We start from the raw sequence: 72,089 nt of genomic DNA, 5'->3' as shown, positions 1-72,089 counted from the left end.
AATTATTCTTAGTATTGCACTTGGCTACTCGTTTACTTTTGTAGTGTTCAGATAACACTACACTAATAACACTGAAATGCATGTTTTGGATATGAAGCACTCAGGAATGTTTTGTTTAGTAGCAGAAAAAAAAGTTTATACATTTAACAAAAGCATTTATTATTGCACTTTTGATTTACTGTTGTAGTGAAATGCAGCAGGAATGCTGCTTTGTGTTTGTTGAGCAGTGGGCTTTAAGTTCATACATTTATTTTAATAGAAGCCTTAATAATTTGTCATTTTTGTATTGGGTTACACAGCAATATTCAGCTGTATTTATAAATTCATAAAGTTGAAATTAAGCATTACTAAATGCGTTTGAAATGGAATAAAAACAAAGTTACAACATCATATCTGTGACTATTATGGGCTATTTGAGTGATGGGGTACTACTGCCGATAAACAATGCAGCCCCCCAGATTGAGTGTGGAAATATAGTGGCTCTCACCATATACAAAGTTGCCCACCCCTGGTCCATGGTCTCGGAGGGCATACGATAGTATGTTGTTTTTTACGATTTGAAAAAAAAAGGTGAAAATAGCGGAAAAGCGAAAGGCTATAGTCCATCGTGTCGGAGGGCATACTATAGCATGCCGTTTTTCATAATTTGAGGATTTAAAAAAAAAAGACGAAAATCACTCCGAGACCATGGACACTGGGGACACTGGGGAGACACTGGGGTGACCTTCATAAGACTATAGCATGCCCTCCGAGACCATGGACTATAGCCTTTCCGTGATTTGCCTTTTTCAAATCCTCCGAAATCGTGGAAAAAAAATGGAACACTATAGCAGTGTTTCCCAACCCGTGTGCCGCGGCACTTTACTGTGCCGTTTGATGTGTCCAGGTGTGCCGCCTGATTTGACCGAAAATAACACTAACCCTCCCCCGAAAGCAATATTATAGCTACTGGGCTGCAGGCTTCCTATTGTTGCGTCGTTGTCACACGTCTAACCATTAGACGTGCGATAACGACGGAACAATAGACTCTACGACCCTCGGCCTTTGAAATGTTAATGCAAAAGAGATGCATCCAGAAGACGCCACATTTCGCGCATATGCACGTAGACAGCAGACACATACAGTCCTACATGTCCCGACCCAAACACTGAGGAGGTAAAGTAAACGTGACGTTGTTGTGATTAAACATAATGTGCCACGAAAAACAGCTGTCCAACTGTCCATACATGATCGCCTCGTTCGGCCAACACAATATATCTCCCTCCACAGAAGCGCAGTGATGCCCGATTTATTCTTAGTCGTACACGTGATCCATGCTGAAAATGGCTGATTTACAAGCTCGCAACGCGTTGTGAGCTTGTCGATCAGCTATTTTCAGCACGTGGAAATATGCAGGCTGTGAGAACGGAGACCGTTCACAATAAAAGCATGCAGCTTTCACAAGTTGGCCCATAATAAAGACAAGGAAAAGGATTAAGAATTAGGTGGCATTTCACATTGCATATGAGGTATTTTTTTTAAAGGAATTCATTTTTTATTATTATATCCCCCAAAGTTGTTTTATTCAATAAAGTCTGAGGTTCTATATGGCACTGTGGTAATAATAATTTTTAAAAAAACGAACTAAAATAGTTCATTTTTTGGAACCATGAACTTTAGTTCAAAATATTGAATGATTATATAAAAATAAATATATATATATATACACACTGTATATATTATATACACATAGTATGTATATATATAGGCCTATACACCGTATATCTAGGTGTGTCCTGAGATTTTTAGGCTATGAAAAGTGTGCCCTGGGACAAAAAAGGTTGGGAAACACTGCACTATAGTATGCTGTCCGAGACCATGGACTATAGTATGTCCAGAATAGAGTTCAAAATCCTCACCTATAAAGCTCTCAATGGTCAGGCACCACAATATCTCAAAGAACTCATCGATCCCCACAATCTTAACAGAACACCAGTGCGTTCACAGTATGCAAAAGTGTACCAGTTTTATGTCTCACGGTCAAACGGTTCATGAGCTATGTCTGTTTAAAGGTATATTCAGTGATTTCACAATTCAAATGTCACTTTTGTTTTGATAATCCCCCTACTATAGTGTGCTGACCATATAAGGAGTTCCTCCCTGTCCCCAGTTAACCCCTGGGGGTATTAAAAAAACAAAAAAAAACAAAAAAAAAAACACTTTGGCTAGGTGGCCCAGCCTTCATCCAATCAGAATAGAGAGGGGCCTTCCGCCAATCATGATCGAGCGGGGGCGGGCCTTGGTGTGTGTGCTGTTGGCCTGCCACTGTAGTGCATGCATGTGCACATCTTGTTACCGGGGCGGACCAGGGTTTTCCAAATGACCCAAATCACTGTATGCTCCTTTAAAGCTTGCATTTTCAGTTGAGTGCAATAGTGCCACCCATTGGCCAATGGTTGTGGGCTTCACGTCCTCACCATCGCCCTCTAGAGGTTGTCCCGATCAGATGGGGTGATCAGAAATCAGGGCCAAACGTCATTTTCAAATGATTGTAATCGGATTGGGAGCCAAAAAACAAGTAGACTTGTAACCCAACTGTAGGGAGTACAAACACAGTAAAGAACCTGGGGGTTATCATCCTAACTGTAGGGAGTACAAACACAGTAAAGAACCTGGGGGTTATCATCCTAACTGTAGGGAGTACAAACACAGTAAAGAACCTGGGGGTTATCATCCTAACTGTAGGGAGTACAAACACAGTAGAGAACCTGGGGGTTATCATCCTAACTGTAGGGAGTACAAACACAGTAAAGAACCTGGGGGTTATCATCCTAACTGTAGGGAGTACAAACACAGTAGAGAACCTGGGGGTTATCATCCTAACTGTAGGGAGTACAAACACAGTAAAGAACCTGGGGGTTATCATCCTAACTGTAGGGAGTACAAACACAGTAAAGAACCTGGGGGTTATCATCCTAACTGTAGGGAGTACAAACACAGTAAAGAACCTGGGGGTTATCATCCTAACTGTAGGGAGTACAAACACAGTAAAGAACCTGGGGGTTATCATCCTAACTGTAGGGAGTACAAACACAGTAAAGAACCTGGGGGTTATCATCCTAACTGTAGGGAGTACAAACACAGTAGAGAACCTGGGGGTTATCATCCTAACTGTAGAGAGTACAAACACAGTAAAGAACCTGGGGGTTATCATCCTAACTGTAGGGAGTACAAACACAGTAAAGAACCTGGGGGTTATCATCTATGAAAAGGCAACACAATGAGCAGAAAATGAACCATGTAAATGCAACAAATATGAGGGCACCGCAGGGAGTTGAACCCCATTCTGGTAAACCAGTAGTACCACACCAGTGCCTTAGTTTTTTTTGTAATTTACAGGTCCAAAATCAATCACATTGATTAAAACAGTAATCATTTCACAATTTATACTGTAGGAAATATATTAAAATACAGAAGCAAAAGCTAACATTTCAAATTTGCATCATAACAGACTATGATAGCCATGTATTTATACAATTGAAAACCAGAAGAAGACTCTCCACAAATACCTTAAAGGAGCATTCAGTGATTTGACTTAATCTAAATATCACTTATTTTTTCTTTTTTTCTGGATAATCCTCCCTACTATAGAGTGTGCTGACCATATAAGGAGTTCCTCCCTGTCCCCAGTGAGCCCCTGGGGTCAAAAAAAAAAACCTAGTTTCAGTTTTGGTGGCAGGTGGCAAAGCCTTCATCCAATCAGGATGAGAGGGGCCTTCCTCCAATCATGATCGAGTGGGGGTGGGCCTTGATGCACATGCTGTTGGCCTGTTGCACTTCCCCCCACTGTAGAGCGTGCATGTGCACATTTTGTTACCAGGGCGGACTGGGTGGTTTTCCAAATCACTCAAATCACTGAATGCTCCTTTAAGGAAAACTCCTCAGACAAAGAAAATAGCTTTTATTTTTTCGTGCTTATAAAGTACCGCAAAGTGCTAAAAGTGAAAAGTGCAGCAGAAAACGTTTGGGTCATCGGCCCATCGTCAATGCCTCGCCTACTGACCGGCATGAATGATTAAGTTTTAGCTGCAAATGGCAGCATAAATCACATCAATATACACCACATAATGTGATGTTAACTGACGTGATGAAGCTTCACTCGCACATTATAAGACATCACATCAACCAACATCACATGCCTAGCCCTAACCTAACCCTATGTTCATTATGTGATGTGGGATGACATGATGAAGCCTTACTCAAATGTGAAATGAGACATGAACACACATCACATACCGGGCCTGTGTTCATAGGTGATGTGGGCTTACGTGATGAAGCTTTACTCACAAATTAGATCTGATAATATAGCACCAACAATAGTCTTATGACCTAGATGTTTGGTGATGCACTTTAAGCACTTGGAGCGCTTTATAAACATGAACAAAATAAATTCTCTTGGTCTCCACCCAAGCAGTTGGCCTTAGGTTTGTGGAGAGAGTAAAACGTGGTATCAAAATAATTGCATACAAGAAAAAACAAACAATTTATGCCATTTGTGGACGATTGACATAAATTATACGAGGTGCAAATGATGCAATGACAGCATTCTTTGCACCCCAGTATTTGTCAGCAATACTATGAACATTAGTACACAACACTACTATGGATGACATTAGAACACGACATACAAAGTGTATGGCGTGAACGATGCCGACCGACGTGAATGACGAGCTAGTCGCAATTGCTGTGAAATAATCACATAAATGCACATCACATACCGGGCCTGTGTTCATATCTGATGTGAACTGACGTGATGACGCTTTACTGGCAAATTACATGAAACGATACTGCTCCAAATGAGAAACTGTACAAGAGACACAACCCGAATCTCACACACACACACACGTGAAGAACTAGTGTCATAGATAGGCAAGAAAGAAATTACTTATAAAGAAAATAAAGCGAAATGCGATTAAAAACTCTGACCACAAAAACAAATAATTTTATTAAAGCAAAGAATAGAGAGAAAAGATTAAGGTCGGGTAGAAACCTTGTACGTCCAAAAAAAAACCTGTGATCCAATGATATTATTAATATAATATCTGTGTTCCAATGTTATTTAGTCAAACTCTTGTAGGTTCGATATAAAACCCCCACAATATAAATATAAAATACAATACATGTTATATTAAATAAAATGAAAATATTCAATAATTGATGATCTTTGCCTTGTAGATCGGCTATTTTGCTACTTTAGTAAGTAAGGAAATTAATTTACAAAAGACTATGGAGATACAAGGTTTCTGCCCAGGTTTCTGCCCAACAGCCAAAGATAATAAACTATGCTCACTTACCTTCAATATCAGCCACTTAACTCAATACACACACCAACCAAGGAAGCAAATGACACAGCGGCCATCATTTGCTTCCCCTGTTAAGTTTGCACAGACCTACAGCATAGTAGGCTGTAAACAGTGTTAAGGGGCTACATGCTACCATAAATCGCATACCTCCACATCACATTTGTACACACAAAAACCACTAGTGAAGAACTAGGGCAAAGGCAAGAAGAAATAAATTACTTATAAACAAATAAAGCGAAATGCGATTAAAAACTCTGACAACAAAAAATAAATAACTTTATTAAAAGCAAAGAATAGAGAAGAGAAAGGAGACACTAGAAGAGAACATACATATGTGATGTGGACAGAGTTTACCCGTAAATTAAGTTAAATGATAAATAAATCACATGCCTCCACAAAGATCACATAGCAGCATGTGATGTGGACTGGCATTATACACGCAAATTACGTGAAACGATACATGGCGCGAAAGACAACCTACTGTATGGAAGCATGTAGCCCACTTACACAAGGAGCAGCAGGAACAAGACGGTTAACTAGAAGAATCAGAATCAGAATCAATCTTTATTGTCACATCACATTACAAGTAAGGTGGGTGAAAAACTTGGTTGTGCAGGCTCATATTGCAGTTTAAGGTAGAGAGAGAAGAACATAAAGTGCATGACATAACAAAGTGAGTGCAAAATAAATAAAAGTTCGTCAGGTACTGTATAGGCTATAACAAAAAGAGTCCCTATTTGAGCATGAATCAGTTCAGTTCAGTGCGTCAAAACTTAGCTCTTGTTCAGCAGTCTGATTGCTGATAAGTAAAAGCTGTTCAAGAGTCTGGTAGTACAGCTCCCGATGCTCCTGAATCGCTTGCCTGGCCGTGGGTGCGGCAGCGGCTTGAACAGGCTGTGGCTGGGGTGGTGAATGTCCCTGATGATACTTTCCGCTTTAGCCACGCAGCGTCTCTCATGTATTCCCTGGAGGGGGGGAAGCTCCACCCCCACGATGCGCTGTGCTGTTCGCACCACTCTCTGCAGTGATCTGCGTTCCGCAGCGGTGCAGTTTCCAAACCACGCGGTGCTGCCACTTGTCAGGACACTCTCTATGGTGCTGCTGTAGAACGCTCTGAGGATGCGTGGGCTAACTCTGAACTTCTTCAGGCGGCGGAGGCAATAAAGTCTCTGTTGGGCTTTTTTCACCACTGTTTTGGTGTGTGTGGCCCACTTCAGGTCCTTGGAGATGTGTATCCCCAAGAATTTAAAGTCAGTGACCTGTTCCACTGCAACGCCGTCGATGAAGATGGGTGCATGCTCTCTCTCCTGTCTCCTAAAATCCACGACCAGCTCTTTGGTCTTACTGACGTTGAGAGCGAGGTTGTTTTCCTGACACCACTGTGTCAGTGTGTCAACCTCAGCTCTGTAGGCCGTCTCGTCATCGTTTTCAATGAGGCCCATCACTGTAGTATCATCTGCGTACTTAATGATGACGTTAGAGCTGTGTGTGGTCGTACAGTCATGTGTGTACAGGGAATAGAGGAGAGGGCTCAGCACACAGCCCTGGGGTGCTCCTGTGTTGAGGGTCAGGGGGTCCGATGTAATGTTTCCCATTCTCACCACCTGACGGCGATCTGATAGAAAGTTCAGTATCCAGCTGCACATGGCCGGGTGCAGTCCTAGATCCCTGAGCTTTGCGTCTAGTCTGGTGGGAATTATGGTGTTAAAAGCAGAGCTATAATCTACGAAGAGCATTCGGACACATCTGTTCTTGCCCCCCCTGTCCAGGTGGGTGAGTGCAGAGTGTAGCGCCAGGGCAACTGCATCGTCGGTGGATCGGTTCTGACGATATGCAAATTGCCATGGGTCCAATGTGGCCGGCAGCACAGAGCAAATATAGTCTCTCACCAGTCTTTCAAAACATTTGCTCACAATCGGAGTGAGGGCCACCGGTCTCCAGTCGTTCAGACACGCCACCTTGGAGTGTTTGGGAACCGGTACCACAATGGATGACTTGAAGCCAGACGGGACCACAGCTTGGGAGAGGGAGAGGTTGAAGATGGTCGTGAACACTCCTGCTAGCTGGGCTGCACATACCTTCAGCACCCGGCCTGGGATGCCATCGGGACCAACGGCTTTGCGGGTGTTCACCCGCTGGAAGGCTCTGCGCACGTCAGCTTCCGAGATGGTTAAAGGGCTGGCCTCCGCAGTTAGTGCAGGCGGTGGGAGGTTGTGGCTCCCTGGGTTATGTTCAAAACGAGCATAAAAGGTGTTCAGCTCACCAGGGAGGGAGGCAGAGGGACTCTCTGCACATCTGGCTCTTCCTCTGAAGTCTGTGATGGTCCGAAGCCCCTGCCATGTGGTCCTCACGTCCCCGCTCTCAAATTGGTCCTCCAACTTGGCTGAGTATTCCTTCTTCGCTCTCCTGATGGTTTTCTGGAGCACTGCTCGGGTGTCCCCCAGATCACCGGATCTGAAGGCGGCATTACGTGCGAGGAGAGCGGCACGGACCTCGCTGTTGATCCAGGGTTTCTCGTTGGGGGTAGGTCCTGATTGACTTCACTGGGACCACGTCGTCTATGCATTTACCAATGAAACACATGACCGTGTCTGAGAACTCATTGATGTTCTCAGCAGCGTTCTGAAACATCTCCCAGTCCACATGGTCAAAACAGTCCTGTAGCATAGAGTCTGATTGGTCAGACCATGTCCGAACCTCCCTCTCCTTGATGGGCTCACGCTTCAGCCTCTGCCTATAGGCAGGAAGCAGCTGAATGGCGCTGTGGTCTGACTTCCCAAAAGGAGGGCGGAGGAGGGGCTTATAGGCGCCAGGGAAGGTGGTATAACAGTGGTCCAGAATTTTGTCACCCCTAGTGTTACAGGTGATATGTTGGTGGTATTTTGGGAGAACTTTCTTCAGATTTGCTCTGTTGAAATCTCCTGCAACTACCACAATAGACTCTGGATGGGCAGTTTCCATTTCGCTGATGGCCTTGTGGAGCTCTTTGAGTGCTGTGTCTATATCCGCCTTTGGATGTATATAGACACCTATAAAAAACACTGTGCTGAACTCCCTTGGTAGCCAGAACGGTCTGAGTTGTATCATGACATATTCCACATCTGGACAGCAGAGGGAGCCAATGGTCTGCACATCAGAGCACCAGGTGTCACTGACGTACACACACACACCTCCTCCTCGTACCTTTCCGGTCAGTTCTACTGTCCTGTCAACACGGAAGTGAGCATAGCCAGGTAGCTCTATCGCCGAGTCTGGTATGTCAGCGTCCAGCCACGTCTCAGAGAGACAAACAATAGCCGTGTTTCGTGTCTCTCCTTGGAACTTCATCCTCGCCCGAAGTTCCGTCATCTTGTTGTCCAGTGATTGGACGTTAGCGAGCAGGATCGATGGCAGAGGGAGCCTGCCTGCACGTTTCCTCGCCCGCACCAGGATCCCAGCACGTCTGCCACGGTGCTTCTGCCTTCCTCGCCAGCGTTTCTTCCGACGCTGATCGGTTGGCACTGCTACCACACCGCTAAGCCAGGGGGTTTTCCAGTCCGTGAAACTGCGGTGAGTGTAGAACAAGCGCTGATCTGATTTCTAAAAGTGTGTGCCTATCATAAGTGTATGTAAAGCAGGCTATGTGTGTGAGTTTAAAACAAACAATAAAAACACTAAAAAGGCTAAAGAGACTGCAAATAGAGCGTACACAGCTGCAGCCATACGTCGGCGCAGCCAACTAACCTTCACTGCTAACAGCAACCAGCAGTGGCAACAGCATAGAGTTCACACCTTCTGTCAGCTTCACGTTCTAAAATGGCAGGGGGGGGGGGGGAAGAAAATAATTAGTCGTCGGCCTACAGGAAGACATTTTGAAAGTCATAACAGTCACTGACAGGGCTGTGTCACCATTATTTTACTTTATATAGTCACACAAATTGTGATTAACGATTCAACCCATTAAGGGGCCACTTCACACCTTTTGCAACCAGATCTTATTTTAATGATGTTTAGCACACAAGAAACACTTTTCTGGGGGTTTATGTGTATAATAGGTTTGTTTTTTCCACATGTGTCCATGACATCATGGACACTTTGAAATACAAAAATATCTAAAAATCCATATTACCCACATAAAGTCCCTAAGAAAGTGTTTCTGGTCTCCCAAACATAATTAAAATAAGATCTGGTTGCAAAAGGGGTGAAGCGTCCCAATAGTCAAATTAACCGACCATATCCACAAGGAGCAGTGCACCAAAGAATTATGGGAAGGAGGTGGCCCAGTGTCCATGACATCATGGATACTTTGAAATACTAAAATATCTAAATAAATAAAACACATATTACCCACATCAAACCCAAGAAAATGTTTTGCAACCAGATTTTATTTTAATAATGTTTGGGAGACAAAAGGGGTGAAGTGTCCCTTTAATGTATTTTTGGAAAAGTATAAATGTAATTCATGCATATAATTAGTCATATCTGCCTCATGCAACTTTTTTATGAAGCCTAAGCCATAAAGAAATTAAAACTTATATGTTAAACGTCAAACACAATTACAATTGTTAATCGCAATAATTTGTATGACAAACTTAATATGTTGTAGCCTAATGGTGACAAAGCCCTAGTTTTTACTACAGCCCCATGTAATCCAGGTACATACCGTGTGGGGCCTTCTGTCGCTCGGTTGAAGATAGCTGGTATTAATAGAGCCACGAAGGATACGTCCAGAGCACCGTTCGCCTCGTAATCTCAGGGAGAGCGTCCGTTGGCACCGTTATACGTTTCAGCTCTCGGGGCTCTCTACTGAAACACCCAGGTTCAATCTCCACGCCCCCTTTCCTGAGTAGACACTCTATTATACCAGCCATCTCCTGATGACGGCATCCAAGGTCACCACATGACACCATGTTCACATGATCAACCTGTAAGACACATACACATATACCAACATTACTCTTTATCCAGATTTTATACATTGTAGAAAAAAACAGCTTTAAAAAAAATAAAAATAATCTACATTATATTTCCCTCACAGGTTTAGTTCGGATTTGTTCATTTAAAGCTGTAGTTCCGGTCATTTGGTGGTGGTGTGTGGTGGGGGGCACTGACTGGGGGCCACTCATTAAAAAAATAATTAATCCACAAAACTAGTGAGCCCTCTGTAACATGGAAATGTTGTGATTCTGGCGTAGCGATACTGGACACAAAACAGTACCATGTCACTGACATGGGTGGGGTCCACCTATGCTTTCTATGGCATAGGCAGCTCCTGACATGATCCGCCGGGAGAATCTAGACGCAGCTGCGTGACATGAGACTAATTAGAGCGACAGAGGGAGAGGAGTGCGTGTGACTGTACATCAATTTAACAAAGGTGCAGACGATCGGAAAGCGACGTTTGCTCTACTGTATGCCGAATTGAAGTGGACTCAGACTTTTCTCCCTGGAAATAAAAAACGTCTGGGTTTCCGAGGCTACTGACGGTCAAATGTGTGGCCCCCAGACTTTAAAATCAAAACAAACAAAAGTAGTTTGTACATTTGAGTTTTCCATCCAGCAGAGAGACATTTTTTAGATTAATCTTATGAATGCGTATGCTATCGTTACAACTTGTGTTACCATCATGTACTCAAGTAAAATTAAGGTATCGGCATCAAAATGTACTTAAAAATGTCGTACTCATTAACCCTTAGAAGGTGAAAGACGCCAATTGGCGTCTTCATCAGAATTCCGTAAATGATCAATGACGCCAATTGGCGTCTTCACAGTTTTTGATGAATCTAAACATATTAATATGCTCCGAAGCGCTGTTTAAATTCCTGAGCTTATATTCCAACTACATTACCCAGAAAACCCGTGTCACGTGACACACGTGTACGTGTTGCCATTGGAAGCTGGTCCCACCCCCTGTAAACAGTGGGGGCAGAGGGAGTCTTCATAGTTTTCATTGTTTTGCCTGTTTGCCGTCTCGCCCGAGCGATTTTCTAGCAGAAAAAGTTGAAAGCAGTACTATTTATTTGAGCGAGTTTTGTGGTAGTAGTATTGATCCATACGCGTCCCAGTCGCCTTCTCCAGGCGGAGTAGCCCTGGTCCAGTGCTTACAGCGAGACTCGCTGCTCCCTCCCTCCTTTTTTCATTGTCTCCCCATCGTCGTCCGATGAGCTATACCGGGAAACCATTGAAGAAGACGATCAACCCGGAATGTTTTGAGGTAATCTTATTGTAGAAAATGCCCTTCTATAGTGATCAGAAATCATAAGATGATCGCTACAAATAGATGCTTGGATAATTACTACTACTAGTCAGATCATGACGCCAGAATGACTCACCACGATGGCCCCCAGCCATTAGCCAGCACCGAAGGTGCTGGCTAATGGTGTTGGTCGGTGCATTGGTGCTGGCTAAGGGCTGGAGGGGGGGGTTGGTGTCGATCGGTTGGTTGGTGCAGTACAAATGTATCGTAGCAGGCATGCACACATGGCAGTACAAGTATTTTATATTGTAGCGTGCCTTATAGGCGATCTGATCTTTAGAGTAATGTTCGCTCCTTTTATTTACTGTCTACAAAGACGGAGAACAAACATGCATCGTTTACTGAAGCAACGCGTGGTTATGATGACGTTGCTACAAGGATCGGAGGGGGGACGGGGAGTGAAGCTAACAGTAGCGTATTATATAAGATCTGTATGACGTTTCATTGACGTCTGAGCTTGCACGATAATTGCATTCATTGTATACAATCATGATTGTACATTGTTTAGTGTGTCTCCGTGTGATGATGATGATGACGATGATGTCAGATAGCCTACGTCCCCCCCCCCCCCCCCAACTGGCTATTGGCCGGGCTGACTACAGCTAAATGTTTATTTTTATATATTTAGAACTGGCATCGGAGGAGGAGGATGATGATGATGATGATGAAGACGAAGAGTCAAGACTGCGATGGAGTTCTCCGACACTGAACCGGATGCATTCATTCATTTCAGTTGTTGTTTTTTTTAAATTTAGCCTACACACACACACACCGTCAAGAACAACTGGAATGCAGTGGTTTGGGGACACTGGGGAGTTTGGGGACAACTGTTTTGTATGTAGGCCTATTTATTTTCTGTAATATTTATTATAATTGTATTATGTTAGTAGTCATAAAAAATAAAAGACAAGCTTTTACAATGAGTTAGACCTGTCATGGCTATTTTGTTCACTAGTCTGAGGTTTATGGTTTGACTAAGCGAGTTTCAACTGTGATTTACTCTGTAACGGTAGATGGTAAGAACCCAATTTTTTTGTTATAATACAGTATACATTCAAGTCTATATTTTGATACATATCATGGGCACAAAGTCATATCAAAACAATGTCCTTGGATGAGTTTTTTATCAAAACTGTTTCTTCACAACAGGTTTTTGAGATACATGCATGAATAGACACGGTACTGGTAAGACTATGTAAACATGGTATATATCAAAATGTGCGTTAGAATGTCTAATTTTACCCCAAAAAAGAATTGAGTTTATATGATGTTCCATTTCAGAGCTAGGGGGACTTTTAGCTGGATAGGTCAGATTGATCATGACTGACCATGCTATTTATAGATGGCAAAATATCTACAGTGGTACATGTGAGAAACTTTTTATTTTATTTTAATTGAACTAGACAACTCACCCTTTAAAATGAGATATTGCATGGCTATGTACGCCCAGCAGAAAAAAAGTTATTTAGAAAATAAAACTTCAACCGGTCATAACTTTTTTTGTTGTCCTAGAAACACTACCCAGTGTAAATGCAGGCTCTTTTAAATGGCTTCCAACACCACAACTAAACATTTTATCAACTCAGTTCATTTTTTTCCTGGAAGCAGACAAGCCAAGCTTTCTCTGAAGGTCTTTCGTTGTCACACATTCACAGCAGAGAATTTTCAATAAATCATTCAAAAACGCCATTCTGCCATAGAGAAGTCTAAAAACTATATAGAAATCCTTGAAACTCTCAAAGAGTTAAGCAGGAAAAAAGCTCAGTGTGTCACATGAGCTTGTAGATCAGCTACTTTCAAATAGCCAAAATATGTCTGTAGTGGTAAATCGCAATGTAGCCAGGCTATGTTTTTTTAATAAGCCCAAATCTACAAAGTAACTAGTAATTAAAAGTATCCAAATAGTGGTGGAGCACATTGTTCACAGTATACTGTATACCACTAAATGTAATTATTTACTTTCCACCACAGTTTGAACAATGTTTTGCTTCAAGCAAAACATTGTTCAAAGCACAAATGTTTAAACAATAACAGAGTTAATGGTGGATTAAAACGAAACCTCGTGGTTCTCAAACAAATCTTACCTTTCAGCAGCACGCCCCAAACATAATGCTGTTGAACGGTATGTGACTCCATTTTAAATCTAAAGCCCCGCCTACTGATTCCGCGCAGTTGAACTACGTCATTGGAAAGTCCGTCGGTCATTGGTCAGTCAAAGTGAAGGGGTCACAGCTGTGTGTGGACAGCAGAATAGATGTCCAGGAATTTCACACAGACAAAGACAATGTCACTAATCTGGTTTATTTAGCAGCCAACTAATAGAGCATTCATTATTGACCATATCAAGCCAGGTCTCACGGCAGACAATACCAATATAATAAACATAAGTGTCAAGTGAACGGAGCATACAGTCTGTCACACTGACGTCAGATCTTGTACTACAGCGAAACAAAAAGGAGCAGTGCACCACCCTGTGGCACCAACCGGCACTGCATAGGCTACTGACTGTTACAAGTCACAGAGGCAAGTGGTGGAACTTGGAAGTAGGGAGCCTGCATGCACTCAAAAACGTTTAATATATTCAATTAAATGATCATGAATAAATTATAAACATTTTGTTGATTAAAGAACCATAAAAGAAGAGAGATAACATAGCCTATATTATACTCTGTTGTAAAGTATAGGAAAATGGTAAATGGTGCATTTATATAGCGCCTTTATCCAAGGCGCTTTACATAGATGTGCATTACATTCACCCATTCACACACACATTCATACACCGATTGCGGCGGAAGCCATTCAAGGTACCAACCAGCACATCGGGAGCAATTTGGGGTTCAGTGTCTTGCCCAAGGACACTTCGACATGTAGACAGGAGGAGCCGGGATTCGAACCGCCGACCCATGGATCATTGGACGACCTGCTCTACCTCCTGAGCCACAGTCACCCACAGACAGACAGACAGACAGATATATAGATAGATAGATAGATAGATAGATAGATAGATAGATAGATAGATAGATAGATAGATAGATAGATAGATAGATAGATAGATAGATAGATAGATAGATAGGTGAATCCCCCCCACCGCCCACCCCTTTTTTTCCCTCACTGTATATGTTTCTTTTCCCTTTTTACCTCCTTTATGATGAATTCCTGTTCTGTCCTTTGTCTCTATAGAAGTGTCTATTTGTACGTCTCTAAATGTTTTTGATGATTTGAACATTGTGGACCCTATTGGAAACAAGTGTAATGCTTAATTGGGTCGTCCACTCACAGTTAACAGCCTTTGTATTGAGTTTGTGCTTGAAATGTACTGTAATTCTGCAAACTGTTAATCCATTTTTCAATCAATCAATAGATAGAAGAGTGTAGCACTTTCAGTCTTGCCGTGTCATTAAGGCTTAGACTATAGTGGTGGTTGATTTTCAAGTACATCAAAGAAGAATAAACACTCGCACACAGAGACAGATGCTTATTTATTTAATCTGCTCTGCTTACCGTTTGTCGCTCAGCACCTGGCCCTAGGTTGGGGTGGGGATGTGCATGCTTCTCTTTTGTCATGGTTTTCAAGTAGAGCAAGCTTTATGTCATTCGTTTCATCTGTAGTAATACTAGCCTATAGTGTTGGTATAGTATAGCATTTGAAGTATCTCCGGAACCTATAATTCTAGCCTACATATTTCATATTCTGTGTATTTACGTAACATAGGCCTATTCAGAGGCTCAGTTTATCCTAGAGTGTTGGCCATGAGACCTTGTTTCACCAGTTCTCAGCCGACCACCCTCCCCCATAGTGTTGGCCTTTGATTGTCTATTCAGTGTGCCTTCTGTCCCGTCTCTTCCTTCATCATACATATATCTATCCTATCTCAGAGACTCAGCCATCTCCATAGCTCCAATCATCACCCACATAGTAAACCTCTCCATCAAACAGGGACAGGTCCCCCTAGATTTCAAACTGGCCAAAGTAACCCCCCTGCACAAGAAAGGGAGTAAATTAGACCCCGGCAACTACCGCCCTATTTCTATTCTAAGCTCCATCTCGAAAGTGATGGAAAAAATAGTCTATGAACAGGTTGAAAAGTATCTTGCCACTAATAAATTATTGTACGAGTTCCAATCTGGCTTCAGAACATCCCACTCCACTGACACATGCCTTCTCTATTTGAGCGACCACATCAAACAAGAGGTGGACGCTGGCAAATACTGCGGCATGGTCATGCTGGACCTCCAAAAGGCTTTTGACACAGTGAACCACTCCATACTGGTCAACAAGCTAAAAGCAATTGGTTTCGATAGCACATCAGTGAGCTGGATGCAATCCTACCTGGAGGGGAGAGCACAGATGGTGGAAGTGAACGGAACACTGTCCCCCCCCCTCCCAGTGAGCTGTGGCGTTCCACAAGGAAGCATACTAGGGCCTCTACTGTTCCTAATATATGTTAACGACATGACTTCAGCTTGTGACTGCAACTTGTTCCTGTTCGCAGATGACTCGGCACTGCTGGTCTCGGACAGGGACAATGTTCGGTTATTTGGCTTGTTGTGCCGAGGCTCCGACCAGCCCTTGCCGTAGGCAGAGTTTAAGTGACTAACACGCACAGTTGAACCAAATGCTCCCAATGATAGCTTATATGTGATGAACTCAAACGTGCATTTTATAGGGTTTTTATTAATTCATATTAATTAAACACTTACAATCATACATTCACACGATCTGTTCACACTTCCCCCCAACTCAAGATGAACACAGTAACCCCGGAATCTGGATTACAGGTCCTATTGGTCTGTAGTTCTATCCTAACTCTGTCGGTAGGGTTTACTATCATTTGAGCACTCTAATCTCCCAGATTATAGTACAGTTTAGCTTGTCATGGTTGTTTCTCAGACTTAGTTAATCATGTGGTTTTAATTCTACCTTATCGTTAATCAGATGGTAATTGATCAACGATGGGGAGACAAGAACACAGATGACATTTGGTTACCATCTAAACATCATATTACATCAATTATTAATAATGTACAATTATATAATCGCATAATACATTATAGCATATAATTACCGCTGGTCTCTGCCTAGACATGTTCACGTTCGATGGTATGGTGAATCTAATTTACACTTTGTGCCATACAGAATAGTCAATGCAGCCCTCTGACTGATCCCACCTCCATACTGACACTTTCAGCCAATCAGATCCCACAGACCATCCAGCTTGCACCTCTGGCTACAGCAGCTCCTATTACAGTCCCTGTAATGTCTAACTACTTTAAACTGCTTAGATTATTACAGGTATTTATCATTTAGCCTTTTTACCAACCCAATATATAATAGGTTATTTAGAACACATTTACACAATTGAAAGGGATTAAAGATAGGTTACTTCAATTATTGTATGTTCTATGCTGAGTTGACTCTCCCTGTGAAAGAGGAGTCAATAATGGCCTGTCTCACAACAGGAGAAGGGCCGTAAAAACCCCCAATGGAATGTGGAATGGAATGTGGGGACCTGCGCTCTCTCACCCTAGAGCAGCTTCTTAATCTCCAATCAATCTGACCCAATATATAATTTCTCATTATGAGTACAAATCTCGCACACCCATAATAAACCAAACACCCCTCACGTTTCAGTTATGAAAATTGATATGGTTATTCATTTTCCATAAACTGAAAGATTATTTTTGATATTAATTTTTTTCGGAAATATTATTTTTTGATATTTGGGCGTATGCCATTTTTAGTAATTTCGGAACCTGTTAAATAATACTGGATCCACATACTGAAGTTATAACATTATACAACTTTGAAAAACACATTAAAATAAAACACAACCCATTAACTGCATAAATCAATAAACAATGAAAATAATAAAAGGTTTACATGCGTCGATATCGTGGACATTTTTTGTAATTATCCCAACGCACCCTTAAGTATTAAAACCAGTTACAGCTAATCAAACTTATGTATACTTCTATTAATGTGGTGCAGTGCTTCTCCACTTTGTAGGAGAGAAGCTTTTTCATGTCATGTCAGTTAGGGGTTACCTAACTGACATGAACTTTTGGTCACCTCTGTCCGTTTAACCTTATGGCTGTTTGCCTGGACAAAGCTTCAGACTTATCTAAACAACCCCCTTGTTTAAGAAGACAGTTTATTTCCACACAAGACTGGTTCCTTATCTTAAGAAACATTCTTCCTGCGCTCCCCCCACCTGAAACGACTCTTTTGGTTGCAGAATGGGGCCCAGTTGGTAAACACATGTTCAGCAGTTTATTACCCCTGGTTGTGTTAGGAACCTCAAATTGTGATTTTAACAAAATAACCGATTTTGCATCTCAACAACTTGGTATCATTTGACTTTTGGATTTTTTACTTTGACTTTTACCAAAAGCAACCCAATTGAAAATTGCAAACCCTTGCAACATTTTAACCACATTATGTGTCTTTCACACATGCAGTCCTTGTGCTTGTGTGTGTGATAGTTTGTGCGCGCGCGCCCACGCGTTCACGCACAAAACCCACTTGCACTTTGAGAGACAATGTTCCCCCCTCCCAATCGAAGGAAACTTAATCACTTTACCAGCATTCTTTTTTACCTTTGTCCATTTTCCATAAGGACTTAATTGGCACAAATTAAATCCACTTATCTGCTAACTTGTTGTCTAGTACAGATATAATGAACCCACATACATCATCACATTTATATGCACTGGTAGACACACATCTCGTGTGTGAGCGTGTGTGTGCGTGCGCGTGCGTGTGTGTGTGTGTGTGTGCTGTTTGTGACATCTTGTTGTCACTGACCCCAATTGTTCCCTGCTGTAGGAACAAAATGGGTGGAGAAGCATTTCACATGCTACTCTCCTGTCCCAGTTCTGATCTCGCTGGCATGAAAGCGTTCTTCCATGGTCTCGTTCCTTTTTCAGGATCAATCAGAAAAGGCGTTATTGTGGCCTTGTTTTTATCAAAGCAATTTCTGCCCAACAGATGCGTTGGCAGATGTGTCGTTTCATAACCACACCCAAACTTCAAGACCGGACTGGACTCTGGCCTGCCTGGACCCCTCACGAAAGTCACCCCAGGGTGCTTGGCGTGTGTGTCATGCACCTCCCCCACCGCCTCTTGAACGCGTGGACTGGCACCAGTAATGCCACAAATCACGCTCGGCGTTTCTGTGGTGAGAAGGTTTGATGACTCGTCGGCCTTGCCCACGCCGTTTGTGGGCATGGCTCTGCTGATGAACGGTGAGGCGTAGGCAGCCTCCAGCCCCTCCGGAAGGCCGCTCACCTGTTCCGCTCCCGTTGACAGCTCTGCTGCTGCTGTCGGTCCCACTTCGATGTTCGGCCATTCCTCCTCTGTCGAAGGCTGCGGAACTGCGTGGTTCACAGGTGCGACGTCTGCCGCTCGTTGGTTTCCCTCAGCTCTGCCCGTAGCTGCTCTTGGCCTGCTACGGTGCTGACTGAGGGCTTGTCCTGTCGTGGGTTCGTTGCCCACGGTAGAGGGCTCTGGCTTCCCTGCATGGATACTGCAGGAAGCACCAGGCTGTGCCTCCGTTGCGACAGGCTCTATCTGCTCCCAGCCCGGATGACTGGTAGCCCTGTCTCTTCGCCCCTCTGGGGCGGTCCCGGTCCCCGCTGGCACCGTCTCCGCTCCGCCCGTCTCTGCGCTGGCGAAAGGGTCCGTGATGTCACATTTCGTGACGTCTGGTGCTGCGTCTGCGGGCTGGATGCCCCTCTCCTCTAGGGCTCCTATGTTCCTGCTCTCTGCAGGACACTCACAGAGGCCTGCTGTGACGACACCTCTGGCTACCCTGTCATTCTCCTGACAGATAGCAGCCCTGATTAAACGGTATCTTTCACTGTTGTACTGTTTAACATATAAATTCAGTAATTCATTTTCTATGTGTGCGAGTCTATCTTCGTTTTGTTCCTGAAGGATCATCTCGTAATCTACCGACGCGTCTATCACAGCGTCCATCGCCCTGTCCAGCTCAGCAAAACTTTCAGTTATCTCGCTGGATGAACCCCTGTCCATACAAAGATCCACCCTATAGGTTGTGCTATCAAACATAGCTTGAGCCTGTGAGCTCTGTATCTTTAAAGAAGCCATTTTTCCACCCCCTCTGTCCCTCCCTTTAACAAACAGTACAGGAACTAATTGGACTGGGTTAGTGGTTTAGTCGACTTTCACAAATCATTCATTCACTCAAGTAAATGGTTAGTTTTTTGGCCCAGCTTTAATTAGCGGACTCTGACATTATTTCTACTCAGAGAAGCCCATACTTCCCTACCAAATAAACCTTTTTATACTATAACCTTTTTATATTATATAGATTATATATAATATAAGTATATAGATTTATATTGGCCGTGGGCGGTCAAACTCTTAGCCTTCCGTTAAACCTGGATTACAGGTTTTGCTAGATGCGTCACGCAACAGTTATTATAGACACGCCCTTCCTTTATGCGCACTTCAAAGCGCGCTTTCAGCGTTAAACATTATTGACTGGTAAGATTATTACATCGCCTTTAATGCTGAGTTTAGAACCCTATTTTGTTCTAAACATTTATCACCGCTATTAATTACTACTTTGGTAGGTTATACCGCATGACAGTAATTACCAGTCCCCCTGGACATTTCATGACAGAAAGAGGAATTTCCCCCCTCCTCACATGCACTAAATGCTGTTCTTCTTGGTGCGGTCTAAGCACCCAGAAAGAAAACACTTTTATTGTGGTTACTATAAAAAGCACCTCTCTTGGTTTAAACGACCGGCGTCTTATCCGGTCTCAATCAAACTTTATGTTTGGTTACAAATAGTCTTAAATAATCAGTTTCCTAAACTGACCGTCGATTAGGACTCTGCCTTATCGAACAATGACTCCCAAACTATTGTTAAACCCGCAGTCACTTGTGGCTTACGGTTTTAACAGCTGTTTTTCCCATGGCCCCATAACCACATGAAAACAGTTTAACGGTGCCGCGTAGTTAGTAGCACAAATCAAACGGCATGCCGTCACGGCAGCATTTATAGTTGATTTAATCCTGTGGTTACTAACGACTGCGGCATGCGCTGCTATCAACGCACGGCTTGAATTTCAGTTGAATCCACGTCACACCAGACAACCACAATCAAACGGGGTGCCGTCTTTCGGCCCCAATTCTGTCTGATTTAATCCTGTGGTTATTAGTGTGGCACGTTTCAACTCTGTGTGCTGGTCCCAACACACTGTAATCTATCTTTGTTACAATTGTGGTCACTTTAGTGACTTTACACCGATCTACGCTGTTTAATTTAACAGCACGGCAACTGAATAAAGTCAAACCGTCTCAGTTGAACTATATTCTGAATTACAACAACTTTAAATTGCAGATCCCTTTAGGGACTGCTATTTAAAGCCCTTTACAACGCGGTAGCAATTTAAACTGTAATATGTCAAACGGTTTCGGTTCAGACTATATTATATCTTAAATATGCCCGGGCGCGTGTACAGCTGCACGCTGACCCCAGCGGCACTTTATTTCTGTTCAAACCAGGCACTTTAGGGGCTCTATGGTTTAAACAGTTCGCACGGCGGCGAATTAACTTTCGCTCGGCGGCGAATTACTGTGCACTGCTCCCAATGCACAGCACAACTGCCTTTAAATTGCGGTCACTTTAGTGACCACTAATTTAAAGTTCTTAAACGCGGTAGCGATTGAAACCATAATATGTCCAAACGATCTCAGTTTAGGCTATATTATGCTTCCAAACCGCCCGGCCGTGATCTAAACTGTGCGCTGATGCGCACGGTACAGATCTTGTCGCTGCACGCAGCGATTTACACTAGCAATATGTCTAGATTATAGGCTATTACTAGTCAAACCGCCCGGCCGCGATTTCAAACTGTGCGCTGATCCCAGCGCACGGTACTTTCTTCTAAATCAAGTCACGTCAGTGACCTACCCCGATTTAAAACTGTGCGCTGATCCCAGCGCACGGTACAAAACTCTTAAATCGGTATAAATTTGGCTCTTTAGTGGCCATACGATGTGCACTTTAGTGCACAGCGAATTAAAACTGTTCGGTTATTTGGCTTGTTGTGCCGAGGCTCCGACCAGCCCTTGCCGTAGGCAGAGTTTAAGTGACTAACACGCACAGTTGAACCAAATGCTCCCAATGATAGCTTATATGTGATGAACTCAAACGTGCATTTTATAGGGTTTTTATTAATTCATATTAATTAAACACTTACAATCATACATTCACACGATCTGTTCACACTTCCCCCCAACTCAAGATGAACACAGTAACCCCGGAATCTGGATTACAGGTCCTATTGGTCTGTAGTTCTATCCTAACTCTGTCGGTAGGGTTTACTATCATTTGAGCACTCTAATCTCCCAGATTATAGTACAGTTTAGCTTGTCATGGTTGTTTCTCAGACTTAGTTAATCATGTGGTTTTAATTCTACCTTATCGTTAATCAGATGGTAATTGATCAACGATGGGGAGACAAGAACACAGATGACATTTGGTTACCATCTAAACATCATATTACATCAATTATTAATAATGTACAATTATATAATCGCATAATACATTATAGCATATAATTACCGCTGGTCTCTGCCTAGACATGTTCACGTTCGATGGTATGGTGAATCTAATTTACACTTTGTGCCATACAGAATAGTCAATGCAGCCCTCTGACTGATCCCACCTCCATACTGACACTTTCAGCCAATCAGATCCCACAGACCATCCAGCTTGCACCTCTGGCTACAGCAGCTCCTATTACAGTCCCTGTAATGTCTAACTACTTTAAACTGCTTAGATTATTACAGGTATTTATCATTTAGCCTTTTTACCAACCCAATATATAATAGGTTATTTAGAACACATTTACACAATTGAAAGGGATTAAAGATAGGTTACTTCAATTATTGTATGTTCTATGCTGAGTTGACTCTCCCTGTGAAAGAGGAGTCAATAATGGCCTGTCTCACAACAGGAGAAGGGCCGTAAAAACCCCCAATGGAATGTGGAATGGAATGTGGGGACCTGCGCTCTCTCACCCTAGAGCAGCTTCTTAATCTCCAATCAATCTGACCCAATATATAATTTCTCATTATGAGTACAAATCTCGCACACCCATAATAAACCAAACAGACAAACTGCAGGTTGAAAATGCCCTCAGCTCTGAACTCGGTAGAATCTGCACCTGGCTCGCTGATAACAAACTATCTTTACACCTGGGAAAAACTGAATCCATTCTCTTTGGATCTAATAGTAATCTCAGCAAGGCAAATGGCTTCTTGGTTAGAGTGGGTGACAATGTTATCACACGTAAAGATGAAATTACCTACCTAGGTTCCATCCTGGAGGCTAATCTTTCCGGTGATAAAATGGCCACCAACGTAATCAAAAAAGTCAACCAAAGAACAAGATTCCTTTACAGGATCTCCTCACTGGTCGACAAAAACACCTTGAAGACCTTAACAGGAGCCCTTGTACAAGGCTTCTTTGACTATGCATGCACCTCCTGGTACCACAGCACCTCAAAGGCCCTTAAAACTAGGCTCCAGACCTCCCAAAACAAACTGGTCAGGCTCCTACTTGGCCTCACCCCCCGAACCCACCTCACCCCTGCCCACTTTGACAGACTGGCATGGCTTAGGGTCGGCGACAGAGTACAGCATCTTGCAATGGGTCTGGTCCACAAGATTCGATACTCCACCAAGATACCCATGTACCTGTGTATATAGATACTTCCTTAATGTTAACGAAGTCCACACCCACAACACCAGAGGGAGTGCAACGAATCATGTTCAACCCTGATTCGGCACAAACAAGGGACTAAATTATTTTCGCTCCTATGCCACCAAAATGTGGAACGCCCTACCAACAGTCATTAAGACATGCGAATCCCTTGACTCCTTCAAAACCGCTCTCAAAGGGCACCTACGGATGGCTGCAATTCGAAACTGGCCCCCGTAAAATCTGAATCCCCCCCCACCGCCCCCCCTTTTTTCCCCTCACTGTATATGTTTCTTTTCCCTTTTTACCTCCATTATGATGAATTCCTGTACTGTTCTTTGTCTATATAGAAGTGTCTATTTGTACGTCTCTAAATGTTTTGATGAATTGAACATGGTGGACCCTGTTGTAAACAAGTGTAATGCTTAATTGGGTCGTCCACTCACAGTTAACAGCCTTTGTATTGAGTTTGTGCTTGAAATGTACTGTAATTCTGCAAACTGTTAATACAATTTTCAATCAATCTATCTGTCTCTTCCTTCATCACACATATCTATCCTATCTATCACCTATCTACCTGTCTCTTCCTTCATCACACCTATCTTATCTGTATGACAAAGAGCTTCGTTGACAGGCAGACAGACCTTAGATGAAAAGGAATTATCGCTCAACTCTATGCGCCTCTGTCCCCACCCATATTCAATACATGTCTTAGTATCCCCACCCATATTCAATACATGTCTTAGTATCCCCACCCATATTCAATACATGTCTTAGTATCCCCACCCATATTCAATACATGTGCCAATTGTTATAGAGTCATAACACATCATTCAAATATCACTTAATCAAATTCAAGTAGCACCATTATGACTTACAGCGTACACATACCCTATCCCATCCTATTCACACAGGAGGCAAATCAATTCTAATTACTATATAAAATATATGAACCATGTTAGGTTATTATTAATACAAGTAAACTTTATATGGACAGGGTTTGAGCCACTGCAAATTCCTGACATTTGGACAGTTAAACATCACCCTCTAGCCTAGTCCTAAGAGGACTCCATCATAGTCAGCTTGCTTGGTGATGATGAAGTTGGTCATGGCCAAGTACTTGAAGACTTTCTCTCCTGGCCTTTCTCCAACTGAATGTCTCGAAAACCAAGGAAATGTGTGTAGACTTCAGGAGATCCCCCCCCCCCCCAGTTCCCCAGAACAGTGTCGAACTGGTGACCACTTACAAATACCTGGGTACTACATTTGACAGCAAGCTGAAATTCGATGTGAACTGTGAAATATTGTGCAAGAAAGGCCAACAACGCCTCTTTTGTTTGAGGCAGCTCACCAAATTTCAGGTTGACAAATCCCTAATGAAACTGTTCTACAGTGCTTTTATTGAGTCAGTTATCTCCTTCTCCATCATTTGTTGGTATGGAAACCTAAACATAAAGGACAAAAACCACCTTGGTAGGATTGTGAGAACGGTCTCAAAGATTGCCGGAGTTGACTTCAGTAGTCTAGACCAAGTATTTAAAAATCAGGTGCTTAAGAAAGCCAAGTCCATTTGTACGGACAACTCTCATCCCCTCAGCACTGAGTTCAAGCTGCTTCCCTCTGGCCTTTGCCTAAAAGTTCCAGGGGCCAAAAGCAAGTTCTCCTTTGTGCCTGTATCTATCGAGGCTCTAAATGCCGATAGGAGGTAGCTTGTCACCTGACTCGCCTGTATGAATTATTTATACAACTGTTCTGAAAATGTTATGAATTATAATGTTACACTGATACCTTGAACTGCCATCCTGTTGTATGTGTACCATGTGCCTTTTTACTGTGTTTTTGTGTTTCATGTTACCTGCCTGTGTTATGCCTTGCTGTAAACCAAATCGCTAACCTGACTCCGCCAGATGGGGCAGCAGAGAGTACACTGGGTTCCCCCCTCCTGCTCCCATCTGGGAACTCTCAGGCAGACTTGATGCCCAGCCACAAAACGGCCTGGCCAATCAGCAGCAGCTAGAGGCGGAATAGCTGCTGCTGATTGGCCAGGCCGTTTTGTGGCCGGGCATCAAGTGGCGGAGTCAGGATACCAAATCGCCCCACGGGGACAAACAAATAAATGAACCTGAGGTGAAGACATGGTGGAAGACCATCTAGATTCTAGAGGTCCTTTGTCGTCTATTCTGACACCTGACACACAGCCTCTTTGGACACAGTTGTCAAAGCAAACCTGGGCTTCCATAACACATAAACAGTGCCACAGGCTGATCACCTCCATGCCACACCCCATTGATGACATAATTTCTTCAAAAGTAGCCCAGACCAAATATTAACTGAATACATTGATATACTTTTCAGATGGTCGACAAAAAAAATCATTTTTTTAGTGGTCTCGTAAAATATTCTAATTCATTGAGATAGGATTTTTACATTTTCATCAGCTGTACACCATAATCATCAATTAAAACAAAAAATGGTTTTAAATACTTCACTTTATGCACAATTAATTGAGAATATATGAAAGTTTCACTTTTTTAATTATATTACAGAAGAAAATGAACTTTTACAAAATATTCTAATTCCGTGAGATGGAGCTGTATTATATATTTAATTCACCACCCCACGCACACGGCAAAACCAGAAACTCTTTGCCGACGCTGCAAATTGCCGCGTTGGTGGAGCTTCATTTCCATCCACCAGCTGTCTAAAAACACGGAAGAGACGCCTGCCGCTCACGGCTTTTGGCATCTTCGCGACTCCACGGTCTGGAAGCACCTTCTCTCCTCCCCATCTCTTTCATCTGAGCAGAGCTTCTGAAGTCACCTCAACTCACACCACCATCACAACACAGTGAGCTGGTCTGAGCAGAGCTTCTGAAGTCAACTCAACTCACACCACCATCACAACACAGTGAGCAGGTCTGAGCAGAGCTTCTGAAGTCACCTCAACTCACACCATCACAACACAGTGAGTCTCTTCTTCTCTGTGACGTCCCAGCAGGAAGTCTTCTTGATCATTGTTTACATTATATCAATCTAATCTAATCATATTATATACACATCTCTATTCTGTCACCTTTAGGATCTTAACGATTCTGGTTTGTTAACGAGTCCCTCTTAACGGTCAGATTCCTTAACGGTTCCCCTTTGATGAATCCTATATTTATCAAACATTTTAATGAAGGCCAAAATTATATAGATTTGTTTAAACACAATGTCTGTAACTCAGAGTTGATATAAAAATAAAAAGTTTGAGAACCACTGCTATTGTAATTGTCTAGCAGACATGAAGTCCACATACCAGCTCTGACAGTGTGGCAAACCGGTTCCAAGTGTGATTGAACAGATTCCAGCTCCTCAATGCTGGTTCCGGTTCCAGACCCCAACCCTAGTCACCAGCAGAAGTATCGTCTTCGTCATCATCATCATCATCTATGGGTTGACCGTGATCCCTCCTCAGCTTGAGAGACACACATTCGAGCTCGAAGCGAGCATTAGCAAACTCTCCCACAGTTGTCCACGTGTCCGTCTCTTCACAGTAGCACTCGATGTTGCAGACAGGACTACATGAAGAGACACAAACAAACAGCCATGAGAGAAATGTCTGGTGTGGACAAGAAGACACATTTCCCCAGACATTCACCTGAACCTGCAGGTCCATAAATCTGTTCCATACCAAAACAATAGAGATGTCCATCCAGAGCGACCACGTTACAGCAGACAGCATCGTAATGCTCTGCCACACCGACAGACTCTATGAGCCTCCAGGAGTCTGTGTGCGGGTGGTATTTTTCCATCGAGTCTTCACTCTTCTCACTCCCTCGGCCCCCGACTGCAAACACACATCCATCCAGCATCACCAGGCCTGTGAACATGTGGGGTTGAACAGGGAAAACATGAACATGAAACTGCATAAATGTTTTATATGTTATAAGTTGGCATTCTTATACACAAATAAACATTCTGGAAATCATGTTTGAAGAGCTAAATCCACCCTGCCTCCAATATCTCCCATTCTGTGTGATGTCAGGAATAGAAGTAGTATTAACTCTCTGCTGCCTGACCACACCACTGCTCTAATACAGGAATATACATTTACTTCATATTTAACAATAGTAATGGATCCACATTTATTGCGATCGTAGGTTACATTTACTATGAACACCTGCATCTCCCGTTACTCACGCCTCCATATATGGTCAAGCCTTGTGACATCACACCTCCATATATGGTCACGCCTCGTGACATCACGCCTCCATATATGGTCACACCTCGTAACATCACATCTCGTGACACGTTTGATTGATTGATTGATTGAAAAATGTATTAACAGTTTGCAGAATTACAGTACATTTCAAGCACAAACTCAATACAAAGGCTGTTAACTGTGAGTGGACGACCCAATTAAGCATTACACTTGTTTCCAATAGGGTCCACAATGTTCAATTCATCAAAAACATTTAGAGACGTACAAATAGACACTTCTATATAGACAAAGGACAGAACAGGAATTCATCATAAAGGAGGTCAAAAGGGAAAAGAAACATATACAGTGAGGGAAAAAAAGGGGTGGGGGGGATTCACGTTCAGCTCCGTTCATTTGTTTCTTTTCCTTGGAGGAGCTGCGTTGGGTCCCCAAGTCGGCTCCGTGGCCGTACCTTGAGTTGGCTGTGTGGCCGTGACCATCTCTTGTGTTGTCCTTGTGTTGGGTCCCTAAGTCGGCTCAGTGGCCGTACCTTGAGTTGGCTGTGTGGCCGTGACCGTCTCTTGTGTTGTCCTTGCGTTGGGTCCCCAAGTCGGCTCAGTGGCCATACCTTGAGTTGGCTGTGTGGCCGCGACCGTCTCTTGTGTTGTCCTTGCGTCCGTGTTTGAGGGATTCCGATTTTACAGGGGCCAGTTTCGAATTGCAGCCGTCCGTAGGTGCCCTTTGAGAGCGGTTTTGAAGGAGTCAAGGGATTCGCATGTCTTAATGACTGTTGGTAGGGCGTTCCACATTTTGGTGGCATAGGAGCGAAAATAATTTAGTCCCTTGTTTGTGCCGAATCTGGGTTGTACATGGTTCGTTGCACTCCCTCTGGTGTTGTGGGTGTGGACTTCGTTAACATTAAGGAAGTATCTAGACAGGTACATGGGTATCTTGGTGGTGTATCGAATCTTGTGGACCAGACCCATTGCAAGATGCTGTACTCTGTCGTCGACCCTAAGCCATTCCAGCCTGTCGAAGTGGGCAGGGGTGAGGTGGGTTCGGGGGGCGAGGTCAAGTAGGAGCCTGACCAGTTTGTTTTAGGAAGTCTGGAGCCTGGTTTTAAGGGCCTTTGAGGTGCTGTGGTACCAGGAGGTGCATGCATAGTCAAAGAAACCCTGTACAAGGGCTCCTGTTAAGGTCTTCAAGGTGTTTTTGTCAACCAGTGAGGAGATCCTGTAAAGGAATCTTGTTCTTTGGTTGACCTTTTTGATTACGTTGGTGGCCATTTTATCACCGGAAAGATTAGCCTCCAGGATGGAACCTAGGTAGGTAATTTCATCTTTACGTGTGATAACATTGTCACCCACTCTAACCAAGAAGCTATTTGCCTTGCTGAGATTACTATTAGAGCCAAAGAGAATGGATTCAGTTTTTCCCAGGTGTAAAGATAGTTTATCAGCGAGCCAGGTGCAGATTCTACCGAGTTCCGAGCTGAGGGCCTTTTCAACCTGCAGTTTGTTCCTGTCCGAGACTAGCAGTGCCGAGTCATCTGCGAACAGGAACAAGTTGCAGTCACAAGCTGAAGTCATGTCGTTAACATATATTAGGAACAGTAAAGGCCCTAGTATGCTCCCTTGTGGAACGCCACAGCTCACTGGGTGGGAGGGGGGGGGGAGATGGCCATATATGGCCATCTCCATATATGAAGATCACGACCTGTTCTGACATGCCATATGAGGATCCGCCCCACCCGTCCTTCCTGTTTTGACATTCCATATGTTGATCTGACCTCAAACCCTGTACACTCAAGACACGCTCCATATATGGCCAGTACAGAATTCATTCCATATGTTGATCTGACCCCCCCACCATGCCAAAGCGCCAGCGCTCACCCAGCAGTCTGCCGTCACCAAGGGCTTCTCGCCCCTCAGGGCGTCTTACTGGTAGGTCAATATTACAGTCAGTACAGTATGTACAATTATCATCTGGATCCACTTGTGATGTCATTATGCAGTTGGAACTCATACATGTTGCTACCTGTACAGTTGCCTCTGCTAGTTAATTTCCATATTTCCAAATTCTGATATTGTCTAGAATTATTTATCAAATAACATAAAATATATGTTGTCAATCTTACTGAAACAAGAGCGTGGCTCATTCATGGGAGCCATCCTCAACCATGAGTTATGGTGAACATCATAGCGCCACATTTCTCTGCTATTCTCAACATCAATATCATCCTTGACCTTATAACCTCCAGCCAAATACAAATGGAACCTACGGTGGAAAAAGAGCAGAATTAAAACAAGTTATACCTTGATTGTTAGAATAAATGCTTCTAGGCCCTGTAGCACTGTGAGATTCACAAGAATGTAAAGTGTGTTCCCAGATTGACCAAAAGGCTACTGCGAACTAAGCGAACGGCTGCCTGGTATCTTCATCCTGGCTGGAGAAATCTAACTGGAGCAACGTTCATCTGCCGGGACTCAGCAACTTTGCAAAGACATGGGAACTAATTTAGCTGCTCATACATGACATAGTAGCAGGAATTATGTTAAATATATTGACCCGAGCTGTCTTGTGTGAACAAGCCGGTCCATTTGGTTACACTACCAAAGTTAGTGTCTACAGCCAATCGGCTCGCAACCCGAGCAAAGGGACTTCTTTTTTATCAACGATGACCTGTGTGATTAAAGTGAAACGATTGAAGCGACTGGAGACAAATATATCTTCAGGTTTGAACGCACCTTCAGATTCTACGTGCAAGACTGACCCAAAGTCTCACTTCCTTCCTGGACTACATGCTGTCTCAGTAACGGCCTATTCAGTCTGGATTTTCGGTGGTGAGCTCCAAAGTTGCTGGGTCTGCCCTGTCCGTTTTTATACTCTAACTTGTCCATTCCACCGCGGGCCGTCAGAATTATGCTTCCATTTTAGTCTTGCAGTGCGTTGACTGTCAGACATATCAAATATTTAAATACACGCTGTATGGTTTCTTTGATTTGGGTGTCAGCTGACAAAATAACATAACCTTCAGCAACATTCCCAAACACATGTATGCTCTGCTCTCTACCTGTCCTCAAACGAGCGTCATGCTCGTTTGAGGACATTAAAATAATAATGGTCAGATCGCATACAGACACATTTATTTACTGCAGAGAGAACACATGATTGACTGATCACTCGTCACTCTCGTGGTGTTTTTCCCCCTCTCCCTGGTTCCATAAGGATATGTCCACATGTCTTCTCGTCAAGTAAGATGTAAACATTGAGAACTGTTTTGACGTGAGGGGAGGGGAGGCGGCTATCAGATCAGAACACCCGAACATTTTCTAACGGCGAATAATAATAATACCACTGTCGATCCAGAGCCATAGAGTAGAAGAGTTGTGACAAGTCAAAGATAGTAGAGAGATGGAAGATGGTGTACTGCAGTGACAGTGTACACACCAGTGTCACTGACAAGCAAACTTACGAACTACAGACTGGCAGCCAAGTAGCCTAGCATCCTAGTAGCCTACATGGAGGCAGGAAGATGACCCCAAATAAGCCAAAATCCTACCGAACGCGTCACTATGCCCTCCCCCTATCCACAAGGAGGAGCAGTGTACCATAGCATAATGGGAATTGTAGTCCAGGAAGGAAGTGAGCCCATTGTCTGTGACATCATGGGCACTGCTCAAATCTAAAACCACAGATTACACACATAAAGACCCCAGGAAAGTGTTCTAAATCTTCTAAACCTCATTAACATATATATTTTTGCAAAAAGGGTGAAGTATCCCTTTACTATTTAGCCATTGATTATATATTGGTTATTATTAGATTATTATATCAGTGTTTATTCTTATTTAAACTACTAGTCTTTGTGTGAATGTGCGATCATGCATTGAGCTTGTCTGGAATTGCAATTGTGTTTTTTTTATTTAGTTTTTACATTTTTTTAAACACATTTTAGTGGTATAATAAAATGTGCCCTTGGGCTTGAAAAGGTAGGTTACCACTGCATTACAGGTCCTAAATTGATTGACTGTGATGGTAATCCTCACCTGATGAACACACAGCATAAGAGTTCATTTGACAGGGCAGTCGTCCAAGAGTCTTCCACTGATTAGTCAGTGGATCGAAGCTCTCAACTTTGTTAGTATTTCCCAGCATCACAATCACTTCAACAAGCAGAGGAGAAGGAGCAGGTGAGACAGAGTAGATTTAAGAGTTGAAGGAGAAACCAAAATGTATTTGAGCTTTCAGTGTGGCAGCACCAATCCTCTGGAACTCTCTCCCCATGGAGAGTAGAACCTTCTGGGATAGAGACTGCAGTGTGGCAGCCCCAACCCTCTGGAACCCTCTCCCCATGGAGAGTAGAACCTTCTGGGATAGAGGCTGCAGTGTGTCAGCCACAACCCTCTGGAACTCTCTCCCCATGGAGAGTAGAACCTTCTGGGATAGAGGCTGCAGTGGGGCAGCCCCAACCCTCTGGAACTCTCTCCCCAGAGAGGCAGCAAAAACATAGCTGTCACTGAATGAATCCAGGAGACAATTGGTGTGCATTTTGACATGTATAAAAGCACAAAAAAAACAAAATGATACAAAAATTATGGAATCATGATGTAATAACCACTATGAAGCCTGAATAGAAAACCAGTCATATTCTTTATTGTCAGATAAGGTTTTTCCAGCATCATCAGGTGCAACATGCATGCATGTGTTCAGCAGGATACCTGTGATCCTGCCAATGCGTGGGCGTGCTGTGTTAGAGTATGGCTGCTCCCCCTTGGCTTCAGAGATGAACGTCTGACAGGCCTGCTGTTCTTTCACCACATCCAGACTCTCAACCAGTGTGGAAGTAGGAGGGACTGATGAGAGGCAGACGGATGTGCTCCAACACCTTGAAGAACACACAGAACACCAAGTATTAGTACTACTACAACTGGATATTGGGTGATCAACATGATAGAGACCTCCGATTGTCTTACAAGGTGAGAGAATAAGAAATGCCTGACCTGTCCAAAGCTCTGCTTGCGGGTAGGACTCTTGTCTAACCACAGCATGGCAGCCTCAAACACCATGTCCTCCTCTGGAACATTCAGATGGTAACTGGAGAGAACCTCTGTCAGCCTTTCTATGGAGAGAGAGAGGAACTCTTCCTATTGGTAGAAGAAGAAAAACACAATTAGCTGATAGATGAAGACAAGACACTGTTCCTATACTTCACACTGAAGTCACATTTTCTCGTCTGAAATATTCACTGGTGATATATTAGTGTAATGCTCATGACTGTATCTTATCAATATGCGTGTATCTAATCACTGTGACTGATTGAATGTTTCTACCCAGGTCTGGGTCAGTTGCGATGGTGGGAAGTTGAGTAATGGTAATAAAACAACCCAAATGTATGACCCTCAACCACTGGGGGGCTGCCCTAAGGTTCGATCTCCCGTTAGTTCGACCGGATTAAGGTTGGTGAGGGATGCGTTAAAACGACCGGATTAAGGTTGGTGAGGGATGCGTTAAAACGACCGGATTAAGGTTGGTGAGGGATGCGTTGAAACGACCGGATTAAGGTTGGTGAGGGATGCGTTGAAACGACCGGATTAAGGTTGGTGAGGGATGCGTTGCTCCCGTGCTTGCGGTTATGTTTAGGTTAGAGTTAGAGATAGGGTTAGTAATGGTCGATCTAACGGGAGGTCGGACCAATATCACGCTACCCAACCACTGACCTTCTGGTAGATGACACCGAAGTATTCCAGAATATGATCCAAGCTGTATTTCTTCAACATTTCACAGGAGTGGTCGTCGGCATTGCAGTAAAACTCCACACAGTTATTTACGTCCAAGTTACGCTTCATGTATTCACAGCAGGCCTCTCGCACAGACGTGACTTCCAACAGGTCTGATGCCGCTAGCAGAGCCTGGAACAAATGAACACATTAGCTTTATGGGGAACTGATGTTATGTAGGACTAACATGGAGACAATGACTGATGTTTATGATAATAATAAAATACATTACCTGTACATTATCATTACTGATGGAGACCTTAGACGTGTAGGCGTAGTTCACCAGCAAACCAATCATCTGAGGTTCCACTCCACTGATGGTCACTCTGTCCTGTGTGGACTCCCTCATACCAGATGTAAACATGGCCTGTGCACGTTGGAAAGATGAATGGTTGGCTTGGAGTGTCCATAGTTTCTTTCTTATTTACATTGTTAACCGATTAATTAATTTTGTGTAGAATGATAAATTGATTCATGTAAAAGCCAAGGCAGACTTGAAATGTCATTGCCTGAACACCAGCAGGTCAATAGACGTGTGTATTTACCTCAAAGTAAGGGCTGAAGGAGGCCAGTACATGACGATGGCAGGAGACCTCCTGTCCCTCACAGCACAGAATCACATCACACAAGAACCTGTTGAGACGCAGCCTGTTGAGACCCTCTAACAGCTTGTTGGGATGGTGGGGGTCCACAAACACCTCAGCATCCAGGGAGGATGGAGGTACACCGTCCTCCTGAAGTGCAACGACAACAACAACATCCAGAGGGACAGTCATAATCAGACAAATAAACTACTACCAATCTGTGAGTCATGTTGCTGATCTGGTAATGATGCATCCAGGATGTTGTCAGCCATGGCTGAGGTGAGGTGGAGAGAGAACACACTACATTACTGTTACATGTGGTTTAACTCATGGCTGAGGTGAGGTGGAGAGAGAACACACTACATTACTGTTACATGTGCTTACACCAACCCCCAGGGCGGCTGGGAAACGTTGAAGCTGCCTAACCCTACTGGCCAAAGCTGGGACTGCAAGCGGGCGGTTCTACTCGCGCATGTAGCACGAGCAAGAGGGCACGCTGCTGGGGTTTAACAAAAAACACAGATTATCGACTAACCGGTTAATTGATTGATATGCTTATCAATTAACAAATTAACTGATCATTTTCATCGCTAGTCCTGGCTACTACACTCTGTTCAGTTAAACAAGCATTTGTAACTGAGTACAGCCAGTCTGCTACGACTGGCCACTAGAGCAGTCTGAGTATCAGGATTCTTTCTCTGGGTTACTTCTTTGACAAATGAACGTGTACATGTTTCTCAGAGAGTGAGAACAACTAGTAAGCATCATTATGTTTCCTATGCATTGTGGCATTAAACATCATGTCAGCTACACATCCTAGACTCTTCTCCCTCCCATAATGATGATATAAGGCAGTGGTTCCCAAAGTGGAGACCGGGGACCCCCAGGGGTCCTTGAGGGAGTTCCAGGGGGTTCCCAGCTAAATTATAGTTTGGAACAAACAGACCCCCATTGTACACTCAAGAGTTAAATTAACTTTGATTTTACAATATAAAAGATAAAAGATTTTAAATCTTTGCTTAAGACCCACTTATTCTCCCTGGCTTTTAATGTCAGTTGAGGTAGCCCTGTTCCCTTCACTAGTACAATAGTCTGCATTGTTTGCTCCTTTGTATTGTCTGCTTATATTGGATAGTTTTGCTTTCATTTCTTCTGAATGCTTGTTTTCATGTTTTAAATGGCTGTTTATATTGTATTGTTCTGTTCTTTGCACCTGTACAGACCTTTGGTTGACCTGGTCATGTAAAATGTGCTATATAAATAAAGTTGAGTTGAGAATATAAATTGGGGGTCCCAGAGATAGAAATGCCATTAAATGGGAGTCCGTGGATGCATGTCGAAATAGGGGTCCTTGAAATTAAACAGGTTGAGAATCACTGCTAGAGTTGTAAAAATCAAAAAAAGTCAATGGAGGGTATTGCAACTCTAGATTCATCACATTATAAAGAAATCTAGAGTTGCAAATTGCGGCTAGTAGAGGTCCACTTCACACAAGTCCACTCCACCAAGTGTACTGAATATGAAATTAAATGTTTGTGTGCAGTCATTTAATTTACACAAGTATAGTTTGGTATACTATAAGCTACTACTACCTTTCAATCCACCAACCTCATAGAGACAATAGTCCATGTGCAAACACTTGGCAACACGCAGAAGTACACCATTCTAATATCAGCCTAGCCCTGAAACATGACTGTCATGATTATCATGGCAGTCATGTTTCAGGGCTAATATCAGCCTAAATCCAACGTCCGACTATAAACAAGCTCTCACGACAACACGCATGTAATGATATGATACAAACATAACGTAAACACAACTCAAATAAACAAACCTCGTTGTTCTGCCTACAAATCCAAAGTCCAACCAAGTGTTCCACAACAGACGGACATCCGCACACAAACAGGAATGGAATTAGTCCGTCAAACAATGTAAGTTTCACTTTGAGACGTTTTAAACTTTAACAATAAGATAACTTTACTCCTGCATGTCTTCTTCGGCACTGTTTTTCTGGCAAATCTAAGCTAGCAAATATAAGACTTCCGGGGGACGATCTCTTCAAAATAAGAGTACCCTCTAGAGTATTGAAAAAAAAATATTAATTTGCACATTAAAACTATAAATTAAGCATTTAAACGATGCTATAGGACACACATTATGTTTCTGTGTAAAAATAAGTAATAAGTAATGTTTCTGTGTAAAGATAAGTAATTAAAAAGTTATCTAAATGGATAAATGCTATTCACTGGAGAGCATGGACTTTATAAAGTGGACGCTGGACAAAAATCCCTGCTATGTTTCGACTAGTGTGACATGATTCACTCTGCAAAAAAAGTTTCCAAATCCCTACAATATTTGTTTTTAAACGTAATTTGTCTTAAGGTGGACTGAGAATCTACTTTAATAGTTTAGTAGTAACTTTTGATCAATTTACTGTATGTGTGTGCATCTGTGTTAATACAGCAAACATTATTCAAACACATGCAAAACATGCAAAAACTACAAACGTCAATCAGTGCAAACGTCACTCAAAAATTAAAAATGATACTATAAGTGCAAACGTACCTATAAGTGCATACATTACTCAAATGTATAAAAAGGTAAGACGTTCAATGTACCAAGTGCAAACGTTACTCAAAAGTATAGGTACAACATGCAATGTACTTCAATGCAAACGTCACTCAAATGTATAATATGGTACAACATGCAATGTACCTATAAGTGCACACATCACTCAAATGTATAAATCCTTTTCTCTGTTATTTTAGTTATTTTAGTCTTAATGATCCCCCCTGTGGCATCCCATGATGCGGCACATTGTGCCGTCGCATTGTGCCACAGTTTCACTCCTGCTTCACTAAAACATATAACCTTAAGGGGACTAACTTTAATAATTTGAATGAATCCTTTTACAACAACACTGTCTGTGTCTTTATCCTCCCATTCTTTTTTAAGGTCCATCAACGCTTTGATCTCACTGTCATCCTTCCATCCTTGTTTCCGCTGTTCATGTTTGACCTTCCTGTACAAAGAAGTGTCTTTGCCAACTCCGCTACGATTTCCAGCTATTAAAGACCTTGGGTCTGCATTGTTCATTGCCTCAATGTAAGCAGTATGTGCAAATCGGTTCTTCATTGATCTACCCAAGTTTGCACGCTCTGTGCTTCTAATGTATCTACCTCTCAATTTGTCCTTTGTGTGATATATGTTGCCAGTGTCGAAACATAGCAGGGATTTTTGTCCAGTGTCCACTTTAGTCCACTGTAGTCTGGAAATGGGAAGTTTTTTAAAGTTTTTTTACATCTGACCTGGTGCCAATTTTTGTTTTACACCTCTGCTGCTTAGCGGACAGTGTGGTGTTGTAGAGGAGGTCTCCCCGGACGCGTGCGTATGTCACACTAGTCGAAACATAGCAAGGATTTTTGTCCAGCGTCCACTTTAGTCCACTGTAGTCTGGAAATGGGAAGTTTTTTTAAGTTTTTTTACATCTGACCTGGTGCCAATTTTTGTTTTACACCTCTGCTGCTTAGCGGACAGTGTGGTGTTGTAGAGGAGGTCTCCCCGGACGCGTGCGTATGTCACACTAGTCGAAACATAGCAGGGATTTTTGTCCAGCGTCCACTTTAGTCCACTGTAGTCTGGAAATGGGAAGTTTTTTTAAGTTCTTTTACATCTGACCTGGTGCCAATTTTTGTTTTACACCTCTGCTGCTTAGCGGACAGTGTGGTGTTGTAGAGGAGGTCTCCCCGGACGCGTGCGTATGTCACACTAGTCGAAACATAGCAGGGATTTTTGTCCAGCGTCCACTTTAGTCCACTGTAGTCTGGAAATGCGAAGTTTTTTAAAGTTTTTTTACATCTGACCTGGTGCCAATTTTTGTTTTACACCTCTGCTGCTTAGCGGACAGTGTGGTGTTGTAGAGGAGGTCTCCCCGGACGCGTGCGTATGTCACACTAGTCGAAACATAGCAGGGATTTTTGTCCAGCGTCCACTGTAGTCTGGAAATGGGACATTTTTTTAAGTTTTTTTACATCTGACCTGGTGCCAATTTTTGTTTTACACCTCTGCTGCTTAGCGGACAGTGTGGTGTTGTAGAGGAGGTCTCCCCGGACGCGTGCATATGTCACACTAGTCGAAACATAGCAGGGATTTTGTCCAGCATCCACTTTATTAAGTCCATGCACTCCAGTGAATGGACTTGGGCACTCCAGTGCATGGACTTGGGCATTTATCCATTTAGATAACTTTTTTACGTTATTTAATTACTTATTTTTACACAGAAACATAATGTGTGTCTTCACAATAACTGTAATGTAATAACAATACTAATAATGTAATGTAATAATTATTTAATTAACCATGCTTTTATACTGAAAGCAACCGGATGTCTTAAATTTGCTAGCTCTCAAACAGGAAGTTCTAGATTTGCCAAAAGAACGGAGCCGTCTTCTTCACAGGGACGACGTGTGTTACCACTAACTGTGTCCGTCTGACAACACAATACAGAAGAAAAGTTCCGGACACTAAAGTAATTTCCGGGTTTCTGATCCGGTCGTGGCGGAAATAGGTAGACGTCATCACGCGGCCAGAACACAGTTTCACTAAAATGTTTAGTTTGGTACAAATGGTGATTTTGTGACGCGAGGTTAGGTCAACTGGAGTTCTTATTTATGCATTTAAGTATTTATATCTTATTTTATAAAGTAAATTATGCTTGTTTGGTTTGAGAGTGGACCTCAAGCCATGAAGCCTAAAGTAAATATGTGTATTCCATTTTATGTAAAAAATAAATTCATCCTAAAGCATTTGTGTCATCTTAATCTACTTGAGAAGCTGTTTGTCCATTTCTATGACGCGTCTTTATGTCTGACCTATGATCTTTTAAGTCTTTATAAACAAAGTTTCTCTGCAATTATTATTTTAGTGAAAGTCCATAATTTACCTTCATACCAAACTATGCATTTGTCATGGAATGCTGAATCGGCATATGTTGGCATTTTCCCATTATGTAGAAATAAATGGTCATTAATTGACCAATTGGCAGCGGTGGCCGAACGGATAGCGGCGCGGTCTAGATACCGGAAGGTTCCCAGTTCGAATCAGCCGTCCGACACGTTAAAATTACCACCGCTGAAATGCCCTTGAACAAGGCATCAACCACTACGATGAAATGTGTACTATGAGCAGGGCCTGGCTGGAAACAAGTTCTTGAGCTTAGCCCAGATACCCTGGGTAAATATAGATTTCATTTCATTTCATTTCATTTCACACAAGATGAGAATATAAACCTTTATTTTATGTTGTATGAATGTGAGCAATGAGTCCTTACCACCACAAGATGGCAGCGTAGGTCTGCTAGAGACAACAGGTTCTGACCCCCATCATCCTACAAAGTATGGTATTAGAACCAACCACGGATGGTCTAATAAATACCATCACATAATATTGTATAAATGTGATACTTTCTACACTCATGTTTACGTCATGTCTCTCCCCTCCCATCTCAATAGCAGGCACTGTATAATCTGGAGTGTTTTAACCCCCTCACAGGTTCAGGGTTAAATTAACACTCTTTACCGTGTACCTGTATATATTTACATTTGCCACCAGATTGCTAGTGTAGTCACCCTAGTGTTTCTTTGTTGCTGACATAAATACTAAATCAAGTATAAATACAAATGTTTAACAAAGTATTTGTATAGACTTCCATCCTGTATGTATGGATATCTACACTGAATGAATATAGGCCTATGAACTGCAACAAAAGGAGGATGAAGATTAGCTCTAATCTGGACTATTTATACATTCCTGAATTGTTCTCAGTGGTGCAAAGTATCTCAACTACAATAATTTAACAACACATTGAGGTAGTTTATTCAACGTCAGTTCTTAATAGTTACTAAATTAGCTATTTGCATATTATAGTTATGCCTGGTCGCCATTCTGCCTGTAACATTAGATGGCTGAAAAACACTGAAAATTCTATTTATTTATAAACCTAATCTGTCAGTTACATCACTGAGTCCCACCACCAGAACAAGGCCAACTTCAGTGGCACCTGGTTGTGGCAGTACAGGGTAAAGTCTAGGGGGTTCCAACCCACCATGGGGCATCCGGCTTGGACACACAGTACAACAGCAGTGGCAACATGTGTGGAGAGGGCATTGGCATAATGACAAAGAAACAAGAGGTGACAATAACTGGAAACTCAAAAAAAAAAATACAATAAAATGAACAAGTTTGAGAACCACTGCTATTGTAATTGTCTAGCAGACATGAAGTCCACATACCAGCTCTGACAGTGTGGAAAACTGGATCCAAGTGTGATGGAACAGATTCCAGCTCCTCAATGCTGGTTCTGGTTCCAGACCCCAACCCTAGTCACCAGCAGAAGCATCTTCTTCATCTATGCCGGGTTGACCTAACCTGACTCCGCCAGATGGGGCAGCAGAGAATACAGAACCGTGATCCCTCCTCAGCTTGAGAGACACACATTTGAATGTGAAGCGAGCATCAGCAATCTCTCCCACAGTTGTCCACGTGTCCGTCTCTTCACAGTAGCACTCGATGTTGCGGATAACACTACACAAAGAGAAACAAACAAACAGCCATGAGAGAAATGTCTGGTGTGGACAAGAAGACACATTTCCCCAGACATTCAAGGAGCAACAGTGTCATACTTATCATCGGAGTCTCGCTCTTCTAGAACGTAGATCTTTCCATCCACCACAACCATGCAAGGTGAAGAGCGTCCCATGTGCATGGAGGCACACATGGTCCACTGGTTGGTCTGGGGGTTGAAGCACTCCATCGCATTTTCAAATATCCAATTATTATTATTGTTATAACTCCCACCACCTATAGACAAAGAATAATTAACAGGATTAGTGTGTTTTATTATGTGCCCAAACTATAATGAAGTTTAAACTATAATAATAATAAACTATAATAATAATAAACTATAATAATAATAATATAAATAATAATAAACTATAATGAAGTTTAAGTGAGTATATTATGGAACTAAGATCAGTGGTGGAATGTAACTGAAATTTTTTACTGTACTTTTAATTTACTTGAATGTTTCCTTTTTCCTGTCTTTTAAGAGGCAAACACTATTTCTTTTTTTTGCAATTTGACAATTATTTACTTTTAAAATGTTGATTATTCATACTAAACATGTTGATAAATGTTTATTATTATTATTATAGGTTAAGCTAAACAGAAACTCTGCCTGTACCTCATCTAACATTAAAGTGATGAATACATTAATGCGTTACTTATTCCAATTAAATAGTAAAACTGTGAAAAGGGCCATTTTGCATATTGAGTATTTTTATTTTTGGTATTGCAAGCATCTTTTACTTTTATGCCTATATGTTTGTACTTTCTCTCGGGTATAAAAGTATTTCAATATTCTGGTATCGCTATTCTTAAGTAAAACGAAAACAGAGTACTTCTTCCACCACTGACTAAGAGCCTTTAAGTAGAGGTATGATACCTGTAACGTAGATCTTTCCATTCAGAACACAAGCAGCTGGTTGATCATGTCGTGGAATCTGCATAGGAGCGAGTTGTGTCCACACAGACGTTTTAGGGTTGTACTTGGCCACTTGGTCACCTGTCTCGCCACCTCGAGCGCCACCTAGAGTCCAGGAGGACACAAACATCAAAACATTATTCACTGTCAACAGGAGAAGCATGGATACATAATACCAAAGGATTTGTACATTTTCAGTGAACCATTATGCTTGACATACACCAATCTGGGAACATGAATAACACAATCTCATGACACCTCAACTGCACAACACCTACAGGCTGAACCTGCAGGTCCATAAATCTGTTCCATACCAAAACAATAGAGATGTCCATCCAGTGCGACCACGTTACAGCAGTCATTATCGTAATGCTCTGCCACACCGACAGACTCTATGAGCCTCCAGGAGTCTGTGTGCGGGTGGTATTTTTCCATCGAGTCTTCACTCTTCTCACTCCCTCGGCCCCCGACTGCAAACACACATCCATCCAGCATCACCAGGCCTGTGAACATGTGGGGTTGAACAGGGAAAACATGAACATGAAACTGCATAAATATTTTATATGTTACAAGTTGGCATTCTCATACACAAATAAACATTCTGGAAATCATGTTTGAAGAGCTAAATCCACCCTGCCTCCAATATTTCACATTCTGTGTTACCGGTATGTCAGGAATAGAAGTAGTATTAACTCTCTGCTGCCTGACCACACCACTGCTCTAATACAGGAATATACATTTACTTCATATTTAACAATAGTAATGGATCCATATTTATTGCGATCGTAGATTACATTTACTATGAACACCTGCATCTCCCGTTACTCACACCTCCATATATGGTCACACCTCGTGACATCACGCCTCCATATATGGTCACACCTCGTAACATCACATCTCGTGACACGTCACGCCACAATTTACAATTTACAATTTAGGCATTTAGCAGACGCTCTTAATCCAGAGCGACTTACATTAGGCAGGAACAAAAGTATGGGAATACATCACATATATAAAATGCATTTATCAAGAAACATGCGTAAGCTAAGAACGTAACTAGAACATATCTATATAATGACACTATACATATTAACTATACATATATACTATACTATGCTATACATATGTAGGCTACTATGATGTGCTATGACTATATACAATGCAATTATTGTGCTGTCTACATGACATGCTATAAGTCTGTTTCAAATGCTATCTAAGTCTAAAAAGTGCTATCTAAGGGGGTAGGATAAGTGCTATGGGCCATGATGGAGTCTGAAAAGGTGGGTCTTCAGACTACGGCGGAAGATTGGGAGTGATGCCGCAGTTCTGACTGCAACGGGGAGTGCATTCCACAGTTTTGGGGCCAGAAGGGAGAAGAGTTTGGGACGTGTGGAGCGTTGGCCCGGCGTTTTTAGTGAGGGTACTTCCAGCTTTCCTGCATTGGCTGATCTGAGTGCGCGGGAGGGTTTGTAGGGTTCAATCATGCTTGCAAGATATGGGGGAGCCATACCTTTGGTTGCTTTGAATGCCAGCATCAGAGTTTTGTATTCTGTGCGGGCAGCGACTGGGAGCCAGTGCAGGGAGCGGAGCAGGGGGGAGACATGTGAGAATTTTGGCTGGTTGAAGACCAGACGAGCTGCGGCATTTTGGATCATTTGGAGAGGCTTAAGTGCACATGCCGGTAGGCCAGTAAGGAGCGAATTACAATAGTCAAGTTTTGACAAGACTGTTGTCTGGATTAGGAGCTGTGCTGATTCCTGGGTGAGGAACGGTTTAATTCGTCGTATGTTATAGAGTGTGAACCTACAGGATCGAGTGACAGCTGTGATGTGAGTTTTAAACGAGAGCTGACTGTCCAGGACAACACCAAGGTTCCTGGCTGTTGGGACAGACGTTACCAGGGCGTTGTCTACGGAAATAGTTAGCTCCCGCATAGGGCAGGACTTAGCTGGGAAGAAGAGAAGCTCAGTCTTGTCTGGGTTCAGCTTGAGGTGGTTGGAGGACATCCACTGTGAGATGTCAGCCAGGCATGCAGTGATGCGCTCTTCCACCTGAGTGGCAGAGGGGGGGAAGGATAGAAACAGTTGTGTGTCATCGGCATAGCAGTGATAGGATATATTGTGAGCAGAGATGATAGTGCCAAGGGATTTGGTGTATAGTGAGAAAAGGAGGGGACCAAGTACAGATCCCTGTGGGACCCCAGTTTGGAGGGTTCGGGGGGATGATAGCAGACCTTTCCAGGAAACCTGGTAGGTCCGGTCGGTGAGATAGGAAGAGAACCACTTTAGTGCTGTCCCGCCGATGCCTAGATCCGCTAGGGTGTCTAGGAGCAGCTGGTGGTTCACTGTGTCAAATGCCGCCGATAGGTCTAGGAGAATCAGGACAGCAGAGTGGGAAGCAGCCTGGGCAGCATGTAGTGCTTCTGTGACTGCCAGCAGGGCAGTCTCTGTGGAGTGTGCCTTCTTGAATCCTGATTGGTTGGGATCCAGCAGGTTGATGGCCACCATATATGGCCATCTCCATATATGAAGATCACGACACTGACCTGTTCTGACATGCCATATGAGGATCCCCCCCACCCGTCCTTCCTGTTCTGACATTCCATATGTTGATCTGACCTCAAACCCTGTACACTCAAGACACGCTCCATATATGGCCAGTACAGAATTCATTCCATATGTTGATCTGACCCCCCCACCATGCCAAAGCGCCAGTGCTCACCCAGCAGTCTGCTGTCACCAAGGGCTTCTCGCCCCTTAGGGCATCTTACTGGTAGGTCAATATTACAGTCAGTACAGTATGTACAATTATCATCTGGATCCACTTGTGATGTCATTATTCTGCAGTTGGAACTCTTACATGTTGCTACCTGTACAGGTGCCTCTGCTAGTTTAATGAACTTCCATATTTCCAAATTCTGATATTGTCTAGAATTATTTATCAAATTACATAAAATATATGTTCAATCTTACTGAAACAAAAGCGTGGCTCATTCATGGGAGCCATCCTCAACCATGAGTTATGAAGATCATAGCGCCACATCTCTCTGCTATTGTAATCATCAACATCATCATCATAAAAACCTCCGGCCAAATACAGACTGGAACCTACGGTGGAAAAAGAGCAGAATTAAAACCTTGATTGTTAGAATAAATGCTTCTAGACCCTGTAGCACTGTGAGATTCACAAGAATGTAAAGTGTGTTCCCAGATTGACCAAAAGGCTACTGCGAACTAAGCGAACGGCTTCCTGGTATCTTCATCCTGGCTGGAGAAATCTAACTGGAGCAACGTTCATCTGCCGGGACTCAGCAACTTTGCAAAGACATGGGAACTAATTTAGCTGCTCATACATGACATAGTAGCAGGAATTATGTTAAATATATTGACCCGAGCTGTCTTGTGTGAACAAGCCGGTCCATTTGGTTACACTACCAAAGTTAAATTACGGTGTCTACAGCCAATCGGCTCGCAACCCGAGCAAAGGGACTATTTTGTATCAATGCTGACGTGATTAAAGTGAAACGATTGAAGCGACTATATAACCAATATCTTCAGGTTTGAACGCACCTTCAGATTCTACGTGCAAGGCTGACCCAAAGTCTCACTTCCTTCCTGGACTACATGTTGTCTCAGTAAGACAGCCCTCCCCCTATCCACAAGGAGGAGCAGTGCACCAAAGCATTATGGGAATTGTCGTCGAGGAAGTAAGTGAGCCCAGTGTCTTGTTACATCATGGACACTGCTAAAATCTAAAATATCTAAAACCACATATTACACACGTAAAGACCCCAGGAAAGTGTTCTAAATCTTCTAAACGTCACATATGTATTTTTGCAAAAAGGGTGAAGTATCCCTTTACTATTTAGCCATTGATTATATATTGGTTATTATTAGATTATTATATCAGTGTTTATTCTTATTTAAACTACTAGTCTTTGTGTGAATGTGCGATCATGCATTGAGCTTGTCTGAAATTGCAATTGTGTTTTTTTCATTTTGTCATTTTACATTGTTTTAAACACATTTTAGTGGTATAATAAAATGTGCCCTTGGGCTTGAAAAGGTAGATTACCACTGCATTACAGGTCTTAAATTGATTGACTGTGATTAGTAGGGGGTATTATCGTCCGGAACGTTACGCGGTGGAAACAAGCATGAAATTTGGTACAGATGTCCCTTGGGTCATCCTAAAACATCCCAGAAGGGGTGCCCAAAAAAATCTTAAACAGGAAGTGAGTTATTGACAAAATTCAAAATGGCCACCTAAACTGTTGACAGTTGACTCAAAAGACACCAAAACAATCTCCAAAAAACATACATTTTGGTACACACGTCCCTTGGGTCATCCTAAGACATCCTAGAAGGGGTGCCCAGGAAAATCTTAAACAGGAAGAGAATTATTGACAAAATTGAAAATGGCCGCCTACAGTGTTGGTGATTGACTGAAAAGCCTATAGAATCTCATAGAAGCATACAGTTTGGCACATATGTCCCTTGGGTTATCCTAATACATCCCAGAAGGGGTGCCCAAAATAATCTTAAACAGGAAGTGAATTATTGACCAAATTGAAAATGGCCGCCGGCGCCCACAGTGTTGGTGATTGACTCAAAACGCCTATAGAATCTCATAGAAGCATACAATTCGGCACGTGTCCCCCTTGGGTCATCCTGAGACATCCCAGAAGGGGTGCCCAAAAAAATCTTAAACAGGAAGTGAATTATTGACAAAATTGAAAATGGCCGCCTACAGTGTTGTCGATTGACTCAAAAGACGCCAAAATAATCTCAAAAGCACAACTTTTTTGCACACATGTCCCTTGGGTCATCCTAAGACATCATAGAAGGGGTGCCCAAAATAATCAGAAACAGGAAGTGCGTTATTGACTAAATTGAAAATGGCCACCTACAGTTGACAGGTGATGCAAAAGACACCCATAAAAGCATGACATGTGTTACAAATGTCAATTGGGTGATCTTAACGCATCCTACAAGGCGTGCCCAAAATGTTTTAAACAGGAAGTGAGTTTTTTTTTAAATGACCACCTAAGCAGGTGATACAAAATAAAACTGATGGTCAATCCTTTTGAAGTGCTTAGGCAGGAATCAATCAGTTTTGCAGTGCTTGAAATATACACCCGTGTTCTGTATGGCAAGTCAACTGACATTGAAAACATTTCAGAATTATATCACCTTTAGGAATAATAGGTCATTTCTGGCGGCCATTTTGGATTTTTCCCTATAAAAAGCCTTTAATGTGTCTGAAATTTGGTGCTTGTTTCCACCGCGTAACGATTTTAGCTATTTCATGACGATAATACCCCCTACTAGATGGTAATCCTCACCTGATGAACACACAGCATACTCCTTTATGCACGCCATGGGCAGGATTTCAAAAGTCTTCTGCTGATTGGTCAGTGGATCGAAGCTCTCAACTTTGGACCCTCCCAGCATCACAACCACTTCAACAAGCAGAGGAGAAGGAGCAGGGGAGACAGAGTAGATTTAAGAGTTGAAGGAGAAACCAAAATGTATTCGAGCTTTCAGTGTGGCAGCCCCAATCCTCTGGAACTCTCTCCCCATGGAGAGTAGAACCTTCTGGGATAGAGGCTGCAGTGTGGCAGCCCCAACCCTCTGGAACTCTCTCCCCATGGAGAGTAGAACCTTCTGGGATAGAGGCTGCAGTGTGGCAGCCCCAACCCTCTGGAACTCTCTCCCCATGGAGAGTAGAACCTTCTGGGATAGAGGCTGCAGTGTGGCAGCCCTCTGGAACTCTCTCTCCAGAGAGGCAGCACTACATTAGCAGTCACTGAATGAATCCAGGAGACAATTGGTGTGCATTTTGACATATATAAAATCACAAAAAAACGAAATGAGGAAAAAATAATGGAATCATGATGTAATAACCACTATGAAGCCTGAATAGAAGGCTTATTCTTTATTGGCAGATAAGCTTTTTCCAGCATCATCAGGTGCAACATGCATGCATGTGTTCAGCAGGATACCTGTGATCCTGCGTGGGTGTGCTCTGGTAGAGTGTGGCTGCTCCCCCTTGGCTTCAAAGATGAACAGCCCTGCTGTTCTTTCACCACATCCAGACTCTCAACCACAGTGTGGAGGTAGGAGGGACTGATGAGAGGCAGACGGATGTGCTCCAACACCTTGAAGAACACACAGAACACCAAGTATTAGTACTAGTCTAGCCTCGGAAACCCAGACGTTTTTATTTCCAGGGAGAAAAATAAAGTCTGGGTCCGAGTCCACTTAAATTCGGCATAGAGTAGTGCAAACATCTCTCACTCTCTGCTGATTTCTGATCCTCTGCACCTTTGTTAAATTGACACACACGTACACACACACACTCCTCTCTCTCTCTCTGTCGCTCTAAGTAATTAGTCTCATGTCGCGCAGCTGCGCATAGTTTCTCCCGGCGGATCCTGCCGGGAGCTGCCTATGCCATAAAAAGCATAGGTGAGTTCCAGGCTAGTACTAGTCCAACTGGATATTGGGTGATCAACATGACATTGATAGAGACCTCCGATTGTCTTACAAGGTGAGAGACTAAGGCCCAGGCTACACGTATATGGATCTTTTGCAAAACGGATATATTCATCCTCCGTCTTAGTAATCCCTGCCCATACGACAGAGATATCTGAGTCCACACACAAACGCAGAAACGCATTGAACACAGGATAAAATCACTGCAGTAGCAGGTTTCAATTGTAGGCTATATTATATTTGATTTTATATTTACACTTATGAGTAATCATATTTTTTAATGAAGGAATAACCGCATTTTAAAAGCCACCACCTAAATTGTGAGTGGAAGTGGAACATGAACCCCCTCTCTCTCCCCTCCATGACCATGAAATGGAGAGCAAAATACAGCAGGAGAATATAGTTTCACATGGCTATGCACACACCACGCATAGACGTGTTGTTGCAGGTGTAGCCTACTGCAATGCCATTTGGCCTGGGTCCTTATTTGGTAGGTTAATATCCACAGTTTATCTGTAGCGGTCCGCAATTAACCTCAAGCTTCGCACTCGGCACCAATACAAATGCAATCACCAGTCCGCACTGGACTAGTAGGCTGATATATTTATTATTGGATGCAGCAGAGCAGAGCCTTTGCTCGCTGCAGTTGATGCAACATATGATACGTTTTAAAGTTGTTAACTTATAGGATAGATATCCATGTAGTTTCCATGCAGGCACAAGCTGCATTTCTCACCTTAGTAAAAATGATATGCGCTAATAAGCGGTGACATCATCGTTTCTCAAAAGCTCAGTTTCGCATGACTACACAGATCCACTGATCCGGATATTTAGAACATCTTCACTTATTTATCCGTTTCCAAAAACCTCTGTTTGAGTGGCCGAAAACGCAGTTTGCGTGTGGCTGAAAGGCCCAAACACACAAACAAATGTGTGTTTAGCAAAAGATCCATATACGTGTAGCCTGGGCCTAAGAAATGACTGACCTGTCCAAAGCTCTGCTTACGGGTAGGACTCTTGTCTAACCACAGCATGGCAGCCTCAAACACCATGTCCTCCTCTGGAACATTCAGATGGTCACTGGAGAGAACCTCTGTCAGCCTTTCCATGGAGAGAGAGAGAAACTCCTCCTATTGGTAGAAAAATAAACACAATTAGCTGATAGATGAAGACACTGTTTCCATACTTCACACTGAAGTCACATTTTCTCGTCTGAAATGTTCACTGGTGATAGATTAGTGAAATGGACATATGACTGTATCGTATGGTAATATGCGTATATCTAATCACTGTGACTGATTGAATGTTTCTACCCAGGTCAGTTGTGATGGTGGGAAGTTTAGTTATGGTAATAAAACAACCCAAATGTATGACCCTCAACCACTGGGGGGCTGCCATAAGGTTCGACCTCCCGTTGGTTCGACCGGATTAAGGTTGGTGAGGGATGCGTTAAAACGACCGGATTAAGGTTGGTGAGGGATGCGTTGAAACGACCGGATTAAGGTTGGTGAGGGATGCGTTGCTCCCGTGCTTGCGGTTATGTTTAGGTTAGAGTTAGAGATAGGGTTAGTAATGGTCGATCTAACAGGAGGTCGGACCAATATCACGCTACCCAACCACTGACCTTCTGGTAGATGACACCGAAGTGTTCCAGAATGTGATCCAAGCTGTGTTTCTTTAACATTTCACAGGAGTGGTCGTCGGCACTGCAGTAAAACTCCACACAGTTTTTTACGTCCACGCGACACTTCATGTAGTCACAGCAGGCCTCTCGAACAGCCGTGACTTCCAGCAGGTCTGATGCTGCCAGCAGAGCCTGGAACAAATGAACACATTAGCTTTATGGGGAACTGATGTTATGTAGGACTAACATGGAGACAATGAATGATGTTTATGATAATAATAAAATACATTACCTGTACATTATCATTACTGACGGAGACCTCAGAAGTGTAGGCGTAGTTCACCAGCAAACCAATCATCTGAGGTTCCACTCCACTGATGGTCACTCTGTCCTGTGTGGACTCCCTCATACCAGATGTAAACATGGCCTGTGCACATTGGAAAGGAGAATGGTTGGCTTGGAGTGTCCATAGTTTATTTATAATTTACATTGTTAACCGATTAATTAATTTTGTGTAGAATGATGAATTGATTCATGTAAAGGACAAGGCAGACTTGAAATGTCATTGCCTGAACACCAGCAGGTCAATAGACGTGTGTATTTACCTCAAAGTAAGGGCTGAAGGAGGCCAGTACATGACGATGACAGGGGATCTCCTGTCCCTCACAGCACAGAATCACATCACACAAGACACTGTTGAGACGCAGCCTGTTGAGACCCTTTAACAGCTTGGGAGGTAGTTCACAAACACCTTAGCATCCAGGGAGGATACAGGTACACTGGTGTCGTCCTCCTGAAGTGCAACGACAACAATATCCAAGACAAATAAACTATTATTAATCTGTGAGTCATGTTGCTGATCTGGTAATGATGCTTGTGGTCACTCACATCAGTGGCGCCTGAGCCATTGAGCAAACAGGGCAGCTGCTCCAGCAGATTAAAATGAACCGGCGCACTGCGCCCCCAGAAATATCCATTTCCAATAATGCCCGCCTGTGTGAATCACTTACTTCGTGCTTGCTGCTCGTTTTCAGAAGAATTAATCCAAGGTTTGTCATATTATGGTTTAAAGTAGGCATAAACTTTAGCTGGTCAGTCAGTGTGTGCAGACTCAGAGAGAGAAGCAGCACTGCTCTGCTGATTAAATTGATATGTCCTAGATATGTCATATGCGCATCTGACTGGCAAGATAATTAGTTATTTGCTAACACCTGTGTGAAATACCAGAATAAGCTTTTTCTTTTTTTTGGTGGCCATCTACAGGCCGGCCATGTGTACTACAGCTTTCCCTTCACAGCTGTGGAATTGAGATCCTTTTTTTTTTAACTCATATAATCTGCTATGATTTCTTAAATGATTATTCATGACATGAATGTGCAGTAGCCTACCAATGCTTGCAGGTATATAAGGTCAGTAGTGACTTCTTAGTAGTGGCTGTCATGCTTTTAACAGAGTTAGAATCTTCTTAGTAGTGGCTGTCATGCTTTTAACAGAGTTAGAATCTTCTTAGTAGTGGCTGTCATGCTTTTAACAGAGTTAGAATCTTCTTAGTAGTGGCTGTCATGCTTTTAACAGAGTTAGAATCTTCTTAGTAGTGGCTGTCATGCTTTTAACAGAGTTAGAATCTTCTTAGTAGTGGCTGTCATGCTTTTAACAGAGTTAGAATCGTGCTAAGACACCCGACTCGGCCTCGAAAAAACGCTGAGTCGCTGCGCGCGCGCATATGAGTCCAAATCTGTGCTCCCCACCTGGAAACAAAGTTAGGCGCCCCTGACTCACATGGTCAGAGTCCAGTCTCATCCTCTTGGCAGCCTGTGGTGATTGTCTCTGCCAGACAGCATCCAGGAAAATGTCGTCATGGATGTCGTCGAAAATGTCGTCATCCATGGCTGAGGTGAGGTGGAGAGAGAACACACTACTGTTACATGTGTTTACACCAACCCCCAGAGCGGCTGGGAAACGTTGAAGCTGACCAACACTACTGGCCAAAGCCCCCCCCCCCCCCCCCCCTGGTTATCTTTAACATCACCTGTTCACCTGCTGAGCAGAGAGTGAGACAGGGGGTGTGTGGGACGCTGTACTGTTCACCTGCTGAGCAGAGAGTGAGACAGGGGGTGTGTGGGACGCTGTACTGTTCACCTGCTGAGCAGAGAGTGAGACAGGGGGTGTGTGGGACGCTGTACTGTTCACCTGCTGAGCAGAGAGTGAGAGAGGGGGTGTGTGGGACGCTGTACTGTTCACCTGCTGAGCAGAGAGTGAGACAGGGGGTGTGTGGGACGCTGTACTGTTCACCTGCTGAGCAGAGAGTGAGAGAGGGGGTGTGTGGGACGCTGTACTGTTCACCTGCTGAGCAGAGAGTGAGACAGGGGGTGTGTGGGACGCTGTACTGTTCAACTGCTGAGCAGAGTGTGAGACAGGGGGTGTGTGGGACGCTGTACTGTTCACCTGCTGAGCAGAGTGTGAGACAGGGGGTGTGTGGGACGCTGTACTGTTCACCTGCTGAGCAGAGAGTGAGACAGGGGGTGTGTGGGACGCTGTACGGCTGTACTGTTCACCTGCTGAGCAGAGAGTGAGACAGGGGGTGTGTGGGACGCTGTACTGTTCACCTGCTGAGCAGAGAGTGAGACAGGGGGTGTGTGGGACGCTGTACTGTTCACCTGCTGAGCAGAGAGTGAGACAGGGGGTGTGTGGGACGCTGTACTGTTCACCTGCTGAGCAGAGTGTGAGACAGGGGGTGTGTGGGACGCTGTACTGTTCACCTGCTGAGCAGAGAGTGAGACAGGGGGTGTGTGGGACGCTGTGAAATGAAATGAAATGAAATGAAATGAAATGAAATGAAATGAAATGAAATCTATATTTACCCAGGGTATCTGGGCTAAGCTCAAGAACTTGTTTCCAGCCAGGCCCTGCTCATAGAACACATTTCATCGTAGTGGTTGATGCCTTGTTCAAGGGCATTTCAGCGGTGGTAATTTTAACGTGTCGGACGGCTGATTCGAACTGGGAACCTTCCGGTATCTAGACCGCGCCGCTATCCGTTCGGCCACCGCTGCCACTGTACTGTTCACCTGCTGAGCAGAGTGTGAGACAGGGGGTGTGTGGGACGCCGTACTTTGTTGACCGCTTTAATTTCCTTTATTTTATTTACTTTATTTAAGTTGAAGCTGTGGTCATTTTTGCTTTACGTTAGAGCACCGTTATGAGTTTATATTGCTTTACTAAAACCCTTAAAATGCATCATTCGGATCCAGCGCATTCCTTTTGTTTGCGGCGGAGCGCGTCTGACAACATGGCCCATCCCATCGCCTCTCAGCGACTTTACAAGTTTATTTCTCATGCAGTCGCTTTACATAGACTACACTCTGTTCAGTTAAACAAGCATTTGTAAGTGAGTACAGTCAGTCTGCTACGACTGGCCACTAGAGCAGTCTGAGTATCAGGATTCTTTCTCTGGGTTACTTATTTGGCAAATGAACATGTACATGTTTCTCAGAGAGTGAGAACAACTAGTAAGCATCTGATGTATGCCTTTCTTCCACTCGATCCATCGCTGCTACAAAGCATCTGATGTATGCCTTCCTTCCACTCCATCCATCGCTGCTACAAAGCATCTGATGTATGCCTTCCTTCCACTCCATCCATCGCTGCTACAAAGCATCTGATGTATGCCTTCCTTCCACTCCATCCATCGCTGCTACAAAGCATCTGATGTATGCCTTCCTTCCACTCCATCCATCGCTGCTACAAAGCATCTGATGTATGCCTTCCTTCCACTCCATCCATCGCTGCTACAAAGCATCTGATGTATGCCTTCCTTCCACTCCATCCATCGCTGCTACAAAGCATCTGATGTATGCCTTCCTTCCACTCCATCCATCGCTGCTACAAAGCATCTGATGTATGCCTTCCTTCCACTCCATCCATCGCTGCTACAAAGCATCTGATGTATGCCTTCCTTCCACTCCATCCATCGCTGCTACAAAGCATCTGATGTATGCCTTCCTTCCACTCCATCCATCGCTGCTACAAAGCATCTGATGTATGCCTTCCTTCCACTCCATCCATCGCTGCTACAAAGCATCTGATGTATGCCTTCCTTCCACTCCATCCATCGCTGCTACAAAGACACATTGGGTCACTTGGTGCATAACATATACATCACATCATTATGCTTCCTATGCATTGTGGCATTAAACATCATGTCAGCTACACATCCTAGACTCTTCTCCCTCCCATAATGATGATATAAGCGGGTGTTCTTGAGGGAGTTCCAGGGGGTCCCCAGCTGAATTATAGTTTGGGAACCAAACATTGTACACTCTCAGAGTTAAATTAACTTTGATTTTACAATATAAAGAGATAGAAGATAGAAATGCCATTAAATGGGAGTCCGTGGACGTGGATGCATGTCGAAATGGGGGTCCTTGAAATTAAACAGGATGAGGCTTGCGGTGGTTAAACTCCCTGTCGGTGAACTATCTCCCGACAATGACCACCTAGCCAGATATTATCCCTTACTTATGCTTCTGAACGACAGACTCCACTCCACACACTTGTGTGTGGAGTGAAAAACTCCAACATACAGTAGGCTACCAGTATTAATATTACAGTGATAGATGATAGACTAAACAGCTGCAATGTTGGTGACTTTAACGTCGTTTAATACAAGCAGATCTCAAATGCAAATTGGATGAATGGGGAGTCAATGGAGGAGGGTATTTGCAACTCTAGCCATGGTTCACATGACGCTCGTGCATCATGACAGTCATGTTTCAGGGCTATTGCAACTCTAGATTCATCCCATAATGGGATAATGGCATTATAAAGAAATCTAGAATTGCAAATTGCGGCTAGTAGAGGTCCACTTCACACAAATCTACTCCACCAAGTGTACTGAATATGACATTTAATGTCTGTGTGCAATCATTTAATTTACACAAGTATAGTTTAGTATACTATAAGCTACTACTACTACCCCCTTTCAATCCACCAACCTCAGAGACAATAGTCCATGTGCAAACACTTGGCAACACGCAGAAGTACACCATTCTAATATCAGCCTAAATCCAACGTCCGACTATAAACAAGCTCTCACAACACGCATCCTGAGCATTTTTTGGTCTAATAGACGTCTAATATTCCTCTAAAGGACCGTCTAAAAATGGTGTTAAATCAAGCTAGCGCATATGGCGTCAAATCAACAGCAGTCCTGAGCTAGCCGGAATACATTCTAAAAGAGGATGAACAAATTGACACAGAGAACAGATATGCCTTTGCTCTTTAGTCCATGGCCGAGAGCAGTGTGTTTATTTTCACTTCCTTATATACACTGATCACATGATCACGTGACCGGTCAGGTGATCAGGTCACGTGCTCTCAATTAAAGGTATAGATATAAATATACATACAGTGATATATATATACAGGCAATTAATGATAAAGGTATAGATATAAATATAAATAGTGATATATATATACAGGCCATTAATGATCATACATTCCAACAAATGGGATAAAAAACGTCTAAAAATGAAAGTTCTTTAGATGTCTATTCTTAGATTAGCGGTTGATTAGACGTCTATATATAGACCGTCTATATATAGACGTTTAAACAACCGCTAATCAACGTCTAATCTAAGAATAGACGTCTAAAAAAACTTCATTTTTAGACTTTTTTACCATTTTTAGACGCAATAGCCGGCTATTGCTCAGTGGGGTGTAATGATATGATACAAACATAACGTAAACTAGCCCCATATGTGCCCTCTCCCTACGCTCATTCTGTAGCATCTCGGAGCTACAGAATGAGCGTAGGGAGATGGCACATATGGGGCTAAACGTAAATGTAACATGATTAATAGTGCTTCCACTTGCCCAGGCATTATATTGTATTGTGATACAGTGTTCTGTGACTTTAAGAGTTCAGGAGGTTGCCTTTAAGGGAATGACGTAACCTACCGCACTTCCTATTTCATATGGGCTTTGAAAGCGGTAGGTTGTGTTTATTTTGCTCTGCAGATTATTTTATTATTTTCCTTTACAATTGTGTAATATATTGATACATATATGTACCCAAAGTTGTTAAGACACATACTGTGTTCTCATGGTACTGCATCTGCTTTATTTCCAGCAAATACTATTGTGGAAACGTATACAAGTCAGAGCAGAGCAGTGATTGCCTCGTTGTCTTTTGTACAGGTACATATTGTATTTATTGTCATGCACTTCCTATTTCATATGGGCTTTGAAAGCGCAAATACTATTGTGGAAACGTATACAAGTCAGAGCAGAGCAGTGATTGCCTCGTTGTCTTTTGTACAGAAATAAATCCATTCACTGCTGAGATCCTGGTCTATGGTGCTTCATAACACAACGCAAGATCACGTCTGTTACACTGGTGCCGTGACGGTCTTCTTGTTCTACTGGGCGTTGGAAGGAGACATCTACCGACGCTACGGACGAGAAACACCGGGGCTGTCATTCCACGCGGTACACTGGTAGTCATGTTATGTAACTGCACGTCGCCAATTGCAGTTTCCATTTTGGCCACACGGTGGTAGTAGGACACTGCATTTCATGCTACACTGTGCCGTTTTCTGACGGGGTTTATTTAGCGTGGAACAGTATTACTATTCTGCCATATTTTTGGTCCAAATGAGATGGGTTCTTTATGTGTGATCATTTAAACTTCTTTACAAGGGAATAACATCACGTTGTGGTGGATTGTACATGTTTTATTTTGTGTATTCTTTTTGTTTTCACTATTTTGTTGGGATATTTTTTGCTGTGTAGCATATGGGAAATTGCACATTGATATTTTTGTTTTATTTTGACCCAGTATTATTTTGTACATTGGTTAATAATGGATAATTCCTTTGGGTTGGGAGGTATTGGCAGAGGGATGGGTTTTTCTATGCTTGGTTTACCTGGCAGGGGGAGGGGCGTTCATACAACTGCTTCTCCTGGCGGAGGCAGGGGTGTTCGTTTCCGGTCCCTTGGGCCAGCAAATAGGGTCCCACTACTCGAGCCCATCACTTCTACGCCAATGCCAAGGTTCAACATTACACATTCTGACACCACTGGTGGGTTTGAATCCCAAAATGTTCCTGAGTCAGCTAATATATTGGCAGAAATTGTTGAGCGGGTGGGTAAATCCATTGGTGAAAGCATAGCATCATGCTTGGAAGCGACAAAGTCAGTGAGTACTGGGGGTCTTCAGAACAATAGTGGGATGGGGGGACTTACCATTGGTGACATTTCTCATATGGGGCTGGTGTTAAAATCTAATGTAAAAGAACCAAGCTGTTTCAGGGGGGATGGTTCTGAGAAGTGCACAGTACAGGAGTGGGAGGAGGTTATGTTGGGTTACATGCGAAAGAAGGGTTTCAATGCACAAGAACAGTCTGATGAAGTAATGAGTAAGCTTATGGGACGGGCACGAGATGTTGTCCGAGTTGGATTGCGCAGCGATCCCAAAACCGACTTGAGCAAAGGTCCAGACCCCATGTTTCACATCTTGAGAAAGCATTTTAGTGATGCAGTATACTCTGATATGCCGTTAGCAGATTTTTATGCAACTTTACCCATGACTGGTGAGAGCTCATTCGACTATTGGATCAGACTGAACAGGGCCATTGATGTGGCTGAGGAGGGCATGAAAAGACAAGGCAAAAGGTTGGAAGATCCTACTCGTGAGGTGACTGTCATGTTTATCAGGCACTGCCCTGATCCTGAATTATGTCTGATTTTCAAGTGCAAACCTCTTCATCAGTGGACTGCTGGGGATGTCCACGAGAGGCTGGAGGAACAACAGAGGGAGAGAAAAGCCAGACAGCTCTCACGATCGAATGTGATGGTCTCCACTTTGAGGCAGGAGGTGTCCTCTCCAGTGCCTTTGCCCATGGCTCAGCCCTCACCAGCAGCTAAGCCGGAGGCCGCTGTTGAACACACGTCTGCTTTGTCACCAGCACATGCACTCACCTCATCAGAACCGCTGGCCCGAGTTATCGCTTTGTTGGAGCGTGTGTTGGAGCAAGGCTCCCTGACAGTGAACAATTCTGGGTTTCGTTCGCAGCAACGGCCCAGGAGAACGGTGGCCCCATGCTCAGTGTGTGGTGATGCTAACCACAATACTGTGGAACACTGTAGAACTGATCGTTTATGCTTCCTCTGCTATGCTCCTGGACATACACGCATGTCGTGTCCTCAAGCCTTGTCACAGGGTCAGGTTCCCCAGCCAGCGGCGCTCCCGCAGCAGGGCTCAAGCAACCAGCAGGGAAACTAGATGGCCCACGCGGGGAGGGGGCAAGTGTTGGGCCTGTAAAAGCCCCCCTAATTGACTGTGATGAGGATGTGGAGTCTGTATATTCAAATGCCCGTGATTCTGTGGAACCTGGTGTGGAAGTGATATATCAGAATATACAGAGGCTGGCTTCAACTGACAAATTGTTCTATACAAGTGTTGCTGTAAATGATGTGATGGAATTGAAAGCGTTAGTTGATAGTGGTTCTATGGCATGTTCGCTGAGCTCAGAAATGTTGCCACGCCTGCAGCAAGCAGGAGTGTTATCAGACGGCTCACTCAACCCAGTTAATGTGGTGCTGGTTGGGTGTGGAGGTTTGAAGACCAGACCTGTGGGAATGTGTGAGTTGATGCTCACAGCGTATGGACATAAAGCCTCTGTCCCTGTCTTGGTTGTGGATGGTCAGGTCGACGAACTGATTATTGGCAGCAACTTCATCAAACACCTCCTGCGTTTGATGAGGAAAAGCAATTTCTCTGAGACACAGTCGACGGAGTGTAATGATGATGACGAGCAGCTCTTCTCCCTTCTGGCTAATGTGGAGAGGTGGCGGGGAAGTGATGTGCCGGACAAAGTGGGGACGCTAAGGCTGAAGCAGGCAGTCACTTTGGAGCCAATGCAGGAGCATTTGGTGTGGACGCGACTGAAAAATGCTCAAAACATTTCAGCTGGAAGTGCTGTTGTCATTGAACCTACTAGTGCACGTTCAAGGCCTAGAAACATTCTCATTGGAAGGACCGTGGCACTTCTGCGAAATGATGGATGGCTTCCAGTGAAGATTATAAACCCGCTTCTTCAGTCGGTGACACTGCGACGAAATGCTAAGGTGGCTGATGCATTCCCTTGTATGGCGTTGCAGGATTTTGACATTGATGAGCCGGTGGTGTCAGGCACCCCTCTGACTCTGCAGCAGCAGGTGCTGAAGGTGGATGGTGGACCTGAGGCTGACAATAAGAGTGCTGATAGCTTGACCATTGACAGTGCATCTGAGTGCAAAGGCGAGGGTAATGAGGTGCTGCAAAGGCTGGGGCTTGGGGACGTGGATGTTGACTCCCCCCAATTGTCGCCTGAGGGCAGAGCCACGTTGGTGCAACTGATAGCCCGCTATGAGTCCATCTTTTCAAGGCACAAGTTGGACTGTGGAAAGGCAACGGGATTTGTGCATAGAATCAGGCTGAGTGATGACAAACCTTTCAGATTGCCTTATCGGAGGCTGTCTCCAAATCAGTACGACAAACTCAGACAGGCATTGGATGAGATGGAGGAGTGCGAGATAATTAGGAAGAGCAACAGCGAGTTTGCCTCTCCACTTGTTCTCATCTGGAAGAAGTCGGGTGACTTGCGCCTGTGCACGGATTTCAGGTGGCTCAACGCGCGCACGATAAAAGACGCTCATCCTCTGCCACACCAAGCAGATGCTCTGGCGGCTTTGGGCGGGAATGCCTATTTCTCAACGATGGATTTGACATCTGGCTATTACAATGTGGAGGTGCAAGAGGAGGACCGGAAGTTCACGGCTTTCACCTCGCCGTTTGGACTCTATGAGTACAATAGACTTCCTCAAGGCCTATGCAATAGCCCGGCCACGTTTATGAGAATGATGCTGAGCATATTTGGTGACCAGAATTTCCTAAGTCTTCTCTGTTACCTCGATGATATTTTGATTTTCGCTCCCAGTGAGGAGGTGGGGCTGCAACGTCTGGAGATGGTTTTCGGTCGTCTGAAGCAGCACAATCTCAAATTGGCACAGAAGAAATGCCACTTCCTGGAAAAGTCTGTGAGATTCTTAGGCCATGTAATCAGCGAAGCTGGTATTTCCACAGATCCTGAAAAGGTCCGGGCCATCGCCGAAATGACAGAAGAGGATCTCATGGAAGACAATTCAAATGTGCCCTCTCAGTCCAAAATCAGGTCCTTTCTGGGAATGGTGGTCTACTATCAAGGATTTATAGAAGGCTGCTCAGCCATTGCCAAGCCTTTGTTCATGTTGACCACTGGACCCAAGGCTCCGCGCCATGGAAAAGGGAGAGCGAAGCGAAAAGTTACGAGAAAGCTCTCTGCTTCGGATTGGACGGATGACTGCAAATTGGCCTTCAATCTCCTGAAGCAAGCCCTTCTGGACCAGGTCCTCCTGGCCCACCCGGACTTTGAGAGGCCGTTCTTGTTGTCTGTGGATGCGTCAAGCAATGGTTTGGGTGCCGTTCTCTCTCAGGTGCCTGAAGATGGAGGCAAGGCCAGGCCAGTGGCTTTCGCAAGTAAATCGCTAAACTATGCACAGTCTAAGTATCCTGCTCATAGGCTGGAATTCTTTGCCCTGCGCTGGGCAGTCTGTGATAAGTTTAGCCACTGGCTAAGAGGGCGGCCATTCACAGTCTGGACAGATAATAACCCGCTGACTTACATCCTGTCTAAACCCAAACTCGATGCATGCGAGCAGAGGTGGGTTGCAAAGTTGGCCCCATTTGAGTTCGACATCAAGTACATCCCAGGGCCCAGGAACGTGGTGGCGGATGCATTGAGCAGGCAGCCGTTTGTGAAACCTAGTGCCCTCCACAAGCTCACAAGGGTCCCTTACAAGGAGCTGTTGGAGGAGGCTGCTGGAATACAGGCTGAGAAGGTGCAGGACGTGTTCCGCTGGTCCAACCATCCATGTGGGGCAGAGCTGGAGAGATGTTCGACTGCGGTGAGCGAGGAGGTTGTCTTGGGTGTCAATAGCCAATCCGTCTGTGTGTCCTTGTCGGGTGATGAGGTGTCTGCTATTCTGGCTTCCCATTCTTCTGGAGAGTCTGGGATTACGAGTCATGCGATCCTGTTGCCACAATTGACTCAGTCATTGGTGCCTGCTGAAGTGGCTACAGTTGGTGCGCTGTCACAGGAGGACTTGATGTCAGCGCAGAGGCAAGATGATGCGTTGTCCAGGGTGATCTTCTATGTGGAGAGGGGTCGGAGGCCCTCCAGGAGGGAACGTCTTCATGAGCCATTGGAGACTGTGAGGCTGCTTAAGGCATGGGAGAAGTTGTCTCTGCGAATGGGGGTACTGTATCGTGTATCCAGGAACCCTGTGTCCAAGAAAAAGTCTTATCGATATGTTGTGCCCGCCTCACTCAAGTCAGTGGTCCTGAACGGTGTCCATGATGAGGCTGGACATCAAGGTCAACAAAGGACACTGTGGTTGACAAGGCAGAGGTTCTTCTGGCAAGGACAGGAAACTGATGTTAAGGAGTATGTTAAGTGCTGTAGGAGGTGCGTGTTCAGCAAAGCCCCTGAACCTGAGGCTAGAGCACCGTTGGAGAGCATCATCACCAGCGAACCCCTCGAACTGGTCTGCATTGATTTTTGGTGTGCTGAAGATACTTCTAACAAGTCACTTGATGTCCTCGTTGTCACGGACCATTTTACCAAGCTGGCACATGCCTTCTTGTGTCCCAATCAGTCAGCAAAAGCTGTTGCTCGCCAACTGTGGAACAACATATTCTGTGTGTATGGCTTTCCCCGTCGCATTCATTCTGACCAGGGGGCCAATTTTGAGAGTAACTTGATTGCGGAACTTCTCAGTGTGGCAGGGGTGAAGAAGTCTCACACAACGCCCTACCACCCCATGGGTAATGGTGGCGTCGAGAGATTCAATAGGACTTTGGGCAATATGATACGTGCCTTGCCAGCCAGGGCTAAACACAGGTGGCCCCAGTCGCTGAAATCTCTGACCTTTGCCTATAATTGTACGATCCATGAGACCACTGGACACGCCCCATTCTACCTGATGTTTGGGAGGACACCTCGCTTGCCTGTTGACATGATGTTCGGGGAAGTGCTGCATGATCCAGAGGTTGTGGACTATGATGTCTTTGTCCAGTCTCTCAGGAGGGATCTGAAGGAGGCCATGGTGGCTGCCCAGACATCGGCTTCTAAGCAGCTGAAGAGACATGCAGACCTGTACAACAGGAAAGTCAGAGGGTCCCCTGTGGAGGTCGGGGATCGTGTGCTGCTTGCAAATAAAGGGGAACGTGGCAAGAGGAAACTTGCGGACAGATGGGAGAATACGCTTTATGTTGTTGTGGAGGAGAACACTGACATCCATACATTTAAGATCTGCGATACTACCACTGGCCGTGAGAAGACTGTGCACCGAAATCTCATCATGCCAGTTAACTTCCTGCCGTTGCTTGATACAGCTGAGCAGGCGTTGGATGATGTTACCAGTTCTGATGAAAGCGATGCACCTACTGAGGAGATGGGTGTTGAGGAGAGAACAAGTGTGTGGGTGTCGGAGCTGATGAGCAATCTCTCATATGATGGGGGGACGGCTTCCGTGGAAGAGGAGGACGGACTGAGTGAGGGACAGGAGTTTGAGCCTAATTCCGGCCAGCTGGCTGATGTTACTGTGGGGAACGGTGTGGACGATGGCTCTGAGACCGTGGATACGACTGCCGCGCACAGTGCCATGACAAGAGCTAGGTCTGAAGCCGTCCAGCTGGCTGATGTTACTGTGGGGAACAGTGTGGACGATGCCTCTGAGACCGTGGATACGACTGCCGCGCACGGTGCCATGACAAGAGCTAGGTCTAGAGCCGGGCGTTTCATAAAACCTGTTCAGAGACTCATTGAAACTATGCAGACACAGAGAGTTTTGGGTGATGAGTTTCGGAGAATAGCTGTATGGGTGTAAAAAAAGAAGAAAAAAAAAAAAAAAAAAGCAAGGTTCAGTGTTTATTTTTGTTTTATTTTATTTTTCTCCATTGGGGGCCCATTTTCGAAGTGTTGCCAAGTGTACTTAACATGTAATAGGCATGTTTACCTGGGGACTTAGTCCTTCATTCTGGTATGGAATGGTTCTGTAAAACAGGGATGTTTGGTGACACGTAATTGCAAGGCTTTGCACGCCTCAAATGGTATTTTGTTTGATTGTAAGGGCAAGTGGAATTCATTGGGGGAGAGTGTAACATGATTAATAGTGCTTCCACTTGCCCAGGCATTATATTGTATTGTGATACAGTGTTCTGTGACTTTAAGAGTTCAGGAGGTTGCCTTTAAGGGAATGACGTAACCTACCGCACTTCCTATTTCATATGGGCTTTGAAAGCGGTAGGTTATGTTTATTTTGCTCTGCAGATTATTTTATTATTTTCCTTTACAATTGTGTAATATATTGATACATATATGTACCCAAAGTTGTTAAGACACATACTGTGTTCTCATGGTACTGCATCTGCTTTATTTCCAGCAAATACTATTGTGGAAACGTATACAAGTCAGAGCAGAGCAGTGATTGCCTCGTTGTCTTTTGTACAGGTACATATTGTATTTATTGTCATGCACTTCCTATTTCATATGGGCTTTGAAAGCGCAAATACTATTGTGGAAACGTATACAAGTCAGAGCAGAGCAGTGATTGCCTCGTTGTCTTTTGTACAGAAATAAATCCATTCACTGCTGAGATCCTGGTCTATGGTGCTTCATAACACAACGCAAGATCACGTCTGTTACATAAACACAACTCAAATAAACAAACCTCGTTGTTCTGCCTACAAATCCAAAGTCCAACCAAGTGTTCCACAACAGACGGACAGCCGCACACAAACAGTAATGGAATTAGTCCGTCAAACAATGTAAGTTTCACTTTTAGACGTTTTAAACTTTAACAATAAGATAACTTTACTCCTGCATGTCTTCGGCACTGTTTTTCTGGCAAATCTAAGGGAAGAAATATAAGACTTCCGGTGGACGATCTCTTCAAAATAAGAGTACCCTCTAGAGTATTGAAAAAATATGAATTTGCACATTAAAACTACAAATGAAGCATTTAAATGATTCTATATGATGCTATAAGACACATTATGTTTCTGTGTAAAAATAAGTAATTAAATAACGTAAAAAGTTATCTAAATGGATAAATGCTATTCACTGGAGTGCATGGACTTTATAAAGTGGACACTGGACAAAAGACGGCTCCGCGAGGCAACTGTTGTGACATACGCACGCGTTCAGGGAGATGTCCTCTACCACACCCCACTCTCCGCTAAGCGGGAGAGGTGTAAAATTCCGAGCAGCAGACCTTCTACTGCTGTCAACGGTAAAAAAAGTGCCGTTTCCAGACCCAGAGTGGACACTGGACAAAAGACGGCTCCGCGAGGCAACTGTTGTGACATACGCACGCGTTCAGGGAGATGTCCTCTACCACACCCCACTCTCCGCTAAGCGGGAGAGGTGTAAAATTCCGAGCAGCAGACCTTCTACTGCTGTCAACGGTAAAAAAAAAAGTGCCGTTTCCAGACCCAGAGTGGACACTGGACAAAAGACGGCTCCGCGAGGCAACTGTTGTGACATACGCACGCGTTCAAGGAGATGTCCTCTACCACACCCCACTCTCCGCTAAGCGGGAGAGGTGTAAAATTCCGAGCAGCAGACCTTCTACTGCTGTCAACGGTAAAAAAAAGTGCCGTTTCCAGACCCAGAGTGGACACTGGACAAAAGACGGCTCCGCGAGGCAACTGTTGTGACATACGCACGCGTTCAAGGAGATGTCCTCTACCACACCCCACTCTCCGCTAAGCGGGAGAGGTGTAAAATTCCGAGCAGCAGACCTTCTACTGCTGTCAACGGTAAAAAAAGTGCCGTTTCCAGACCCAAAGTGGACACTGGACAAAAGACGGCTCCGCGAGGCAACTGTTGTGACATACGCACGCGTTCAGGGAGATGTCCTCTACCACACCCCACTCTCCGCTAAGCGGGAGAGGTGTAAAATTCCGAGCAGCAGACCTTCTACTGCTGTCAAATGTAAAAAAAGAGCTGTTTCCAGACCCAGAGTGGACACTGGACAAAAGACGGCTCCGCGAGGCAACTGTTGTGACATACGCACGCGTTCAGGGAGATGTCCTCTACCACACCCCACTCTCCGCTAAGTGGGAGAGGTGTAAAATTCCGAGCAGCAGACCTTCTACTGCTGTCAACGGTAAAAAAAGTGCCGTTTCCAGACCCAGAGTGGACACTGGACAAAAGACGGCTCCGCGAGGCAACTGTTGTGACATACGCACGCGTTCAGGGAGATGTCCTCTACCACACCCCACTCTCCGCTAAGCGGGAGAGGTGTAAAATTCCGTATTCATGTAATGTACAAATGTACAAATGTAAATTAGATGCTAATCTGCATGATAAATAAAAACATATTGTACCTTAAAGGCCATCAGTTTCTGTTCAGCTACTGACTGTTCCCGTGGCCTGTCGGGATGACCTGTTGAACCTGGTTTCCTCACGGGCCTGCGGTGCTGAGGGGGAGCTGGAGGTGGGGCTGGTTGTGTCTGTTGACATCGATTACGATGGCGACGAACTGGTACACTGCGCACTGCTCGATACGGGGCCACTGGCTCTTTCACATGTAGAACTTTGTACGATGTCTGCCAGATGAGGTCACTCAGGACAACCATGCCATGGTCGTCACTCAAATGGATCCTGTCACTGCACCACAGCCGACTGAGGGAGTGTAGAGCCCAGGATTACAGATTAGATAATTGACACTGGGTGAAAACAATGGGTTACCAAATCTTGGGATAACATTTATAAAGAAAAAATATTGTACCTCTCTGAATGAGGGAAGTTCCTTTCTGAAGACATGTATCTAATCCCCATTTGAGCAGAGGTTCGGTGGTACGCATTTTTTAGATGCTGCTGGTAATCCAAGCCGATATCCTTCTCGAAATCAGCCCGACGGAGGGGAAAATCCAGAACAAAGACCTATGAAAAAGAAGAAACAGTCTGACATGGAAAGAGACATATATGTATTTGGTGACATGATTTCACTGGTTGTATACCTTTGGCCATTTGTAGACAGCTGTGCGAAGCAGTCTCTGAAACGATGTGGCGGCCTCTTCAATCGTTTTGCTGGATGTCAAGTTGTTACTGCGTGCAAGAAGACAGACTAAGTCGGGTGAGTAGGGAAGGGCTGAAGAGCAAATCTCTAAAATACATACAGAATATATACGGTATATTCACACAATGCACACATTAATACGGCCTACAGTATGCTCCACTGGGAGCGATGGGCCTAAGTAAGTACACATTAACACCTTAAAGGACCACTTCACTAGCCTGGTTAATAAACCAGACCGAATCAGCCGTTGGCAAAAAAAAGTTGCCTACCAGCGGATTACGTGTGATATTAGTCTGGCTTATTAGCCAGGCTACCACTTCACCACTTTTCAACCTATCTTCATATAATAGGTCCTCACTAAAAATCATGAAAGAAATGGCGCAATTTTCTTTTACTCAGTCTGTGTCTCATAGGAGGGCTGTGGGCAGTTTAGAAACCGTCCTCCAGTGACATCATCGATAATAAAATAATAATAATAAAACTTTATTTGTATAGCACCTTTCATGACATGAAATGCAGCTCAAAGTGCTTTACACAAAAAAAGAAAAGAAAGGCAGGGCATAAACAATACAGTGAGGACATGAATAACAATTTCTTTTTTAAAAAGACAAATAAATCAATTAAAAGCAAGGGTGTAGAAGTGGGTCTTGAGCTGTGCTTTAAAAATGTCTATAGAGGCTGCCTGTCGAAGGTACAGTGGGAGTTTGTTCCACGCCGTCGGCCCGTAGAAGCAAAAAGCTGCTTCCCCGTATTTTTTTGTTGCCATTTTTTTAGGCAAAGCGAGCAGGCCAGCAGTGGAAGACCTTAGGGGGCGGTTTGGGACGTATTTCGGCAGGCATCTGATTGTGGTTAGACACAATCAGATTGCACTCTGATTACTCAAGAGACACATTTTAAAGATGTATTCTAGGTCAGTGTATAGAGAGTGACAGAAAAACAAGGGCAGCGAGAGGAAGAGAAAGTGAGAAAGGGGGTCGGATTCGAACCCAGGTCCTCGTGCTCACAAGAAGCATATCGTTGCTGTCGGGAGGAAACCTCATAACTCCATTTTTGAGGTTTTTGATTTTTTTCATAAATGGATGCTACTGAACACCCTTTACGTCTGTGTGTTGGTATGATGCTACTGAACACCCTTTACGTCTGTGTGTTGTTATGATGCTACTGAACACCCTTTACGTCTGTGTGTTGTTATGATGCTACTGAACACCCTTTACGTCTGTGTGTTGTTATGATGCTACTGAACACCCTTTACGTCTGTGTGTTGTTATGATGCTACTGAACACCCTTTACGTCTGTGTGTTGTTATGATGCTACTGAACACCCTTTACGTCTGTGTGTTGTTATGATGCTACTGAACACCCTTTACGTCTGTGTGTTGTTATGATGCTACTGAACACCCTTTACGTCTGTGTGTTGTTATGATGCTACTGAACACCCTTTACGTGAAAGTATCAAAAAGCGCTTCTGAAAGAACCTCTTAACTCCATTTGATCCTCAAACTGTTAGTAGAAACACTTAACTCCACTGCTATGTGTGGGGGGAGGGGGGGGGGGGGGGGGACTGACTGCAGCTCAGCCTCAGAGCCGCGCAGAAGATAAACAAAAATAACTGTGTGTGTGTGTGTGTGTGTGTGTGTGTGTGTGTGTGTGAGAGAATTAATTATATTTTTTTTCCTGATTGATTGATTGAAGTAACAGTTTGCAGTTTTATGATGAATTCCTGTTCTGTTCTTTGTCTATATAGTAGTGTCTAGCTGTACGTCTCTAAATGTTTTGATGAATTGAACATGGTGGACCCTCTTGTAAACAAGTGTAATGCTTAATTGGGTCGTCCACTCACAGTTAACAGTCTTTGTATTGAGTTTGTGCTTGAAATGTACTGTAATTGTACTGTAATACTTTGACAGGCTGGAATGGCTTAGGGCAATGGGTCTGGTCCACAAGATTCACTACACCACCAAGATACCCATGTACCTGTCTAAATACTTCACTAAGATGCCCATGTACCTGTCTAAATACTTCACTAAGATACCCATGTACCTGTCTAGATACTTCACTAAGATACCCATGTACCTGTCTAGATACTTCACTAAGATACCCATGTACCTGTCTAAATACTTCACTAAGATACCCATGTACCTGTCTAAATACTTCACTAAGATACCCATGTACCTGTCTAAATACTTCACTAAGATACCCATGTACCTGCCTAAATACTTCACTAAGATGCCCATGTACCTGTCTAAATACTTCACCAAGATACCCATGTACCTGTCTAGATACTTCACCAAGATACCCATGTACCTGTCTAAATACTTCACTAAGATACCCATTTACCTGTCTAAATACTTCACTAAGATACCCATGTACCTGTCTAAATACTTCACTAAGATACCCATGTACCTGTCTAAATACTTCACTAAGATGCCCATGTACCTGTCTAGATACTTCACCAAGATACCCATGTACCTGTCTAGATACTTCACTAAGATACCCATGTACCTGTCTAAATACTTCACTAAGATACCCATGTAACTGTCTAAATACTTCACTAAGATGCCCATGTACCTGTCTAAATACTTCACCAAGATACCCATGTACCTGTCTAGATACTTCACCAAGATACCCATGTACCTGTCTAAATACTTCACCAAGATACCCATGTACCTGTCTAAATACTTCACTAAGATACCCATGTACCTGTCTAAATACTTCACTAAGATACCCATGTACCTGTCTAAATACTTCACTAAGATGCCCATGTACCTGTCTAAATACTTCACTAAGATACCCATGTAAACTGTCTAAATACTTCACTAAGATACCCATGTACCTGTCTAAATACATCCTTAATGTCAACGAAGTCCACACCCACAACACCAGAGGGAGTGCAACGAACCATGTACAACCCAGATTCGGCACAAACAAGGGACTAAATTATTTTCGCTCCTATGCCACCAAAATGTGGAACGCCCTACCAACAGTCATTAAGACATGCGAATCCCTTGACTCCTTCAAAACCGCTCTCAAAGGGCACCTACGGATGGCTGCAATTCGAAACTGGCCTCCGTAAAATCTGAATTCCCCCCTCACCGCCCACCCCCTTTTTCCCCTCACTGTATATGTTTCTTTTCCCTTTTTTACCTCCTTTATGATGAATTCCTGTTCTGTTCTTTGTCTATATAGAAGTGTCTATTTGTACGTCTCTAAATTTTTTGGTGAATTGAACATGGTGGACCCTCTTGTACCTGTCTAGATACTTCACTAAGATGCCCATGTACCTGTCTAAATACTTCACCAAGATACCCATGTACCTGTCTAGATACTTCACCAAGATACCCATGTACCTGTCTAAATACTTCACTAAGATACCCATGTACCTGTCTAAATACTTCACTAAGATACCCATGTACCTGTCTAAATACTTCACTAAGATACCCATGTAACTGTCTAAATACTTCACTAAGATGCCCATGTACCTGTCTAAATACTTCACCAAGATACCCATGTACCTGTCTAGATACTTCACCAAGATACCCATGTACCTGTCTAAATACTTCACTAAGATACCCATGTACCTGTCTAAATACTTCACTAAGATACCCATGTACCTGTCTAAATACTTCACTAAGATACCCATGTACCTGTCTAAATACTTCACTAAGATGCCCATGTACCTGTCTAAATACTTCACTAAGATACCCATGTAAACTGTCTAAATACTTCACTAAGATACCCATGTACCTGTCTAAATACATCCTTAATGTCAACGAAGTCCACACCCACAACACCAGAGGGAGTGCAACGAACCATGTACAACCCAGATTCGGCACAAACAAGGGACTAAATTATTTTCGCTCCTATGCCACCAAAATGTGGAACGCCCTACCAACAGTCATTAAGACATGCGAATCCCTTGACTCCTTCAAAACCGCTCTCAAAGGGCACCTACGGACGGCTGCAATTCGAAACTGGCCTCCGTAAAATCTGAATCCCCCCCCACCGTCCACCCCCTTTTTCCCCTCACTGTATATGTTTCTTTTCCCTTTTTTACCTCCTTTATGATGAATTCCTGTTCTGTTCTTTGTCTATATAGAAGTGTCTATTTGTACGTCTCTAAATGTTTTGGTGAATTGAACATGGTGGACCCTCTTGTAAACAAGTGTAATGCTGTATGGTGTCGTCCACTCACAGTTAACAGTCTTTGTATTGAGTTTGTGCTTGAAATGTACTGTAATTCTGCAAACTGTTAATAAATATTTCAATCAATCAATCAATAATTCTGCAAACTGTTAATAAATATTTCACTCAATCAATCAATGCAGAATTACAGTACATTTCAAGCACAACTCAATACAAAGACTGTTAACTGTGAGTGGACGACAACATAAAGCATTACACTTGTTTACAAGAGGGTCCACCTTGTTCAATTCACAAAAAGGTGTAAACTGACCTTAAGTCGTTCCAGTCTCAGAACAGCGTTGGTTGGTTGGTAAAAATAAAATAAAAAGTCCCTTTAGTTTCGCTGCTGGCTGTAGAGACACGTAACGTAATTTAACTTTGGCAATGGAACCAAATGGACCCGTGTAGTATATTGATAACCCATATACACATAATACACTTAAAATGATGTAGTCTATATCCTGTAGAACTCAGCCTGAGCAAGGCTATGTGCTACCCCTTTTCTCCTTCCCTTTGTTGAGACGAGTAGGCCTGCTCTGATGTGATGTATATGTCTTTATACCATGGCACAAATATACATTCTCACTGCACACAAATGTATTACACCCACAGCATAAGGTTAAGTACAAGTATAAGTATAAGGTTAAGTATGGCTGCACCCAAGGTAATGCTTATGGTACATGCTATTGGAGAAAACACATGGACACAGTCCAGGCTGGACTTCTAATACTGATGTGCACCCAGTTCTGCCGGCCTGAGGTCAAATAGGTCATATGGTTCCCAGGCTATGTTGGAAAGTTTATCAATGGATGTGACTATAATATATTCTATTATCTTGAGACCTTCCTTAGTTACAGCCTTGGTTACGTATTGGTAATGGTCACCACACACACACACACACACACACACACACACACACACACACACACACACACACACACACACACACACACACACACACACGCACACACACACGCACACACACGCACACTCACAGGGTCACACGCATTTAGTGCATGTGAGTAGACACCCCGTATATAAGCACCTCATTTTCCTCCGTACTTTGCTTCCAGTAGAACCATCTTCCTGGTTAGTCATGATTTGGAATGCTTATTGATGTCCTGTAATAAACTCTAAATTGGAAAGAAAGGACATTGCCTGGACTGCCTCTCTTTTTTGTATAACCTGCCTGGTATATATATCCACCTATTATCAACACTCAATTTACTACAAATCTGGCGAGCTTAGCTGCGGACGATTACAACCTGTAGTATCATTTCTCGAGGGGACGTTGGTAAGTTGTTTGGCTGCTTACTGCGTTTCCACGAACAGGTTAACGGAAAGAACCTTTATTGATTTGGCGTTGGGGTGTTGTATAATGGTGGGGATATGGCCTTTTGTTGCAGGCAGAGGGAGTCCATGTTACTTTATTTGTAGGAACTACGGTTGCTAGAAATAAAGACAAGTGCATACAATAAATGTGTATGACATAAGTAAGATATAAAAACAAAAAACTAAATAAAAAAGTGAAAAGAAATGTATAGTGTGATTGAAGGGGGGCCATGCGTAAGCACAGCCGGGGTTTTACTGGGCTTGGGGATGTTGGGCCGTGCGCGGAGTTTTTAATTCCATAAGTCGTAACGGGGAATATCTGCTGCAAACCTATTTTGGTTATACAGTCTAGTCTGGGGAGTCGCACCCTTTGATCCACGAAACAGATCAGCTGGAACGGACTGAATGACATGTATACTTTGTTAGTTTTGAGGGGGCCTTGGGCTCACGGGTGGTTTTTGCCAGTCTTAGTCACTCCTACGGTGTTAAGCTGAGCTGTTGAAATGGTACGGTCTTAGTCACAGTTTGTGTTAAGATATTGTACTCTTAGACACTTTTGGTGTTAAGATACTCTTAGACACTTTTGGTGTTAAGGTGTTGTTGTTGTCACTCTTGATGGAATGGATAATGTAAACGTTTTGTTTTGTGTTTGGATTGGATTTTTTTGTATGCATGTGTCTTGTGTGGATTACTTGTATGAAATGAGGGCAGATATTGAGGTGTGTTATGTTTTGTTATGGTGATAATGTGACTGTTGATCATATTGTTGATGGTTGTTATATTGAATGGGGACTATTGTATTAAATGTGGTTATTATATGGGGAGTGAAAGTTGTTGGTCTCTCTCTCTCTGTGCGCTTCTCGGCGTCTGTCCTTCCGGCCAAT

At 43.6% G+C, this 72,089-nt stretch overlaps 3 protein-coding genes across 3 annotated transcripts; all 3 read right to left on the bottom strand.

The window, feature by feature from the left end:
• Positions 1 to 32,181: 32,181 nt before the first annotated feature.
• LOC306919634 (kelch-like protein 20) lies at positions 32,182 to 35,854 on the bottom strand. The gene is made up of 6 exons (XM_079532392.1): positions 35,699 to 35,854; positions 33,826 to 34,014; positions 33,513 to 33,647; positions 33,221 to 33,412; positions 32,504 to 32,647; positions 32,182 to 32,388 (listed from the first exon to the last, which is right to left on the bottom strand). The coding sequence occupies exons 3-6, from the start codon at positions 33,642 to 33,644 to the stop codon at positions 32,332 to 32,334; spliced, it is 525 nt and encodes a 174-aa protein (XP_079388518.1). The 5' UTR covers positions 33,645 to 33,647; positions 33,826 to 34,014; positions 35,699 to 35,854; the 3' UTR covers positions 32,182 to 32,331.
• A 4,083-nt stretch (positions 35,855 to 39,937) lies between these two features.
• Positions 39,938 to 44,423, bottom strand: LOC306919637 (kelch-like protein 36). Its single transcript, XM_079532394.1, has 5 exons — positions 44,377 to 44,423; positions 41,719 to 41,907; positions 41,366 to 41,509; positions 40,545 to 40,722; positions 39,938 to 40,446 (listed from the first exon to the last, which is right to left on the bottom strand). Exons 1-5 carry the CDS (start codon positions 44,408 to 44,410, stop codon positions 40,242 to 40,244), a joined length of 750 nt encoding a protein of 249 aa, XP_079388520.1. The 5' UTR covers positions 44,411 to 44,423; the 3' UTR covers positions 39,938 to 40,241.
• A 2,973-nt stretch (positions 44,424 to 47,396) lies between these two features.
• LOC306919636 (kelch-like protein 17) lies at positions 47,397 to 51,412 on the bottom strand (the record flags this gene model as incomplete). Its single annotated transcript, XM_079532393.1, has 6 exons — positions 47,397 to 47,564; positions 48,888 to 49,031; positions 49,526 to 49,717; positions 49,818 to 49,952; positions 50,131 to 50,187; positions 51,305 to 51,412. The coding sequence occupies 6 exons, from the start codon at positions 51,410 to 51,412 to the stop codon at positions 47,397 to 47,399; spliced, it is 804 nt and encodes a 267-aa protein (XP_079388519.1).
• Between the last annotated feature and the right edge of the window lie 20,677 nt (positions 51,413 to 72,089).

This window comes from Electrona antarctica, assembly GCF_951216825.1.
Source record: "Electrona antarctica genome assembly, contig: scaffold_192, whole genome shotgun sequence".
Lineage (NCBI taxonomy): Eukaryota > Metazoa > Chordata > Actinopteri > Myctophiformes > Myctophidae > Electrona > Electrona antarctica.
Note: the sequence above shows the minus strand (reverse complement) of the source record. Positions and strands in the feature narration are given on the sequence as shown.

Coding starts and splice junctions, on each gene's coding strand:
- LOC306919637 (XM_079532394.1), bottom strand. CDS start 44,410: ATGGCTCCCATGAATGAGCCACGCTTTTGTTTCA. Junction 41,908..44,376: donor TGAGCCACGCTTTTGTTTCA/GTAAGATTGAAC, acceptor ACATGTTCACAG/GCCTGGTGATGCTGGATGGA. Junction 40,723..41,365: donor TGGAAAGATCTACGTTACAG/GTATCATACCTC, acceptor CTTTGTCTATAG/GTGGTGGGAGTTATAACAAT.
- LOC306919634 (XM_079532392.1), bottom strand. CDS start 33,644: ATGTTTACATCTGGTATGAGGGAGTCCACACAGGACAGAGTGACCATC. Junction 33,413..33,512: donor TCAGTAATGATAATGTACAG/GTAATGTATTTT, acceptor CATTTGTTCCAG/GCTCTGCTAGCGGCATCAGA. Junction 32,648..33,220: donor TCGGTGTCATCTACCAGAAG/GTCAGTGGTTGG, acceptor TTCTACCAATAG/GAAGAGTTCCTCTCTCTCTC.